Here is a 63,971-nt window from a genome sequence, read left to right as displayed (position 1 = left end):
GAAATGGTTTCTCTCTTAGCCCTTGCACCTTAAGCTTTCATACGTGTTTTTTTTGTACTTCTATCTTGCACACACTGATGGAATTGTGCACTTGGTATTTGTAGGGTGAGAGAGGACCTTTCTATTAATAACATAAGTTATTTCCATCCATCATGGAAATAGAATTGACCGATTAGGATTCAATCATTTAGTCTATTAAATCATATATGGAATACACCATAATCCCAATTACTTCATATGATCCATAATTAATTGTTAGTGTGAGTAGTGTTGGAGACCAACACGTTAATGGCTAATCCACCAAATAATGATTAAACCACTAACCCATAATTAATTCTTAGTGGTTAAACCACTAACCCATAATTAATTCTTTTAATTCTTACATAGGCATCTCCTTAAACTGTTGTCCACAAGTCTTGTTCCGCCATATATGGCGTTAGAAATATTCCAAGAAGTTAGGCAACAGGAAACCATCAACATAGGATTTCAGCCGGGTGGGATTTGCTCAAAATTTGGGATCAAGAAGGATGACTATCTTAAACGATGGGAATGTCTCTTCTGCTCGCTAAAGGCACTTTCAAAAGCGACACATTGTCATATCTTTCTTGACGAAAACACTTTTACTGCTGTGACTGCTGTGGGTAGCTCAGTTGAAAGAATTTCTCAGCTGAAGGCTGTTGTGGAAGACTGTATAACCAAGAATCTGTGTCCTAAGACCTCTATTAGGAGATTTGAAACTGAAGTTGTAATGTATCAATCGATGGATGATCTTGATGATCCACATGCCAAGCACACGGAATGCTTGAAGTCTGGCCCTTTGTCGGACAAAGATGGAATGCTTGAAGTCTGCTCGCTCTATGCGTTACTCCATGAAAGACGAGTATCGAAGTTGCAAGAATCTTTGCCAATGCTCGAGTCTTCCCTAAGGAACTATGGCATTTCATATACTCTGGATAAGAATTCGATGGTATTGTCAGCAACCAGAGGTACCAAGGAGCCAGATATCATTGACAAGGCTTGGCAGCTCCTTGAACTTTTGTCAACAACTCATGTTCCAGCATCCATGGCAATAGAATTATTGGATTGCCGGCAAACTTGCCTTGTCAAAATTGGGAATCAAGAAGGTGGACTCTGCTCATTATTTGGGATCAAGGAGGAGGAATACCGTGAACGATGGGAATGTCTTCGCCACTCCCTACAGATACTTGCTGAAGTGGTGGAGTGTCATGTATTTCTTAACGATAACACTGTTGCTGCTGTGGGGGAAACCTCAGTAGTAATGATCAAGCAGTTGGTGGAAAACTGCATTCTTCAAGAATTATAATTATTTATCAGAAGGTGTGAAAAGTATTGAGGACCCACATGTACAGCACATGGATATAGGAAATTCTGGGTCAGCGATGATGGTCATGCCTGAACTCACCTCTTTCTGTATGTTCTTGGATGAAGAACAAGCAACTCGATTGGAAAAAGATTGGAAGTGTGTGGAAGCGTGCTTAAAGAAGCATGGCTTTTCTTGCAAACTGATTGCTGCGGTCGAGTGTTACATGATAGTCTCCAAAACTACAAACGCTGGGGATCCAGGTATCACTGACAAGATTTGGGATTTCCTTAAACTTTTGTCAATTGATGTTGAGCCTTCTAAGGCAATAGAAGTACTGAATGGCCGTCTGCATTTTGACTTCATCCCGACGGGGTATAGATATGGTGGTGGGCTCTGTTCAAAATTTAGGATCACTGAGGAGCAATTTGCTGAAGTGGTGTGGCCACGTATTGAGCGCGGCTTAGAGGAAATTTCAACTCAACTGTAGTGCGAGTACATTATTAGTCCGAACTTTATTACTGTCTTGGGACCTGGAGAACTAGGGGAGTTCAGAAGGTTTGTGGAACAGTGTTTTTGTTTCAGACCTCGTCCGACTTGTGTCATGCGGGCTAGGATAAAAGGCAGGTTCGTGCCACCTTTTGGTCGTGAGGCTCGTGCATTTTTCTTTGGCGAGGATGTGGCAAGCGGCCTAGAGATGGACTGAAGAAGCTTTTGAGGCTTTGTAACTATTTCACTGTTAAGTATGGGTGTGTGTGATGGCGTTTGAATTTGTGAACTCTGATTTATGTGTTTAGACTGTTGATAATACCAAATTCTAAATGTGGTGATAGGGCACTACTTTATAGTTCTAAAAAAAAAACATATGCCCGTCAATAAAAGAATAAAATAAATCTGTTTTTTCCTATTTTGTCTCAGCCAAAAAAAAAAAATTAAAGCAAGGAAAATATGGTATTGGCGTGGTTATTACTTATTAGGGATGGTACAGGTGGGCTTAAAGGTGCTACGCTGAAGTTGCTCCCAGGCAAGCTTTATGCACACCATGTACGTGGAGGCTCTTGCGGATTTAGATGGTCTCAAGTAAGGATTAAAATATAAGTTTTTATATATTTATTGAAACTTTGAATGAAAAAAAAAATATCGAAAATATTAGAGATACTTTAAAAAAAAAAAAAATTTTTGAAAGAGTCAATTCATTGGATTTACATATAAATAGATATAAATGTTAACTTCATCTATATCTAAAAAGAGTCTCTTGATGGTTCCATCAATTTTTTGAACTTTAATGAGTTACTTTTTGAAATATAGCTCCATCAAGTTTGTTTTATTTTGCTGAAATGGTGATTTTAGTTGGACCTCCAAAATTGATATTTGGACTCCATATTTTTTCAATTATCAATAGTCTTTGTCAACTCTTATGAAAAGACAAATAAGGACAAAGAGAGAAAAAAAACAAATACTCTTCAATTTTCTTTTGGACAATCGCATTAATACAACATTCAATTTTTTATATTACTTATATAAGTTTATAATTTACCTAAAATAATAAAAATAAATTTAATTTCTATCTATGGCCTTATCATTTAATATAAAATTTTTCTTAAACAAGTAAATTTATTGAATATTTTAGTGTAGCTATTACTAATTTATTTGAAAACCAAAGTCTTTTCTACAACCATCCATATTGGCAAAAAAAAAAAAATTCAGATTAAAAGAAAAAATCTTTATAACTTTCTACTTGTTCGGCTCCTCTAACAATCACTTTCTGGTTCCGTTACTGAAAGTACACAAAAAATGTAGGTAGCTCCCCTCACAAAATTTTTAGTAGTTGAATTGATAGAGATTAAGAAAAGAAAAGAAAAACAACAAATTGTTGAAAATATAGATTTAATTGTTCAAGGGTGTTTTGATAAAATTAAGAAGGTGTACTTAGCTTTTTAAGTATTCAAAAAAGTGAATTAGAGGTTTAATAAGTAGGAGATGTCCAAATATCAAATTTGGAGGTCCAACTAGAACCACCCTTGCTGAAATTGCTCCATCATGAATTCTCCTCACCCAAATTCATCTGAAGGGAATTTCTCCTCACCTGAATTCCACTCCTCACTCGGATTTCCCTCGAAGTGAATACTCCTCACCCAGATTTGCTTTGAGGAGATTTCTCCTCATCCATATTCGCCTTGAGGAGATCTCTCCTCATACAGATTTGCATTTAGGGAATTACTTCTTACCTAAATTTGCCTTGAGAGGATTTCTCCTCACCTAGATTAACCTTGAGAGGATTTTTCTTCTCCCAAATATGCCTTCAGATATTTCACTTCAAGGTATTTTTCCCAAACAGGTTAATTTGCCTCTTTATGAGGTCATATCCTGACTAGAAACCGTTGTTATTTACACCCCACGTAACCTCCATATTTCATTATGTATGTTTATATGTGAATAATTGAGGTTTTTTTTTTTTACAAACTTTCATGAGACCAATTTTTTTGGTTCCTTCTCTAGAGACGGCCGTCGTCTTTCAACTTAGGGTTTCGTTTCCCTTCCATTCTCGTCCGGCGGCTCCCGCGCCGACTGGGGCCTTTGTTCTCGTCAGATTGCGGTGAGTGTAGCCGAGCGAGGAGTATTTTTTCAACGAAGCTCGGTGGCTTTTGCAAGATTGAGTCTCTCTGGGATCGTCGGGATTGGGGTTTCAGATGGGAGGTCGGCGTCGGGTTCTAGATTGCAGCTCTGAGGCTATGGAGGTCGTGAGCACAGGTCCCATGGTTTGGGATGGTTTCGGTTTCCTCCAGGTTTATTTCAAACTTTGGTGGCGGCGTGAAGAGGGAAGTCGACGGCTTGGGGTGCTGTGGATCCGCATCCGAGGGGATCTGGGTTCGTGCTTTTGTACGCCGGGTCTCTCTCGGACTCTTGGAGCGTCATTGTGGTGGTCAAACGATGGGGTGTGCTTCACTGGTGGTGGCGGTTGTGGCAGGGGTGGCGGTCGCGTTTTGCAGCTGTGCAGCGTCTGCCCTAGTAGAGGAGGTGGTGTCTAGGCCTGCGATGGGCTTTTTCCGTTTTGGACCCTGGCTTGGCCTTTCTTTTTGGGCTCAACAATTGCTTTTATGGTTTCTGTTTTTTACTTGTTCAATAACTCCCTCTTTTGGGGGAAGATAGTGGGCTTCGACCCAAGTTAGGTTGGCTAGGTTTTAGTCAGCATAAGTCTGCACGGTTATGGTTTCTTTTTACACCAAGTTAATGAATCTCCTGGAGTACCACAATTGAGTGCATTGACGAAGGGAGATTCACGGTAGTTTTCTTAGTGTAAGCTGAGATTTGTAGTTGTGTAGGCTCTTGAATATTTGAGCGACAATGTACTAATGGATGGTACACTTTTTCCCTTACCTGCTTGACCACTGATGTAGGGTACATGCATATGGGGATTACTTGTAAGTGCCGTTCTGGCTTTGGAATTGAATGAAATCTCTATTACTCTATCAAAAAAAAAAAAAAAACGGAGGTTTTTTTTTTTTGTATTTTTTTTCCATAAAATTTTATAAATACTTCTTCATTTTATCATGATATATCCAAAATATCTTATATATTGATGATATTTTGACGATACTGAATAAATTTTGCATAAATGGTGAAAAATAAGATATTTTCTGATCCCCCTATGATATATTGATCTCTCTGAAAAAAGAGATATTAGAGGATATATCAGAAATATCACAGATATTTCAATACTTCTTAACTCTTAAGTTCTACCAGGATGTGGGGTTCAAATAGGTTGAGCTAGAAAGCGACGTTGCTAATTAATTTGATCAGTGCACTGAGCAACTCATCACTATACTATACCTGAGCAGAAAAGGTACCTTTGATGAATGATGATATAAAGTGGCTTGTATCAGAATTTGAAGCTACCTCATGGAGGAAAATCCCAAAGAGGTAGTGTAACCAAGCAACCTATGTTGTAGCAAGAAAAACACTCTCTTTTGTTGGGATAAGGTTTTGGAAAGAAGCAGAGCCACTATGGTTGAAAGAGATTTTATTAAATGATTGCAAAAGGTTGATATAAGGGGGTGATACTCTGTTTTACTTACTTTTGATTATCAAAAGGGGTAAATTCCTCCTATGGTATCTGAGGTATTGCTACTTGGACAGTTTGATACCTGATGTATTAAAGGGGACAGTTTGGTACTTGAAGTTAGACTCCGTTTGACACTTTGGTACTTCTGTTAATTTTTCTGTTAAATGTAAGGATAAAATTGACATTTAGAATATATGTATAAAAACATAATAAAAAAACATGAGTTTGTGGGTTGATTTTCTTCATAAATTTATAGGTATGAATTAATGCTTATGGGTTATGTTGAAGGTGAAATATTCGAATTTTATATTTAAGAAATATAGTAATCATATAGTGAACACCTATGAGAGTACTCCATTGAAACTAGTCTCGTACAACTAAATTTTTTTAAACATAAAATTCAATTTTGTCAACTTTAACATAACCCAAAAATATTAATTCATTTTCATTTTCTCCTAAATGACCCAAAAAATGATGAAGACCTAAAATAATACCAAATAATATCATCGCATTGTGTTTATGAAGAGGAGGAAAAATCCAAGTTTTGGAGGAAAAATCAATGGATTCATAGAGAATAGTACAAAAAAAATATATGATTATTATATTTTTTTAACATAAAATTTGAATATTTCACCTTCAACATAACTCATAAACATTAATTCATACCTATAAAATTATGAAGAACGGCAATCAACCCACAAACTCATGTTTTTTTATTATGTTTTTATACATATATTCTAAATGTCAATTTTATCCTTACATTTAACAGAAAAATTAACAGAAGTACCAAAGTGTCAAACAAAGTCTAACTTTAGGTACCAAACTGTCTCCTTTAATACATTAGGTATCAAACTGTCTAAGTAGCAATACCTCAGGTACCAAACTGTCTAAGAGATGTTTTTCACAAGCTGGGGTTCAAACCAGAGACCTCCTATTATCAGAAGAAGCCCTGTAGCATCCGCCCCAATTGCAGCCTAACATGCTTCTACTAGACCAACTCCTTAGGTCTGTTTTACCTACTTTGATCAACATCATCAGGCATGTTTGAGATTGTAATATACAAATAATGAAGTTTTTTGATTTGATAAAAAAAAAAAAAAAAAAAAAAAGTTGTGGTGAACCGTGAACCGTGAACGAAAGATGCAAAATGGACCACCTATATGGGAAGTACAACAACTTAAAAAGGCGTCCCATGACTCCCATCCATCATCCATGAAAGGAAGGTAGTTGGGATATGGATGATTGAGTAATTGCCCCAACCCTTGATAGGGTTTTGGGGGTGATAGTAGTCAAAATATGGTTGACCAACCGAATTCAAAGAGAGGACCAAAGTGGAATATAGCAAACTTCGATCCCATCTTATAATTAAATAGCACGTAGATCGAGGCAGGTTGCAGTTGTTTGTTGATTGGAAGTAGCATTATAGATAGATCGTGGATCGATGACAACACAGTTTCGAGAGCGATCGGAATGGACCGAAGTAACTTTCATCGAGATATCCGTCAGGCTACTTTGTTACAAAAAATCATCGCCGCCGTAATTTCTGTTTCACCCACACCACCCACTCCTCACGTGGCTTCTCTAAAGAGTTTCTTTTTTCCCCCCTCTTTTTTTTTTTTTGAAATTATTTCTTCCTCTTTCTTAATAGGGTAATCAGAATTTTTTTTTTTCTTACTTCTTCTCTTCTACTCCCTTTTGGCAAGAAAATTTTTATTGATAATATGTTCTTTTTCTTTCTAGATTTGCATTTTTGTGTTCTTCCTACCCATTTCTTTCCTACACTCTTCCGAAAGAAATAGGCCGATTTTTTAAACCTAAATTAACAGTACCGACGAAATTTGGTTGTTTGATCAAAGAACAGAAAACAGCATCAGGTAAGAGGTGGGCCATGGACCTACCATCCCATCAACATTGAGATTGAAGCCAACTGTATTTCATATCCAAAATCCAAAGTTTCAAACCATATGATGCCGACCACAAGAACCCTTTTATGTATTTGTTAATTAGGTTTAGTAAGGGCATCTCCAACAGAGTAAATCTACTATTGTTTTTGTAAATTAAATAATGTAAATTTTACTCTCTCACCATTACATTGCGGATTGAAACCATTTATTTTATACAATAATTAGTCACCTTAGAGTAAGGTTTGAAATACTTATAGCAATTTTTGCAACTTCTCAAATATAAATTGTACAACGTAGTAGGAAAGCTGTGCTTTTGGTAATTATGCTTTGTTGTAATCGGTGCCAATTGATGCTTGTTTGAATACATGTATTTAGTAGAGACTTCATGAATCATTTCGGGACGTATTCTAGATGTTTATTGTAATCAGGGGTTTAGGCTTAATTTTCTCCCTTGTATTCGACAATTTCATTAATAGAGGCTTGAGGGCGGCTGCATTAGCTCTTTAATTTAAAAAAAAAATTTGTATTATTTTTGATAAAACACTAGAACTAAACTACCATGCGCCCAATGTCTGAGCTAATCTAAAGTCGGACGTGGTCCACTTAACTTTTTCTTTTACTCCATGCATTCACCTTTATCAAAATATTGTGACCATATTAGACCAAAACACCACTTGACAATGTCACGTAAGTAATCCAAAAACACAAACAATTGCTTGTTTTACAGCAAAAGTGCTTCTCCATTGAGAAAACAAAAAAAATTCTTCTTCAATTATAGAGAAATTGTTGAAGTTGCTCTAAACATGTTTCTCCCTTGAGAAAAGAAAAAGATTTCTTCTTCAATTTTTGTTTTTGGAAAAAGGAGAAGAAAAGAAAAGAGTAAAAAAGGAAAATTTGTTGGAATTTTATTAGTATCATCAGACTATCAGCTCAACTGTCCAAGAAATTTTGTTGTCTGGCAGAAGCGGAAAACCCCATATCACACGCACGCACTCTCTCTCTCACAAGAAAGAAGAGAAGAAGTGTCCCTCGTTTTTCCCTTGAAATATGAGAAACGGCGTTTAAAGCGCGCAAGCACCCTCACGCATTTTCACATTAAATTCACATATTCACACACACAAACACACTCACTGCTCGCATCGCCCAATCCTTTTATATTGATTGATTGATTGATTGAAATCATCTTCCTTTTTTTTTTCAAATTCTCTGTGAATCTTGGGATTTCTCTGTGAGTGGGTTTTGGCCATGGCGATTGCAGCGGCAGCTGTCATCGTTCCACTCGGCCTCCTCTTCTTCCTCTCTGGCCTCTTTGTCAATCTCCTTCAGGTACCTCTTCCTTCTTACTCTGATTCCTTTGTCTTTTAATTGCTTAGATTCGGTTTCATTGAGCTCATTTCTCTTTCATTCTTTTGTTGATTTCTTCAATCTTGGCCTCTATTACCATAAGGGTTTTGCTCCTTTCTTTTTCTTGCTCCTGGTGATTGAATGATTGATTGATTCTAGCTTTGTGGGTTTGTTTTGATGTGGGCCTTTTTGAGATGGGTGGGTTTGGTTTTTGCGCTTCTACATCCCCTAAATGCTTATTATGTTGATTCCCAAGAAATTTGGGAAAGAAAAAAAGAGCTGTAGTAGCATTCTGTTGGTCCAAATGTTATATTTGGAAGCTTATTGTTGTTATTCATTTTGTTTCAACTAACACATTCATTCTGTGTGGGTAGATGCATATAAATGTTTATATTTCGGAGATTTTAGTAAATTCAGCCTGCTTAATCCATTTTTTCAGGCGATTTGCTTCATTCTTATTCGGCCCGTGTCGAAGAATATATACAGAAGAATCAACAGAGTGCTGGCAGAGCTGCTGTGGCTGGAGCTCGTTTGGATCATAGATTGGTGGGCAGGCGTCAAGGTGTTAGCTAACCCATATATCTCAAGCTCTTTTAAGTGATTTTATTGTTTTACACTCTTATATCCAATTGGCTTCATTACATCTTGAGCTTTGTTTAGGTACTTCTCCATTTGTGTGTTTTATTTTTTTTTATTTTTCTAAGGTGATAAATATGTTTGATTTTCATGAGAGATAGATTAATTATCAAGAAAAAAGTGAGATAAGTTAAGATGTTGCCTGAGAAGTTGGGGGATGGGTTTTTCAAGATAAATAGATAATTCATTGAGGAAAAAAAAAGGCGACATAGAGTAAGATATCCTCACGCCCTAGTGCTGCTTTGAGGTTGATTTGCTTCCTTGTCTGCTAGACTTTGCTGCTATGCCCCACTTCTGTTATATATGTCGGGATGTGCAAAGAGTGGTAAGTTCGTAAGTTCGTATTATGTCTGTATTAGTCATTACGGGGACCGTGCCCATCCTTTTGAGATGTGCCAATTTCAAGCAGTACCCTCACTCCTAAGAAATTATGTTACAGCTAGCCTAATAGGCTAATACCCCCATTACGGCTAGGGGCACTGCAGCATAAATAGTTTCTGCTTGACTAGAAAGTCAAGGATTTGATTGTGGTGTTTGGCCTTGTCAGAGATTTGAGTGTTAGAGATTGTAATACTTGGGGGTGTTGAGAATGTGTATAAATATAACTCCCACATTGGAAAAATATAACTTTGCTTATGGGTTTATAAGGGTTTGGGCCATTCCATCCATTGCCAATTGGTTTTGGATGTGAACCCCAGATTACTTTATCATGGTATCAGAGCAGGTTACCCACGTGTTTGGTTTCAGCGATGGCCACACATGCTCACCGTCACCCAATACCCAATATAACTTGTCTACGTGTATGACTTGAGAAATCGCCACACGTGCGGGGGCGTGTTGAGAATGTGTATAAATATAACTCTCACATTAGAAAAATATAACTTTGCTTATGGGTTTATAAGGGTTTGGGTCACTCCATCCATTGCCAATTGGTTTAGGATGTGAACCCCAAATTACTTTATCAGGGGGGAGAAACTCTAGAATAGGTAGACTACGAGCCTTGCCAAGTTTTTCAGGGAGAGAAAAGAAAAAGGTTTCCTAAGTGTGCCAGTACCCAAGAAGCCTTAGCCCACCTTAATTCCCATTTCCCACCTTCCATGCCCTAACCAATCACCCCCAAGACCTAGTTCCCAGTACTCACTCACCTTTTGGATTTAGCCAACACCCCAACTTACCCGGACATACTGGAGTTAAAAGCTCCATTTGTGACTAGTGACATATCACACTAGTACAGTGAGTGTGTCCTTGGCCATGATGTTTCATATAGTTGATTGAGAATCTTTTAGCATGGGAACTTAGAAGGTCCGGAAAATAACATGTGTCTGACTATACTAAAATATTTGCAATATCAATCAACTTACTTCAAAGCTGAATCATAATACCATTTATAGTTTCTGTCAAGAATTCTTTTTTCACTTGTTTCAGTCTTTTTATCTTATATTTTGTCGCTTAAAATTAGGAGAAATAATATCTATGCCATTGCTTATGGACTAGCTTTAGAGTATCTTGAAATCGATCATTTAAATATTGATTTTGTTAACCCTCTTTTCTGTAGATCAAAGTGTACACAGACCCTGAAACCTTCCGTTTAATGGGTAAGGCTTAAAGTTCTTGATATCTTGATGTTTCTTTGCATTTAGGACTAAGTATATCTTTTTTTTCTTCATAAAATTATGCAGAAAAGGTCATGTATCTTCTCATGTGTTGTAGGTAAAGAACATGCACTTGTCATATGCAATCACAAAAGTGATATTGATTGGCTTGTTGGATGGGTTCTAGCTCAGGTACACTTTATATATCATTGCTGTAATCAATGCGTGCACAGATACATGCAACCAGACACCCAATGTGAAATTAGAATGATACATATAACAAGCTATTAAAAAGTATGCCTTACTTGTTTATTTGTTGGTTTGTGTAAATGATCTGTTTACTTTATACTCGTTGTGAAACACACAAATTATGTTGTAGACTAATGAAATTGTAATTTTTGTTACCTATTATAATTTCTACAGCTGATTCTGAGTTAACTTATTTTTGCAGCGGTCAGGTTGCCTTGGCAGCTCATTAGCTGTAATGAAGAAATCATCCAAATTTCTTCCGGTATGTTCCAACGGCAGCCTAAGATGTCCTGTCAGTTTGTGTTAGATGAAGTTTGTTAGACCGTTAATTTCAGTTCATATTATATGCTAGGGTGGGATCCTGCACTTTAAGTTTCTCGTGTATAATATATATATATGTATATAATGTTGTCTCCAACTGGAGTACTGTGTAACCTAAGAAACTTGGATAAATTCATTAGTTTTGACTATTGTAATATAATTAGGCATACTAAGGAATTTCGGTTTCTTCTAATTGCTGTCTGCATTGTAAAGGGAGGAAGGGGGGTTGTTGAACTAACAGATTGCAACTAAATATAGTATTAAATGTTTTCAGTTTATTGCTGAACTGATTTTACTTTGTTCAGGAAAAAAAATTGATGGTTTTGATTTCTGAATGTTGGGTTGCCAGTTGCCACTCATCTTATTCATGATCCTGAAACATAATCTAAATGATGTAAAGTAATTGCTTTTTGGGGTGTTTTTCTGTATTTGTCATGAAGTTTCCTTGTGACCCTAATATGTCATTTATCACAAGCATTGTCATTTTCTTGGTTTTCTGGTTTCCTTAACCCTAGTCATGAACTCTGATGCCTTATAAATGCAGGTAATAGGGTGGTCAATGTGGTTTTCTGAATATCTCTTTTTGGAAAGAAGCTGGGCAAAAGATGAAGGCACAATAAAGGTATTGGTGAATGTGTCATATATATCCACGCGTGTGCGCGCGCATACACAAACACACATAATAATAGAGACATACACGTGTACTCATATGCATTAAAAGTTATATGGAACTGTCAAGGTGGTTCATTCAGCTGGAAAACAATGTTATGAAGTTGGATGCCTTTTAAAACTCTTACTGGAGTCATTAAGTTAATCTGGGAAACAATGTTTTGATAAATCTGAAGCAATACGATTATACGAGGATGTAATGGTTCCATCTACTTACATATCATTGTCTCCGCACTTAATAGATAGGTATGATTTGTTGCCAAGCGTATGTCTTGAATGGAGAGACTAATCACATGATTATCAATATGTTACTCTTTGATCTAATTTTTAGTTTTTATTTATTTTTTGTTTAGATACGATCATTTCAGTAGTTACTTTCCTGCCATTTTTTTTATTGTAGTGCAGATAATTTTATTGTTACCGATTAAATGCATTTACTATGTTGTTTGCTGCTGCTAGTCGTAGATCAATTTTCTAGTTAAATGAAAATAATTTTCTCATGAAAACAGCGACTTGTTGGTTTATAATTATCTTGGCAAATCAAGTAATCATCTTAGGATTTATTCCTATCCTTATCATGTAGTTTTGGCCTCTATCAATTGAACAGTTGTATTTCTCCATCTAAATTCTCTCCTCTTCAATTTTTCTCTCCCTTGGCTTTAGCTATTTCTCCATTGCTCCCTAGTGGTACTACTTCAACAGTATTGTAGATTAACTTCTTAGCCAACTTCACTTCTGTGGGTCGTGCTTTTCATTTTGACGGACTAATATCCGACACAGGTTAAAATCTAAGGGTATTGGTGTTAGTCTGTCTACTTTTTTAGTATCCTCGTTGATCTCATTTGAGTGCTATTGTATTATATTTGCAGTCAGGTATTCAACGGCTGAAGGACTACCCTCAGCCCTTTTGGTTAGCTCTTTTTGTAGAAGGAACTCGTTTTACACAGGCAAAACTTTTGGCAGCACAGGAATATGCCGCCTCAACAGGGCTACCTGTCCCTAGAAATGTTTTGATTCCTCGCACTAAGGTATAGGTTTTAGTGTATTTTGATCTAGTACTTTGAGAGAACAATAGTTATTGTTTTCTTTTGCTTCTCTCATCAGCATCAAGAAAATATAATGGCTTCGAATCCTCCTTTACAAGATGGCCATAATTCTCTGTTGCACAAGTACTCTGGCTTATTCAATTATTTCTGTTGCTTTCAGGGTTTTGTCTCAGCAGTAAGTCACATGCGCTCATTTGTTCCAGCTATATATGATATAACAGTGGCTATTCCTAAAAGTTCACCTGCACCTACAATGCTAAGACTGTTTGAGGGGCGACCGTCTGTGGTAAGCTTACTCTACATAGATCTTCAAAATGGCTATTGTAGTGGTTGAAACATGAAATAATTTTAGTTCACATAAATAGTGGCTATTCCTAAAAACCCACATCCACCTCCTATGCTAAGACTCATTGAATCATACCATAAATAGCAGCAGTCTTGTGGCCTTTTATATTTGGATTATGCGTTTTATAAACTTGCATCTTTCCTTGGTTGTTGCTCACTTGTAGGTGCACGTACACATCAAGAGGCATGTGATGAAGGACTTGCCTGAAACTGATGATGCTGTTGCACAATGGTGTAAGGAAGCATTTGTGGCCAAGGTGGTTACTATACATGTGCTGCACAGTTACATTTCTGTAGCATTTCTGTTATGATATATGAAAGTGTAATGCTAGGTGAACCACCTTTTTCGGTACCACCTGTCCCATCTTATGTGGGCAGTTGACGCGGCATCACCACATTGTTTAATGAATTGTTCTGATAGGTTGGACTTTGTGCTACATCAGCTGCTGCATAAGGTGGAATGTAGGTTGTACCCAAAATGGTGGTTCACCTCCATCCTCTTGGGAAATGAAATTTACTAATCTGGAATTCATGTATTAATTTCACAGTTTTTGGTTGTTTGCTGTTTGCTTATGGTATACTAGGATGCATTATTGGACAAACATGCAGTAGAGCAAACTTTTGGCGATCAAGAATTGCAAATTACTAGGCGGCCACTGAAGTCACTTTTGGTGGGTTAGCTGCTCTAATAAACTAGCCAACTATTCAGTTATCCTTTCTCTGTTACAAGGGTGTCTTGAAAGTACTGCTAATTAACTTATGCTTGGTACAGGTTGTTACATCTTGGGCATGTTTACTGGTTTTGGGGTCCCTAAAGTTCCTCTACTGGTCTTCACTTCTATCCTCGTGGAAGGGCATTGCATTCTCAGCATTGGGTTTGGGCATTGTTACCGTCCTCATGCAGATCTTGATTCGGTTTTCTCAGTCAGAGCATTCAACCCCTGCCAAAGTGGCTCCTGCAAAGCATAATAATGGAGAGGCTTCTGGTGAACCAACCAAACAGCAATAGGTTACAGCTTCATTCCCAAGCCTTTTATAACTGGGGAACACGTGATTCATGTTGCCTCTGTATTTTGTCATCCCTGCCTTACCTTAGTGTGGCATAGTCTTAAAGGTCCTTTAGATTTTGTAAAACACCTGTTTGTATGCATATCAATTCATTAACTGCTGGTTGATTAGGGTATTTTGTGTATAGCCTCTTAACAATGGCTGTAGCAGCATTGTTGATATGGGAATCCTGGTCCTTTTATCTTTTGCTTTTGCTTTTGTCAGTTCTGAGTAAGGGGGTACATTTATTTATTCATATTTTTCGATTTGGGGGTTTATTTAGCTGTTTGTAGTATTGTCTACAGGGATGATTGTGGGTGGTGGTGCATACAATGCAACTGCACTATATGCAGTGATGAGCACTGCATGTGTAAACTCGTGCAAGTAATAGAAAGCGATTTCACAATGAAACTTTTCAAAAATAAAAATAAAAAAAAATAAAAAGAAGAAGAAGAAGGGACTAGATAGTAAAGACTTCCCAAAAATTACACTGATTTTTAAATTGAAGACTAAACGTACAAAAGTACTTGAAGAGTATGAGATTTTTATTTTTTTTGAAAATTGAATCAGTTAACGATTAATCTAGAGTTGCTACTGTGATTATAGGTCCAAAGTGCCTAGGTCGAATTATAGTGACATAAAGTCTATTAGATTGACACATAAGTTTCTTTAAGATGCACGTTCATCTGCAATCATTAGAGATAATGCAAATGAACTCTTTTTCATTCTTAGTATGCGTTTCCACATGGAATCCGTTGGCTCAAATATCTTTAAAGCTCAATAGGGTTCGATTTGCTCTAGGAGCCTAGAAAGCTTCTATGACAGTAATCAAGGTGCCATTTGGCAAGAAGAACTAGCCATTCCATGTCCTTGAACTAATCCTGATAGCGCAGCCATCGTAGTCATAGAGGAATATGTAGGCAACATCTCTAAAAATAATTGCCTACAGCGAAGATGGTGTGCGTAGTCGCACTATCAGCAAGACATTGAAGTTATCTAGTGTCCATTCCTAAAAGAAAAGCTTAGAATTAAAATGGAGTCATAATAAATAGAACTCAAATTTTATTCATAAGCCAACGGTGTACATCATTGTTTTTTTAACCATAAAGAAAATCTAATCCAAAACTAGCTAATGTAAAACAAAGGTAGTCGTTTGACTTCTTTCAGTAACTCCAAAATAAATATGATCAGGGAATTAGAGAGATGTCAGTGGAGCAAAGCTCGTTTAAGTACCACTTATCTCAAAACTTTCCTAGACATCATACTCACTTTGGATGAGTCTAGTTGAAGAAAAACTAAACCAAGGGCATAATTTACTAAAGATACTATGACAATTGCCTTATTACATCTCTTGGAAAAATAAGACTGATGGTTTTTAGAAGGAAAAGAATGTTAGTGTTTAGGACAATGTGTGTAAGATTGTTGGGACAAAGTGTTAAGGTAAAAGCTTGGAAGTTAGAAACAGAGGAGATGTAGTGATAGTTAGAAAACAGAGGAGCTTTTGATTAACAGAGGAGCTAGGACTTGAAGATTGTTGGTTCATTAATTACAAGGCTTAATTGATACATATTTATAGACTTGTAAGCCGACATTGGCTTACCATTACCACCGACTAACTCATCGATCGACATTCCCTATGATTAACTCCACTGACTTAACATATGCACCACCACTTTTGCGGCACAAGTACTTCGTGAATCCCAAAAAAATAGGAATTTAAATGGAGCAATGAAGCCATGGACCATGAAGTACTGATGCAAAGGAAAAAGTTTGGCCACTCCTTTTTCTGGAAATTACAAGGGAAATCCACGGAAATCATTATGCTAAACAATTGCTGCAAAGCAGAAAACTGCAGTTTCAGAATCAACTTTTCGGGAACAGTTTTGGAGAGCGTTTCTGGCATTCTTCCAACTGCGCCTTTACAAAAAGGGCTAGCATTACTTAAATATATGATTTTTTACTTCAACATTAGCCAAATAACTGGTCAGAATCATCAACGAGGCAGCAGGAAATCAAGTGCAAAACAGGCTTCTCGATGAGGCAGAAACTATCAGCTTTTCACGAAGCCTTTTGGGAGATTTTTTCCGGCAACTTACTTGGAGTTTTTCTAGAATTTTATTGATCATTCTTAAAGATATGATATCATAGATTATGGATAAGTCAAGAACTATCCAGAATCACGACAATTTCAAGTCAATCCTTGTCCAAGAATGAAGCTTCAGAGAAAGAAAACGTATCTTAGTCAAAACATAGCAGTTTGGCCTAAAATCTTTTTTGGGCGGATTTCTTGTGCATTTTTGGAAGGTCTATGTTGCTGCAATTATCAAAGAGAGTCCTAGAAGAATCCTACAAGATTATGGCAAGATTAATCCATTATATTATCTTTTAGATAATAGGCATCTCTATGCACACTTTCTCTCCCATGCTTGTCACCTTGACTTTGGTGATCCAAAACTACTCAAACACTCTTCATTTTCATGCTTCCCATGCACAATAAAGAGAGCTAGCTTCTCCACTCTTCTCCCTTAGCCATATTTTTCTACTTTACTCTCTTTAATAGCTCATCATTACTTCCCTCTTTTTACTCCATCTCTTCCATACCATTTTCCCTTGTTTTTGGGATCTCTTACCACTCTCATACTCTACTTCCATGCTTCTTACAATGATTGAGCTGCTATCTTGGCTTCTCATCATCAATTTCACACCTTTCTCTCCATCTATTTAAGCATCTTTTCTCCCATTGAAGAAAACATCACTGATATCACCCCATTACATCTTCTTTCTCTCTGTCTTCACCACAAAACTTCCATCTCCACCTCCCAAAATCCAAACTCATACTACCCATACTACTCTATCTCCTCCATCACCACCACCATTTCTCATCCTCTACCTCCATTAACACCACCGCCAAATTTGGGGCTTTGCTGCCTTCTAAACTTGAAAAAGCTGTCAAATTGCCTGTTGTTCTCTCCAAACCCTTCAATGGCTGCTCCAAATCCTCTTCTCAGGTTTCACTTTTGATTTTCTTTAATTCAAGATTTTTTTTTTTTTTTTTATCACAGGTTTCACTTTTGATTTTCTTTAATTCAAGATTTCTTTTTTTGATCACTTTGTGGATTGGAAAATGAGCTTTTAACTACTACATCATTTCTCCACTCTCTTTTCTATCATCATTTTCTCCATCTACTCCACCTATTCACACAATACATAATACATGCTTCATTATCTTTTATCATCAAATCTTCAAGAGCAAGAAAGAGAGGGAATCACCACCACCACCAAGACGTGAGCTTGGGGACCATCTGACAAACCACTACGCCAACTCTATCCCTTTTCCTCTCGATTATATTGTGGTGTTTGATTTGATTATGAAGTTAGTATATGTAATTATGAGTGAGTAGTACTTTGTTGGGGCTATGGTTGAAAGCCCTAACCAATCTTGTATGGATTGATGTTATAATATGATGTGATGCAATTTTCTTTAATATACCTACATGGTAGTCCAAGAGTTGAATGCATATGCTTAGACTTTACCACTTTGAGTATGTGTGTTTGCTATGTCATGATATAATGTTTAGAGATTGGTAACCTTTGAATGTTAAAGCATGAAAGCACACTAAGTGTGCATGTAGGGGTTGTGAATTACAATCACTTAGAGATAAGATTGTATGGTTTGCATGATTTCTTCAACTCGAAACTTTATGCACTTAGGATAATGCACTAGATACCTAACCGGATTGAAATGCATGACTTAAGTAGTTAAGTACTACACCCGAGATGAGTTGCTTAATATCACAAAAGGAGCATTATCCTAAGTCCCTTGTTAGGATATCACAAAAGGAGCATCATCAATGCAGAGATGGAGAAGGTAGAGAGAGTCATCTCGATCATCATCGCATATGTGGTCTCTTTGCCACAGAATTCCATCAATGATTTGATGTGAAGTGCTTCTGAGTTATAATCAAGAACAGTCTTGAAATCACGTACAGAAGCGGAGATTATGCCATCTCACTCCTAAGTCAGGAAGCAGACAGTCACAGACATTCCCAAAATGTTCTTTGAGTGAGACCCACAACCTTTTGGGGTCTTCTTCATTCAGGTACTTGTATTGAAGAGAATCATTCATATGACAAGTCAATAGGATGACGACTTTTGTTTTATTAGCCTCCAAGGCTTGCTCTTCTGCCACAGTGAGCACGTTCCGGGAGGGCTCAAGGATTGTTGATAGAATCCCTTGAGCCTTGAGATGCTGGTAGACATCACGAACCCACTTGTGATATCCAGAGCTAGTTCGCCCTAATGGAGCAAAGTCCAGTTTGTTTAATTTACTCATCCTGAAAAAGAACAAGAAAATGGGTTAGTTTCGAAGCAAAAAGGCTACCACGAAAACAAAGGAATTTCTGAGCGTAATCGCTCCCAAGAAACTCAATTCTAAGAGAGCTTGGATTAGATCAAAACAATGATGTATGTGGTCGATCGTAAAGTCTCAACAAACTCTAAGTTAGAGATCTCAACAAACTTTAAGTTTGAAGTAGCACGAACCCTCATAGTTCGGCTTAATCTTCCCACAAAAGAAGAAGTGGGAGGTAGAAGAACGGAGATTAAAAGTCCCCGAGAAAAGAAGAGAATGAAAACTACTCAAAAGCAGGAACTTTTATAACAATTTACCTTGAATTGAAGTTGCCAGAAAAGTTGCCGGAAGTCATCGCTGGCCGAAGGCTTGCAAGTCTCTGGCCAGAAGCGTGCATAGGTTTGGGCAGGCTGTGGCCGAGGCTTGCGTGTTGGTTGTAGGGGCTGCTGGGGGTGTGCAGGCGAGGCTAGGCAGACGTGCGGGGCTGGAAAGCGAGGCTAGCGAAGGCGCTGTGCAGGTATGCGGCAGGAGGCGAGGCTAGCAAGAGGGGGTGCAGGAGCACACTGGCAGGCACAGGTGTGCGCAGGCGAGGCTAACAGCGAGGCTAACTGGCAGATTTTTTCTTTTTCCTTTTCTTTTCTAGCGTTTTGGCTTCTTGGAATCAGGGTTAGCTGTAACGCCCCAAGCTGCACCTCACCAGCTTAAGCACGTCACAGTGCCGCGAGTCTCTAAAACATAAACCGAATGCTCGATTTACATTCTAGAGAACCACTAAGACTTCCCTTTTCCGATATCTCTTTTCCGAAACACCTTTAAAACCCGCTCATGAACTGATTTTCGAAATCCTCTTTCCGAAAACTTTCTAGAACGGGTTTTAAAGGTGTTTCAGAAAAGAGATATCGGAAAAGGGAAGTCTTAGCGGTTCTCTAGAATGTAAATCGAGCGTTCGGTTTATGTTTTAGAGACTCGCGGCACTGTGACGTGCTTAAGCTGGTGAGGTGCAGCTTGGGGCGTTACAGAAAGTGGTATCAGAGCAATGCTTCCGAGTTTTCGAATTGAAATGTGGTTGGTTTCGAATTGATTGTGCAATGTGGTTGGTTGTAATTGAGTTGTGGAAATGTTGGTTTCGGATTGAAATGATTCGTTTCTGGGTTTGGTCTCAGGTAGCCGTGTCTTCGAGTCCGGCAACTTCTCCAGCGCTGCTAGCTTAAGTGGCATGTGATAGATGGTCCAATATTCGTACCCTACGTGCTGGTGTACCTAATCTGCGAGTTTGATCAAGATTTTGGAAAAGCTATTTGGAGAAGCTGTGTTTGGGTGCAATCGGCCTCCACCGAGGTTTGACTTTTCTGGTTTGTCCTTTGAATGATTTTAGTACTAGATTATGGACGAACGAAATAGATTTTAGCAACTCAAGTTTTCACCTCAAAAGTATCTGTAGCTTCCGCTGTGTTTTTACAAAAAGTTTTCGAACAAAATGCCTAGCGGTTCTCTAGAATGTTAATCGAGAATTCGATTTATGTTTTAGAGCCCGCGGCACTGTGACGTGCCCAAGCTGGTGAGGTGCGGTTTGGGGCGTTACATTAGCGCTTCATGCTGATAACATGTTTTAGGAAATCAGAATATGGGAGAGAATGATATGTATTTTCATTGATAATAGACGTCTCTTTATATAGAGGATTACAAGCAAATAATCAGAGTCTTACAAGGAAACATAATCGTACAATTGATGTGCTTATATTTTTCTATATTTTTGTGCCTCTTAATCTTGATATTTATGTTTAGTTCTCATTGTTTATGGTTCATTTACTTAGTTTAGTGTGTTTATAGGTATGAAGAGCAAGGATGAGAAAAAGAAGCAAAAAGAGAGGAAAAAGATTGAAGGGTGCTTTGCAATCCTAAAAACTGAAGCAGCCTCTGCACAATGGCTAACTTTGAGGATCAAACTGTACTGATCCAGAGATAACCAGAAAACGAGCTTTATATGCATGGAAAGCCCCGAATGTCTAGTTTCTGGTGAATTTTATGGTTCATGATTTCAAAATTTCTAGAGGGAGATATGGCAGTTTAAGTACAGGAGTTCAGTCAATGCGTGAATCTGTGACGTGTTTCCAAGAGCTCGAGTTTTCAAGGCCTGAATGACTTGGCAAAATTCTGGGAAGATTGATCTAGCATTATGGACCGTCTGAGAGTCCAACATATGTTTCCTTGGAATCTAGAAGTGTCACATCACCTTTCTATTGTGCTAAGTGATTAAAGAGTTCCAGAGGCCTAAAGCAAGAAGGAAAAGTTGCATCTTATTAAAGGAGAATGTGTCAAGATGGAGAAGTACCATTCAATATCAGATTTTCATAAAAGAAAGCTGCTGCCATCGCCCTGTTCACCTTCCATCTCCATTTAATAAGTTCTTTTATGTTTTTAAAATTTTCTATTATGTTTTCTTTGAACATGAGTAGCTAAACTCCTTTTCTAGGGCTAGGATGAGGCCTTAGGCTGTTTTATAGTTGAATGATTTCTTTCCGTAAGAGGCCAAGCTTTCTTATGCTTGGACCAATGTTTAAAAAGCGCGCGTCAGGCGCGCCTTAAAGCTTGAAAGACGTGAGGCATGAAGGAAATTGCCTCTGTTTTGCAGATGAGGCGCAGAGGCGGAGATGGAGGCATTGAAGGCGGCCAAATCGCGCCTTAAGGCGTCCTGAGCTTACGCCTGAGAAATTTTTTTTTTTTTTTTTAACACACCAAAACGACGTCGTTTTGGTGTTTTGAGAGGGTTTTGATTCATTTAGGTCGTGTATTATACCCGAGCCAAGCCCCAAATCACTCAAACAGCCTCCTTCCCAACTCTTCACTCTCAAGAGCAGCCAATCCCAATCCCTTACTCGAAAAGTTGATAAAATCATGAAGAGCCCATAAGTTTTTTTCAATAATTTGGTTCTAAAGGAGGCTATTTGCAAAATTGGAGCAAGAAATAAGTTCGATTTGAAGAGAGTTGGAGAGTTGTAGTTCGATTTGAATTTTGAAGAAAAGGAGTTTAAGGTATGATCTTGCTTTTCTCTCAACTTTCCTTGCTTTCTTTGGTTGGTTTTGTGTTTCTTTGTTATGTGCAATTGGAATTGGAATTTGGATACCTTGTAATTGTTTGCCGCTGCCCATCTCTATTTACTTGGATAAATATTAGCAAGTTACAGAGGACGAGTGTGGTTTTATAGTTTTTGTAGAATTGTGTTTATGGTAATCATTTTGTAATCAAAACGAAGGAGTGGTGCTTCATTATGGCCAAAGTTGCTGGCTATACTTCTAGCAGAATTGCTTTCTCAATTTAAGGTTTGGCTTGGGAATGGCCGTTGATTCTTTGTGAATGAATACAGTTCTGACTGGAAGCTAATGGAACTTATTTCTTGCATTCCATTCTCTTATGACTGGTTCCATGTTTGGAGATGGAATGCAGTATCCCATGTTTGGAGGTCAAACCTACTTTTATAGGGAACCATGATCTTCAAGTTCGGAAAGATGGTGTATCATGGATGTGAACATAGCTGTTTCATGACTTCATACATGGTTAATTGCATTAGAATAATGGGTTATCGATTTAGATAGACAGACTATAATGGGTAACATTACCTTTGGGAATTGATTTTCATCATGAATGGAGACACACCTCATAAGGTTACAAAGGGAGAGGCTTTTGGACCATTCTTCATCTTTTCTTCTCATTTAGTTCTTTGGTCTTTCAACTTTATATCTTTGGATTTATTATAGGTTTGGTGATTTTGTTGAATCATATGGTTTTAGTACTTGCTTATTATGAATGGATGACAATTTATAATGTTTTTTTGGTTACAATACATGTTCTATATATAAGACTAGTTCTATACGTAAATACAGCTAATTTATACGTAAAGCTTGCGCCTTACGCCTCACGCCTCAAGGGGAACGCCTTGCTGAGGCTTTCTTGGCTACGCCTCAGCCTTTTAAAACATTGGCTTGGACAGGCTTGCTTAAATGTGAGCTTCCCAGTGATTTTAATTAGTTTGATTTAGCTTGCATAGGTATTACCGGATTTTCAATGCTTATGTAAGTTTTGTAAGCTATGCCCAATTGGCTGTTGATTATTGAATAACAATCAAATTCTATTATAAAAAATAAAAAATCAATGGGGAGCATAGATTTAAACACCTATCTGGGTAGTGCGTTAAAATTTAGAAGAAGGGAAGTTCTTGACGATCGATCACCGATCGAAGTTAAGTTCGTCTTCAATTATTGAAGTGATTTCCCCACTTCTCTTGCTCATGCTCTCCAGCTTTAATTTCCAACTGCTCCCAAAAGAAATCTCACCGTCATAGATTATTTTGTTGATGATGTTGGGATTCTGTTCCTCTCTGGTGATTTCTGGAGTTGGTAAACTTGTAGTATCCGGGTTCGGAGTTAAACCGGGTGGAACTTGCTCTTCAATTATTTCGGAGGTAAAAGAAGAGCTTCTCACTGTGGTGGGATTAGGAGTTTTGTTGCTACATTCATTGTCTGGATATGAGGAGTTATCAGTTGAATAAAAATGTGCAGAATCGGAGGATTTCCTTGAAGTAGTGGATCCATTCTTCGGACTTAAACCGGCTGGAACGCGCTCTTCAATTATTTCGGAGGTAGAAGAAGAGCTTCTCGCTGTGGTGGGATTAGGAGTTTTGTAGCTACATTCATTGTCTGTAAATGAGGAGTCATCGGTTGAATAAAAATGTGCAGAATTTGATGATTTCCTTGAAGTAGTGGATCCATTCTTCGATAGTCTGCGTCTTGCATTCTTGTGCCAGTTTTTGAGGCCATCAACTACGAGCTCAGTAAATACTGCTTTTCTCATGCCAGACCCCATCTATACATATATAAGGAACCATTTAATTAAGAAACAAAACATAAACAAAAATGTCTATTGCTTTTATTATCTTTTTGAAGGAGGAGGCACAAGTCACTACCTGGGTAACCAGTGCGTAAAGAGGGAGGGTCACATAACCACATATCAACTGCACACCCAGTCCCATACTACTCTTAATGACGATATCTTTTGTTCTTCGATTAAAGCATGAATTCTGGCCAAATTCAAACTGTACGAACATCATGGGATCAGCAAATTTTAAGATGTATTGAGTTCATATTACTTGATCAATCGATTTGCATATTAACTTTTATGAGCTGATACGTACCCATGTCCAGGTCAAGAATGCCAGCTGAAACGAGTTCTGCAAACCAATTCAACTGAATTCATATCCTTATCACATAATACTTGTATCCATTGACATACCTACCTAACCATGAAATATGCTTCTTTTTTAAAATGCTAGTATATATACGTATGTTTATGAGTTACGATACATTAAGGTATCGGTAGATTGGTAAATCACTGGTAAACCAGCTCCAAACAATAATAATAATAGACCAATTCTATGCAGTCATAAACTAGCTAGCTGGACACTAATTTAAACTATTATACCACATCCTGAACCAATCTATTATTATGCAGAACTGTTTTATTAGATATACTGATTCATTAATTTACTGTAGGTGAACCAATCTGAACCATACTGCTGATAACTCGGAAATCAAACAACACTTTTAACCTTGCATGCATGCATAGGGAGCAACCCACATTTTTCTATATAGCTACCTGGATTAGGACAAATTGGAGAAGATGAAGAAGCCAATTGGGTTGACTGAACCAAAATAAGCCATCTTTGAGCTTCACAACAAAGCTTCCTCGAATCACAGGATTCTTCTCATAACTCTCGACGCACATGTTAGTTATCACGACTTGCAGCTTTGTTCCCACTACTAAAACAATCTTTTAATAAAGAAATCACACCAGATATACATAATTAAGCTACGTACAAGGTTGAAGTAATATTTAGCAAAAGATAGTATTCTGCTGGGCGCATGATATCGTACCAGTAGGGGAATGAATGGTAGCCAGTAATAGTTATAGAACACTGCAAAAAGATATATAGCACACATTGTTACCCATTATCAATCAATTTAACTATAACTTTGCAGACTCTTGCCTGTATTGTTTGGTTTGACCCCAACAAAAAGTGAAGATAAAAAGAAATCTCTAATGACTGAGAAACCATTAATTTGAGTATTTGATTAGATGATTTATTATGAGAAACAATTTGTAAAAAACAAGACGTGAAAAAAAAAAAAAAAAAAATGAAAATCCACTGCGAAAGTGTCTTACCGTGGGCATTGAAAAACATGAAAAGAGTTGAAGAGATCCAGATCCAAAGCCTACAAGAGTGCCGAATATCGTTATCAGTGATCTTGGTACTATTCATGTTTCTCTAATATCACATTGCTACAAATATCATTTTTGCATCAAAATAGCTTACTTGATTCCAACCACTTGCTCAAAATCGTCGTCGAAAGCTCTGACAAGGAAGTTCAGGAAGTTGAAGTTGCTACCTTCTGTGCAGTTGGCCTGGGGAACCAAATAAACAGGAACGATCAGATCTTACACTCACACAGTCCCACATACACATACACAAACACCCAGACACGTCTATACATACGGATATACTTTGCAATACATTTATATATCATTGGAGCTAGCTTGTGACTCCAAATTTAATACATACATATATATATATATATATATATATATATATATATATATATATATATATATTACAAATGATAAGTATATGTAGGGGATTGTGGTGGCATGGATGGAACTCTAAACACATGGACTTATGAAGTTTGACAATCATGTACTAAGACTCATAATTAAGCTAACTTAATCTATTAGAAAATGCATGAGTTCCATATTAATTTTAATATCAAGTCGGACTCCCCTCAAGTACATTATTGTTTGCCACATTATAGTTTTTGGTAATAGTACGGTATTAGGTATATTGAACTAGTCGACAACTACATGAAGTTGGTCTACCTGTTTAGAGAACTAGTCTACCACTATTAGAGATGGACGTAAAGAGATTTTGATGAATATGTAGACTTTCTGGCCATATCAAGTAAACGATGTGTGTATGTGTGTGTTTATTTTGCTTACCACAATGAACCCATTTCGCAGAGTCATGTAATCGACTTTTGAGATTGAGCCACCGAACTGCCGAGCGAAACATGCCTAATATAAAAGCATGAAGAGCGAAAATTAATATATAGGAAGAGCTAAGTTTATTTTCCTGTGACTTTGATGTATGCTTAATGAAAGTAGACATGAGTTCTCAACTTTGACGTACAGGCCATAGAAGAAGAGGGTGTTTACTCCAGAACTTTAGATGTCGTTTCCCAAAAGGAGTTTGATCAGTGAGTTGAAACCTCCTTGGATCTGTGCGCATGAAATAAATGTTTATCAGACAGTGGTACGAAACATATATGCAGCAGGATAGAAGTGTGACCTACCATTAAGAATCTGATAGTTTAGTGTCCGAGTCTCATCCTCCCATACATTCCATTTCCTCATCTATATTTCAAAAATAATTTTGAGATGCAATTCAACCAGTAGAAGAAGAAAGCATTTATAGAAAATTAAACACGAGCATGTAGGAAGATATAATTTCACTCGTAAAGTTGCTGTATATATAAGCAACTTTACAGGTGAAATCGCTTCGTTTTGACAAATTTTTCTCGCACACATGATGCTGAAATATCGGTTTGCTGTGCATGTAATAAAGTCTCATCGACAAATGCATGTACGATACGGAGTGTAATTGTGATACCTTGGCCATCCCAAGGAACATAGTCAAGATGCAGTAGAGAACATGAAACACTGCTAACACAGAGATAAAGATGTTTAGCTGCTGGATTCCATCTGTTGACACTAGAGAAACCAACCCCTGAATGCCATATTGAAGTAAATATGAAAGTAAAAGACATGTTATTAAAGATAAAAACTAAACTCATTTATATAAAACATAAATATAAAACAATTATTAAATTTTATGAGAGAACAAGAGATTACTGAGAGGCTAGGGTGTACACTAGTGTTCTGCATTGGCCTATTCGAATTGGTGTATATATAATCGGCATTATCAAATCCTACATCCAAACTTAATTTCAATTTTAAAATATATCGCTTCTATACAACTTTTGTATTTCATAAATTCGATATGTAGACTAATTTTTCAGCACCCAGTCTTTCAGAATACAAAATAAAATGAATAACACAAATTCTTTGAGTTTACAATATCATAACTCTAAAATGGCAGTCATATGAATGTTAGTATAACTCTTAGAATATGATGATATTATACCCATACAATCGATTTAGTGACATAAATCTCGGTTTTTAGGAGGGAGATCCTTGACTCCCGTTTTTCATAATTTATATATATATATATATATATATATATATATATATATAGGTACTAAAAAGTGGAAGTCGATCATTTCATGTTTTAAAAAAAAAAATTGAAATAATTCAATCATTTAATTCTCATGAGGATCCTGTTGTTGAGAGTATAATGAGGAGAGCCAATACATATGTGTATCCGTGCGCTCGTAATATGCCGGTAATGGGGGAGGTAAACTTCAACTTTTTCTATATTTATCAAATCAAATTCCAATGTTTTCCTCTGTTTGCAATAAATAAAATTCTAGAAATTTGGTTGGTTTGGTAATTACGAAACCAAACAACACCGGTGGTTTAAGCCCATAGCTTCTTTGAATTACATGCGTGAATACAAAGTTATCATTAATATTGCTCATGATCTTGTCGAATTAACATTTTTTTACTTGTTGAATTAACGTGATCAAACTGAACATGTTGAAATTTGTGTACATTTCATTGGGGAAAGGTTGTGACTGAGACTAGATTTTGTGTTTGCGAAGAATGAAAACCCGTTGACGGATATGATATCGCCATTTTACAACCCAGTCCACAAGTCTGGTGCGGATAAATCGAGGGGAGTGTTCCATGGAAATTTTTATTTTTATTTTTATATAAATGTCACATTACAATATGGTTTATTGTTATTTTATCTCCTGAACACGCATATCTAAGATAATATTATGTGATGGGTAACAGACCGTCCTCAGGTGACATTTTTTTTTCTTGAGAGTGACATAGTTATAGTACAGTAATAATGTTCACCTGCTGAGTCTTGCATATCTACATCCAACAGTAGAAAAAAAAATTATTTTTTGAGGACTCATGGTAAACTAAGAACAGTAATAATGTTCACCTGCTGAGTCTTGCATATCTACATCAACTATTTTTACCCCTTTAAGGACTCATGTTACCACTTTGAGGATTAATATTACTATTTTGAGGACTCATATGGTAAACTAAGAAAATTTACCACTTTAAGGACTCATGTTACCACTTTGAGAACAAATTTTAGTATTTTGAGGACTCATGTGGTAACTAAGAAAATTTACCACTTTAAGGACTCATGTTACTACTTTAAGGACTAATATTACTATTTTGATGACTCATTTTACCACTTTTAAGGCAATTGTGTGCATGTCATACGTTAACACATTATAGAATTTTCCTACATTCAAATAAATAATTGACCAATATTGGACCAAAAGATTATATATGAATTTACATTTGCTGTACCTTTGCCTCGCAGTAATTTTGAGTGGTGACTTCAGAGAAGTTGGTATTTGAAGCTGGAACTTGTGCGGCTGATGAGACACTAGTTGAGTCCGAGGGATATTCGCAGGGAAGAAAAGAGTTTGCCAAAACTTGAGAGACACAGATATTCGATATTGGTACTTCGGACAGAGTAAGAAGCAAAGATACGAAACCCAGTTGCATCATTTCTGTTGGAATAAACTTACATCAAAAGAAAAAAACAAATCACCAATCGTTTTCATGTTATATACATATGCTAATTAATCATAGTAAATTTTTTTCCTTGGCCTGGTTGATTTATTCTTAGTGCCTACACAACCGTCGTTATCCGTTTGGGGTTTCTGAAAAACCGGGAAAATGATTGTATAGATAAGACTGGTTCTCAAGCAAAATTCTAGACTTGAAGATCTGATTTTGCATAAATTTCAGTAATCAGCACTGTTCAAACGGTATAACAAGAGCTTATGAACAACACTTGTATTTCAGTCGTAGTTAGTAAGTCTGCATATCTATTTAGAATGAGCCTGTTATGCTTATACTTTTTAAGAGGTATATTGGACTTTGAAACTTCCCGCCATCTCACAGCACAACAAACGGAAAACCCATTTCTGTGCCATTAACCATCACTGAATAAACTGTTTACTTAAGAGTAGAGAGATTACCAAAAGAACAAAACAAAAGATCATTCCAAAGATGTTGTGGAATAAAGAAGGAAGCAAGGCAAAGACTTGTGATTTACCTGATCTGAACTTCATCAAAGCCTTATTTAGGGATTTTCTTCTCCTTCCTTTAAGAAACTGATGATGAAATTAACCAATAACAGATTACAAACCCACCATATATCTCAAGCATGCATGTACATGTACAACTAAACCTTTGCATATAGATAAAAATATCAAAAGCATACCTTTGTTAGACGATGAAGACAATCGTCAATGGCAAAGGATAGCAAGAAGATAAACAAAGCAAATACTGATACAGCCCATGTTGGTGTACCTTCAAGGCTAACTTCCCTTTGGTCGACCATCTCTCTCTCTCTCTCTCTCTCTCTCTGTGCATGTATTTATACCTGAGTTTGATTTTGGGACGTACTGAGATGCAATCATTATCCGTTCGTTATTACTAGGGTGCGGCAAGTACGGATGAGCCGTCGCATGTTTTTGAGCATACATATAGTGTGTGTATGTGTATATATATATATATATATATATATATATATATATATATATCACTAGTTGCCAATTACGTTTGTTTCAACGGTTTTCAGTTAGTTTAATAATTCACGCACGTGCATGGGTAGATCTTCACAGTTTGGTTTTATTTAATTATTTAAAAATGAAAAACGAAACTACTCGCTTGTTGAAAGTAATAATTAATATAAATATAAATGAAAACAGATGGATTGTAAATAACTATCATCTAAGATGACCTCACTGATGGCTAATGTACATACATAAGACGACAAGTTAGATTTGCTTTGTTTTTAAATTTGGTTAGGTTACGTAGATCTTATGCTTATCAGACTCTTGCTGAATCATTTTGTGGGATTTATCATCCAAACTTTTCTACTATTGTTAATAACGTACTCTTGGCTAACTGCGGCTCATGGAAATGCTATTGAGAGTTTTGTTGCTAAATCAAATGCTTTTCAGGCTTTGGGTAAAGGAAAAAAAAAAATAGTCTGAGTTAGATGTTGCATATCAGCAAAGTCAATTAATCTTGTGTGTTTTGAGTCGATTTGGGATTTGCAACGACGACATCTTTCTATTTTGTTATTGGACAGGTGATAGTTCCATTTATTACTTCGATTTTGTTTTAATATCCACTTGTAACTAATCAAGGCGTCTCAATTTTTTTTTTTTTTTTTTTTTTGCAAATAAAAATGTTAATTGACGCGTGTGATGCACTAGTCATAAGCATCATAATATGTAATAACCATTTGATAATATGAATATCTAGTAGAAACTTATTAGGGGATATACATAAATTAGATATGATTACGAAAGCCATGAATAAGGTCAATGATAAAAGAGGTCAATTTGAAGTGCCTTATTATAATTTAGGATACACAAATGTTCCTATGATAATTAAGGTCTCCCCTTAACAACCTACCACTGAAAATACAAATAATTACAAAAACTGCCACCGCATCTCTCTCTGTCCCTCTGTCCCTTTATATTTCTCTCACACAAACACAGCGGCTCCGATCTGGATACCCACGGCAACTGCTCCTTCTCCGCCGCACACGATCGCACCCTGATCAAGGGCTTCTCCGGCTGCCCCTCCTCGTCCTCTAGGGGCTAGATCTCTACAAGAATAATCTACGTCGGGTTGACGACGACGACGACCCGGACTTGTCCTGGCACGAGGTGAACTTCTAGGACTTGATCGTCACTTTTCAAGTTTAGTCTTTGTCAAGGTTAGTACCATTTTCAAAAATTCTTGCCTGATGATGGACCTGCAATTGTGAATTGGGTTTTAGTTCTGGGTTTATGTTGATCTTTAATAGCATCACAATTGACTCGTCAGTAAGACGCTCAAATAGATGAGGGTGTTAATGGGTGTTGTTTTGCATTCCAAATTACTAAGCTATTTCTTTAATTTGATGATTGAATTTTCCGTACCTTTTTCGGACAGACATTGATCTATTTTGCATCTAAAATGGGTACTGAAACATGGGCATGAGTATTGAATTGAATGATTGAAGATCAGTTGTATAGCACATTAGAGATGAGATAAGTGCTCAAGTATTGAATTGTCTAATGTTTCCCTGAAGAATTATAGACTCTATTGCTCATGGTTATGTACTTATCCTATGAATTAGATTGAGAGCATGCTTACTGGTTATGTCACAGTCATGAATATGTCACAGATCATATTACTGTCAAAGTCACTAATGATCTTTTGATTTTCACAATTTTATATAGGATATACGAACATGACACATAGGCCGGGGTAAAAGAAAACAGAGGCAAGGAAGTGAAGAAGAATGTTATGAAGAAGAAGCAAAAGTTCTAGCCATAAAGTAATTCCCTAAAGACGAATCTGTGTGAAGAGAAATCACCTCAAGGCCAATATGGTGAGGAGTAATCTCCTCGAGGTGAATCTAGGTGAGTAGAAATCTCTTCAAGAGGAATCTAGGTGAGGAGCAATCTCCCCAAGAGAAATCTGAGTGAGGAGATATCCCCTCAAGGAAGATTTGGGTGAGGAGTAAAGTAATTCCCTACAGGCTAATCTGTGTGAGAAGAAATCCTCTCAAGGCTAATATGGGTGACGAGTAATCTCCTCAAGGAAAATCTGGGTAAGGAGTAAAGTAATTCCCTAAAGACGAATCTGTGTGAAGAGAAATCATCTCAAGACCAATATGGGTGAGGAGTAATCTCCTCGAGGTGAATCTAGGTGAGGTTAACAGTAACTTGACCAATGACATAGCCAGTGACCATCAGTGACTTTGTCGGAGGTTAACAGTGACATGGCCAGTGACTTGAAGTTAACAATTACCTGGCCAGTGACCTAGATATAACTATGACTTGAAATTCCAAAATATGTCAGTGACTTGTATAACAATGACATGGTCAAGGACTTGCAATGTAACATGGTCAATGACATGAATATAACAATGATTAGCCAGTGACTTGACATGTTCATGTTCCATTTGGGTCATTTTGGGTCCAAACAGCCATGTCAATGACAATGTCAGTTACATGATCAGTTACAGACATTGTAAGTCACATGATCAATTACATGATCAGTTACATGGTCAGTTACATACATTGTAAGTGACATAGTCAGTTACATACATTGTAAGTTACATGGTCAGTTACATGATCAGTTACATGGTCAGTTACATGATCAGTTACATGGTCAGTTACATACATTGTAAGTTACATGGTCAGTTACATGGTCAGTTACATACATTGTAAGTGACATGGTCAGTTACATACATTGTAAGTTACATGGTCAGTTACATGATCAGTTACATGGTCAGTTACATACATTGTAAGTAACATGGTCAGTTACATGATCAGTTACATAATTTGTGACATGAGGTTAACAGTGACTTGGCCATAGATTGGCAGTGACATGGTCCATGACTTTGCTGGTGACTTGATGTTAACAATGATTTCGTCAGGGATTGATAGTGACATGTTCATGATTGTGACATGGCCAGTAACTTAGCCAGTGACTTGAAGTTAACAGTGACGTAGCCAGGGATTGACAGTGACATGGTCAATGACATAGTTTCTGAAACTCATTAACTAAATTGTTGGAGACAAAATTCAGGCTATATGATTACAGTAAACCTATTATATAATGTCTTAACTTCAACAAAGGAAATTACTGCGTCATGGAAGGCTAAAAAGCCTATTAGGTGTAAAAGTATTAAGCAACCGACAAATTCAAAGAATGCAAGAGACCACTTCAATTCTTGTGAGCTGGTGAATGTGATCTGCTACGGCATTTTGTCGAATATGTATGCGACTATTATATAAACTTTCTTCCTTTGGGACAAACGGAGACCGGAAAAAGTAGGGCCTGTAGTCCAAAAGATTGGGTGCTTACTGATGACCCGAGTGAAACTACAAATGTGACTAGATGAGTTGCAAGCCTTTTGGCAGGAAATGCCCCCAATGTCATCATATGCAACAAGGTAAAATCCCAAGTTCATATCATCATAAATTCCCTGCAAACAGAGACAATTGACAAGGATTAAATTGAGTCACACTTGATATCTCTTCTGAATCCACCATTGGGTAATAAGAAATCAAGAAAAAGAAGCAAGAATATAACAAAATCAATCAGTTAACCCGGCCTAGAGCTGCTATCTCAAAGTTAGCTGATTATGTTCCTAAAAATGATTGATCCAACAATGCCCATTAGTTTGAAAATTCTACTAAACCAATTCAAAGAATGATAAGCATCAACTATAATTCTTCCAAGCACTAAAAAACAATGGCTTCATGTAGACAGACTTCCTTCATAACAAAAAACATAATTTTCAATTGAGCCACACTTCAAAACACTTTTAGGCCTGGCATGTATGTTCTAGTACCTAGTTTTGACAACGCCTAATATATGCTAAAGATGTAAAACAATCCATAATTTTGACAAGCCTATAAAGCAAAGAGATACTGCAACGTACTAATAAACCCCCTTGTATATAATTATCAAGAAAAGAAGTTGAATAATATATCAACATCTCACACCAGACTTGAACCACCATAAACACATCATGTCAGGTTTGAAAATGAGCTAAATAAATGACATAGCTGGCAGCATCAAATACGACCTTTCCATTCCCTCTATGGTTACACAGTTTTGAAGCCACAATCTCAGAAAGTAACTGACTTGGCGATTATGAGGCAGAACATGCCAATACAAAGAAATTTGTTGATGAATTATAACAAAAATCCCATCAACAAGGGAAGCAAGACCATACAATTTTCATGCGTTACAGCTAAGATTCAATCATCTTAACACATATAACAGGGAAATCAATCATCCTAAGATTCAATTAAACAATAATTAAATGAATTAACCTAATGACTCAATTAAGTATCTAAAGTATTCAAATTTCTGATCCAAAACACAACAATTCAGGATTGCGAAACCAGATCAAACAAGTTGAATCAAAATGGAGAGAGATGCGAGCTTATGTTGATGTCATCGTCGACTGAGGAGATCTCCTTGGTGGCCTTCTGGCTGAACGAGTAGGACCTCGCCTTGTTCATAATCTGATCCTTGCAATTTCAATCCTTCCATTCTCGCCGAGGGCGACGTGTTTCAGCTTGATCACGGCGAAAGACGAAGAAGAAGAAAAAGTGACGTGATCAAGGCGAAGAGCGATGGTGCCAGAGATCGAGAAAAAGAGAACAAAGCTCTGGATTGAAGATCCAAAACTGAGATTTCAGATCGTCATAGAGAGAGACCAAGCGCAAATCGAATCAAGCTTTCTGATCAAAAGAGAGAGAGAAAATTAGATATCTAAAATTTTGAATGAAAAGTTATAAACGTGTACTGCCTTGAAGGGCATACTTGGAATCAAAAAAATTAAAAATTGACCTTTTTTAACATCACCTCATCATTTATAAGGACTATATTAATATTACTAACAATTTGTTATGGACCTTTTTATCAAGTGGGAAACTAGGTGATCTTTTTATCATTTCATACTCTAATATGACCTTTTGCATCATTTCCCTTAAAAAAAAATTGGGAGGGGTAGATGCCAATTTCACCCCGCTATTTGAAGAGCAGATTTTATTATTATATTTTCAGATTATCTGAATTGTTTTTCCCTAATAAAGATTTTTTTTTTTTTTTTTTTTTTGATAGAAAGATGTAAGCCCTTTATTGATAAACTCATATTACACAACTGGAAGTTCAGCTGCAATAGCAGCTGCTAGAAAGCTAGGGACTGAAATATAAAAACAATCCTGCACAATAGTACCATCATGTGCAGCTAACATGTGGGCAACTACATTTGCCTTTCTACTAACCACTACACCAATATATATTTTAGAGACCGCCACAAAACGTCTCTAAAAATATATTAGTGACTAAAATATACTTAAATTTGTCTCTAATAGAAGGAGTGACAAATTAGACTTTCTTCCCTATAGGTTGCGTCTCTAAAACCTATTAGAGACACTTAGATAAAAAGTTCCGTCTCTATTACTTATTCACTGCCACATGGACAATAACTGCCAATGACAATTTAAGGTGTCTCTATTACTTTTAGAGACGGAAGAAATATTTTATTTAATATATTTTTTATTAGAATATTTGATATTATTAATAATAGAATCCATCTATTATTAACCACTAGTACACCAGTTCGATTGGCATTGGAAAGAAACAGTGAATCCATCTATAACTAACGACATATATAAATTATATATATAAATTTTTTCTGGGCAACAAAATATAATATAAATTTATTTCCTGTTCAACAAATCTTTACTGATGCATCTTAAAATACAAGTCTATGAGTCTACAAAATACTTGTTATTAAAAAAGTCACAAATCATCTAGTCAAATGCCTATCAATTAGCATCTAATGATCAAAAAGGGAAATAATAAAAATCTATTGCTCAGATCCACGAGAGCTTTGATTCGATGAAGCTCTAAGCTGGTTCAACAAATCATTTTCTTGGACACTTGTATCTCCCATAAGCAATCCAGTTAGTCCAGTGGTAGGATAAGCATGTTGAGGCTGATAAGGCATTTGAGGATAGATCTGCGGTTCAGGCCAGTACATTTGAGGAGGATAAGTAGGCATCTGGAAGGATGGTTGCTGCAAAGGCTGAGAAGATTGTTGTGAAGGTGGAGTAGATTGCTGGGATTGTATCATTTGCTTTAACATTGCCAATTCTCGTTGGGTTTGCAAGAGTTGTTCCCGAGTTTGAACTTGCTGCACCTGTGCTTGCTCTTGTTGTTGTTGGTACTTGGACTCTAACTCCATAAATTGTGACTGCAAGCTAGCATAATGTCTTCCATGTGATTTGTGTGATGATGAGCTACCATCAATTTGAAGATAAGGCACCATATCAGGTATTACACCTAGTCCATAACCGCGAAATCTGTGACGTTTCTCAGGTCCCATCACTGCAACATATGCTCTTTCTCGCATCTCTGTAGTCTCATTACCTTCAACTGCAACAATTTCTACCAACTTCTCTTGCATACCAGCCTATGAGAGAAAATACTTAACTTATTATGGGCTGGTTATATTTAGTGTGCAACAGATTATGAAATATATAAAAAAAGCTCACGTGTGTCCGCTCAGCAACTTCATCAATCCATGTTTTTTCTTCGTCATTCCGTGTATGCTTATCATAAAAAAACTGAATAGGATCGGGCTCATGACCATGCTTCTTGAGCTAAACATGCAAAGCAAAAGGGAAATAATATCTAATTAAGTCTGATGTCATCATTTCAAACAATATATAATAGCATGTAAATAATATATAATCTTTATGCTGCCGTGCAGCACTCTAGGCCCACCCTCCTTACCCAAATGCTATCTTTCTCAAATTTACCTGAGCCTTTTCTTCTAATATTGTTGCTCTACCAAACAGTCAATGGTCCTTCTAGTGATCAAACACTCTTCATGCAACAGTCCAACATTACAACAAGTAAAAGGTGCATGCCTAATGGGATGATTTGATCTGAGAATTTCTGGAGTGTGTAGACAATATAAACACTTTTAAATGCTTTTTATCTTGTACATACTTAAGCCAACAAATGGTACTTAGAGCAAAATTGATGATAATTGATTTTTTACAAATGCACAGTAACATGGAACCATGCTGTAGAAAAGACAGAACCATTGGTTCTTTAATCCCTACAATGTCCTTCCACTTGATCCTAATAGTGCAAATTAAGCAATTATGAGATAAGCAAAGGTAAAGTATTAATAATTATATTTATAAAATTACCTCCAGGTTCAATTATGACAGAAGGTTATCTATGCCTCAATGTTACTCAAACTTTCTATTGTTCTCCAGATTCAAGCTGCAGTTTTTGCTCTTTGTAACAGCAGGGATCTTCCTTGGCCTGAGGAGTACAAAAAGATAAAAGAAGAGGATGTTGGTTGTAGTCAATGTTAGGTTTCCGGTGATGTAATTGGACAATAGAGTGAATTAATAGACATATATAATTAACTTTGAAAGTTCACTTGAGTAATATTTTCACTGTATTTATTAAACTATTCTTCTTGGATCAGAGTACAATGTATTTTTTTTTTCTCTTAATTTATGCTCATGAACAACTGAATGTATTTCAATAGGACAATGTGGCAACGGAAGCATATCTATGTGTATAATCTTGAAGGATAGATAAAGAACCCGGACTAAGATCAATGTAGAAGGCATAACACCAAATATAGCATACTTAGAGTAATATAAGAACAATTTTGATAGCTACGTACACTACGGGGTTTGTGATCAGAGTAATCCAGCCTTTCTACATGTGGGCAACTACATTTGCCTTTCTACTAACATAACTAACTTTCAAAATATTTTGAGAATCCAAGAATAGACTCAGATCCTCATAAAGTCGTCTCAAGGCCAGGTTGAGGCATTATGGCTGGCTTGGGCAACTAGTTGACGTTGCACCTCTTGTGCGTCAGTCTCCAAAAGGGCTGGAACGAAGCCATGATCAATTGCAAAGTTAATTGCATTCCTACAAGCCAAAACTTCGGCATGTTCTACTGATATCAGTCCGCGTAGAGGACCTGCACCTCTAGCTAACATGGCACCACCTGAATCTCTAATCACAAAACCAAAACCTCCAGACCTAGTGTTATGATGAAAGGAGCCATAAACATTGATTTTAACACTCCTCCTGATGGAGCCACCCATATTTGCACTCTTCTTCTTCTAGCACCAGCCACTACAGAGTTGGTGTTATGAACACGAAACTCTTGCATACGAGCGTCAGCTCTAAGCAAAACATCACAAGCCAACGCACTCTTCCCCTCCCAGACTCGTGAGTTTCTTTCTTTCCAAATGCTCCACAGTAGGAAAATCAACACCCCCAACTCTGTAAGAGATAATGTCTTCACACAATAATCAAACCATGTCAACAAATCACAGTCTGCTACTTGTGGATCAAAACATGTCCTCCTCAAGATCACATAGCCCTGCAACACCTGTCTCGTGAAATGACAATCTCTACATAGATGTAAAGTGACTCACTGCCTCCGCCACACAAAACGCATCCTTGAGATTCTACCTGAATATGCCTTGTAGCTAACCTCTCCACTGATGGTAAAATATCATGACACACCCTCCAAGCAAACACTTTTGCTGCATTAGGAATCGAAACCTTCCAAATCCTCTTCCAAAATCTCCCATTTACCGCCAGAGTAAAAGGAATCCGGCAAGAAGAATGAAAAAACGAAAACCGGTAAGCCGTTTTAACCGAAAATTCACCGTTTTTGTCCAACCTCCACACCAAAGTCACCGTTGGTGTGGAGATATTTTTTTTCTTTCTTTTCACTACTAGCAAAATAATAATTATTCTCAGATTTTAATATGTGTGAAATAAGACTTTCTCACATAGATTTCAGTGTGTGAAGGCTTTTACCTACGGTACACGGACATGTTGATTTACCGTGCTGTTTGGAGGGGGTTAATACTCATTTCACACGGATTTAAAAGTCTGTTATTAGACGTGGGCCCCGCTATCTCTCCACAAATATAAATGACCGTAATGAAAAGGAATCCTTGTGAACAACTCCCTCCTTCACGCAGATTTCTGTGTCAAATATGTAAACCCTATCTCACACAGGTTTCTGCGTGGAGGACAACTCATTCTGATTTATGTGTCAAAGCCTGGAACCTTATTGATCCACGGATTTCCGTGTGAAATTCTTATACGCTAACTGTAACCAATTTCTGTGTGTAAGAGTAACAACATTTAAAAAAAATTATTTCTGCTAATTAATTTGCCACCTGACCATAATAATACTTTTATTTCTCTACAATAAATAAATTACTAAAATAAAGTGAACAAATCCACAATTCAATCGAAAATATTAAACTTTACATTCATAGCAAGATGTTCTTTACATTCCTAGCAAAATATATTTCGTACCAAATGAAATTTTTGGATTACAAAAAACAAGGCTACTGTCTAGAATACATTGTTGTTGAAGGTGGAATATCACTAAGATTTTCCCCCTTTAACAACATAATCCTTGTCCAAGAATAATTTCCATCAAAATGCTTTGAGAACTAACTCAAAGTAGACAAAAACATAACGGCCATCAAACTAAATAACTGTAGGTAAAATTAACCCTTTTATTTCTACTGTGAATCTAGAATAGTTTGAGGCATTTCGGGTCGATACACATCATTGATGGCTGGGGTTGGAATCACAGGTCAAGTGCATTGTTCCTGGACTGATGCAAGCTTTGTCATTGAGTCACTATCTACTTGTGGTGTCATCTCAATCCCTGAAAAACCAACTTCTTTCATCCATCTACCAATTTCAAGTGTTGCTAGTTCCTTCACCTTCCTTGCATATTCTCTGCCAAAGCTGCCTCTTGCTACTTCTTAAACTCCTCCATTTTTACGGTGAATTGTTTGTTCGTCTCAGCAGCTTCATTTCTCTCCTTTTCAGCCTCACTCCTCAATCTTGCGGTCTCCAAGCATTGTTCCTCAATTGTTGCTTTTAATGCTTCCAAAGTGCTTGATATACATCTTTTCTCAGTATGAATATATGGAACATCACACCAACATACTCCCATTCCAAGTCTCCTCACTCGGTTATGCTTCTCTGACCCAAAAACCTCTACATAGATGTCTTCTCTAACTTAAGGACTAATATCAACATTTAATTTCTTTCTCTCCTCTTCAGCCTTCTCCAAATCTTGCTGCATTCAAGCATGAAATTATTTATAAGTACATAATCTAGACTGTACGTTGCAGCTTTAAATTGGTATATCAACTACGTAGACCAAAGCCTATCTGATTTGCAAACAATGTGCTTATAAGTATAATGTTGACATAGCTAACTACAATCACACAAGTATAAGTACAATCTGATTAATTATATATATATGAGTGTAATGTATAATATATGTACAATCTGATTAATTATATTCAAGATTTGCACAAAGATGACATGCATAGTTGATCTGATTAATTAACGGTGATGATGAACACGCCTATATGCAGGAGCAAAATAGTGAAGAAGAAAGCAGAGAAAAAGCAAAGACGGCCTCGATTTGCCTTCATGACCAAGAGTGAGGTTGATCATCTAGAAAACGGATACAGATGAAGAAAATATGGTCAGAAAGCTATCAAAAACAGCCCATACCCAAGGTATTACCTCCTCAATATAATTTGATTATATACAAAAGTAGTTCATTTCTTTGTTCACACTTAAAAATTACCTACCAAAAAAGTAGTCCTTAACAAAACATTTAGGGAAAAATGCACCAACAGTGTCCGGACATTGTGAGGACTGTCAAAATGATACCTGAACTTACAAAGTTATCAATGTGATACCTGGACTCATTTTTTCGTATCAACATCGTACCTACGACCAAATTCCGTCACGGAATCATTAAATTTTGCACGTGCCATGCACGTGAGTCACTTAATGAAGACAAAAAGACCGATTTACCCTCAAATTTTTTTTCTTTCTTTCTTTCTTTATTTCTTTCTTTCTTCTTCTTCTTTTTTGGTTTCTTCTTCGGAGTTCTTCCCCTGATTTGAATCATCAAGATTCAAATCATCTCAGTAGCAGGCCATTCCGGCTACGTCAAGGCCTTGAAGAACACCGGCGCCGCCTTAAGCGATTACGGCCACGGTGAATCACAGCAGGCACCTCCTCACCCTGCTCCGCCTGTTGAACTGATCGTCCAAGTTCACCCCCGCCGCTGCCGCCAATGGCTTAGCCACCACCACTCTCGTTCTCTCCTCCGACCCCCTTGTATACACCATTGATCAGAAACTCAGACCCCGCCAGCCCTCCACTCTCAAATCACAGCTCCAATCCCACCCCGCCATTCTCTCCGTCACTCCCGACATGCAACACCACCTCCACACCATCAACAACCACATGAACAACCTCTCTGTCATTCCCGACATGCAACACCACCTCTGTCATTCCCGACATGAACAACCACACATACAGAAACTCAACAACCCCTCCATCAAATTATAAGATCCAATTCAAACTCTAATCACCCATAAAACTCATCAAACGAAACACAGCACACAAAAGTGATCTATACCAATCTCAAACCCATTGGGCAAGCATATATTCAATAATTTCCAATCAATTTGAGTACCTTATGGAGCTTATTGTTGTCACGCCCCGAATTTTGAATAATCAATTCAAAGTCCGAAACATGAATAATAACAATTACAAATAACGTCCTGAAATTTTTTCTCACAAACAACCACACTTCACACCTCTCAATATTACAATAAACCAAATCCTCAATTTATTTATTACAACACACTCTCACCAAATCAAATTGTAAGGCTCAAATGAGCTTAACTCATCTCACTATTACAATTGCTGTAAATCTATGACAAATACTCTAACCCGTACGATCACCGCCCTGATTCTCCTGACCTGCAGGATTACCCGCTACACAATTTGAATAGTGTACCGGGATTGCAACAACACCAAACCCGGTAAGCTTTTGACAGCTCGTATGAGTAAACAAGAAATGAACGGTTGATTTATTAAATCATATTTCTTTTAACTCAAGCAAAACAACCAACAATCACAACAACCACAAAGCAGCATCAAGCCAACACACAGAAATCAATGAAGAATACATCCCCGCAGTCCCCTAACCTCAATATCACCTAAGTGGTCTTTCCCACAACCTACAATTATTCCCATTGCATGTGGTCATTCCCACATATCACCACACAGGTACTCCCATATATCACCACACAGGTACTCCCACATATCACCACACGGGGAGTATATCGCCACACAGGTACTCCCACATGTCACCACACGGGGAGTATATCGCCACACAGGTACTCCCACATATCACCACACGGGGAGTATATCGCCACACAGGTACTCCCACATGTCACCACACAGGTACTCCCAAAATCAGTCACTAAAATCACCAACTCTAAATCACCGATGATTAATACGGGATCTAAACTCACATCTTTCTTCTCAAAACCCCGAAAGCGTATTTATACAAACACGGTGACTGACAGACTAGAGCTCTAACTGTATTGTAGTCCATCATCCACTGATTAGAGCATCCTATACCCTCATACTGGTCACTACATCGACCCTAAATCCAAAATCGAGTACAACTATATTCTTTCACACAATATGATCAATAATTCCATGATACGTACTATTATTGTGTAAATATGTACTCAAAATACAACTCCAAAATCACCAATCCATTCTCAATCATATCAACACACCAATCACACGTCAACCAATATATATATTCCACGTAAATATATATATACATAATCATCCGCTCATGGATGACCACTAATACCAACTATAAACCACACATAGTGAAAACCGAAAAATTCACTTTTATAGTTTAAAATACCTTTTACTTACCTATGGATCGTAGAAGATCGAGCCCATGTATTTTAAAACAAATATTCATTTTCGTCAAACATTTTCAATCCATTACGATTTAAGTAAGGTAATTTTGGTTCGTAATATGAACCATGTGAGGTTTACTCACCTCGATATTCCCGCTGCGTCTTCAATTCAACACAATACACACCGAAATCGTTCACCCAAGGGAGACCGTCAATCACCTAATCACACATGACCTTATTTTAGCCAATAGCTCAAAAACATACTCAAACGACAATCCAACGGTTGGATCGAAATTAAATGATGATCCAACGGTCGGATCCTCACGGATCGCCTTTAGGATCACCCTCCAAAAATCATCACGAAGATCCAACGGTCAGATCTTCCTGAATCGTCCTTACTAACATCTTCACAAATTTATACGAAAATCCGACGGACGGATTCTCACGAATCGCCTCCCTAATCACTGTTTTGCATTTATACGAAGATCCAACGGTCGGATCTTCGCCCATGACCACAAAAAGCCACTGGGACAGTCATAAGATCATCATATCAAAACTACAAGTCCATCTGACGGTCCTAACTTCACATATCACAAATCTAACGATCGAAATCGATCGAAACTTAAAAATTCATAACTTCATCATACGATATCCAAAAATTGCGTATAATATATCAAAATGATCGTATTGAATTATAGAATCTGAAAATGTACAGAAACCATATTTTTGATCCCCGGAGGTGGCCGGAAAGGGCCGCCGGAGTTAGTGGCAGAGCCGCCGCCGACCACCGCCAATGGTGTCGGGGCCGGGCTGCCCTTCTTCATCTCAACAAGCTTAACAATTTTCATAACTAGCATGAAGTCTGAAAGTGAAAGGAGGTGGCCGGAAATTACCTAAACAGTTGGGTTTGGCCGAAAATTTTCCAGAAACCCGCGAAGAATTGCAGAAACCGATGTGCTATGATTTCGACGTGAAAACTTCATCCTCCGGCCTCGATCCCTTCTGGAGAGTTGTTCAAAACATCAAGGTGAACTCACTGGTTCAAGAATCAATCAAAACGATGCACTACAGCTCGAGATATCACGATCGAAAGGTTTTGGTTTTCGATCGAAAACCGGTCGAGCTCCGACGAACGTGAAACCGGTCACTCCAGGTGCGATCCTTCTGGTATGATGATCAGCAGGTTGAGGCGAGTTCATAGAGCTAAGGATCGGAAGTTTTGGTGGCCGGAGCTAGGAGAAAACCGGCGTTGACTACAATCGAACTCAAATCGGTTCAAGCTCCCCGCCGCCGCTACAGACCGCGCCGCCGTGGAAGGCTGCCACATACGGGTGCGCAAGGACCAGGCGAAGCCAAGGGAAGAAGTTTGGTGAAGATTGGTGGCCCGTGGAGGAAGATATGGCCGGTGGAAGTTTGGAGGCGATTTCCGGCTTCGGGAGGAAATCTGCAGCCGGTTTCCATTTTTGGAAATTCTGAAAATATTTTCGGAAATTTCCGAAAATGGAAGTTTTATACTAAATTGGAAACTTTTCAAAAAAACATAACTAATTCATACGAACTTTGATTTTTGCGTTCCGCATATGCACGCGATCGTATCGACGAGCTCTACAACTTTCGTGAAGGAAGTTTTCCCAATTTCTGTACGTATAAAAAGTCGATTTTCGCGTGCCCCTAATTAACGTACGTTTTCGAAATAAAATCGTTCGAACTAAATCTACACTTCTCCAAGCTTCGTACATTCTCCCATGACCACGAAATCATTCTAAAATGTTCTCGGAAAATAACTTGAATTTTTCGGGTATTACAATTGTAGCTGACATCGTCGCGATGCTTGGACCAAAACCCATTGGGCGAAGAGAGTGTGTAAATGGGTGAAGCCCCATCACTGAATTGGTCGTCCCTCTGAGCTAAGCCGGGGATTTTGGGTTCAATCAGAGGCAATTGTAGGCCAGAGAATTGAGAGTGAAGTCAGAGGCCGACGATGCCGACGAAGGTCTGGAAAACGAGGATGCAGGGGGTTAGGTTGCCCATTGCTGAAGAGGACGAGGGTGAAGAAGAAGAGGACCATGAGGAAGAAAAAGGGTTTCGCCGGAGATCGAGAAAGCGAATGGGCTTGATGGGCACGGCGGTGGTGTTGGTTGAACTGATCGACTGGTGTGGTCTGGTGTTGGCGAGGAGAGAAGGAGAGTGAGAGGAGAGAGAGAAGAAATAAGAAATTTCTTCTGTTTTTTTTTTTTTTAATAAAAATGTGTAATAAGACAATTTTACCCTTAAATTTAACGATTCCATGACGGAATTTGGTCGTAGGTACGATGTTGATACGAAAAAATGAGTCCAGGTATCACATTGATAACTTTGTAAGTTCAGGTATCATTTTGACAGTCCTCATAGTGTCCGGACACTGTTGCTGCATTTTTCCCAAACGTTTAACTTTGAGAGTTGCTTGTGTTTGCACATGTGCTAGCTTTAGCAGTTTAGCTTTCATTTCATTACTGCAGTTTTCTGATCTTTTACTCCATCTCCAAATCACTTTTACTGCAGGATAGATAATAATAATTAATGAATGAACTATGTCCTCAAACTATAAGACTTATATGAGAAACCTTGTAATACGATCCACAGTTTCACATGCTAAGAGTAAATCGTTTGCAAGTGAGGTAAACTGATTATAGAAATGGTTCCTAGTTGTCGACCTCCTTGACACTATAGCTCTCGTGGCGGCTAATGGAACATGCTAGCTGAGTAGCTGGGGTGTCCAAACCTGCAGTACTTTGTGAATACCCATTCCATAAATCAGTGCATTCAGTGCTACCTGGAGTTTCATTTTGTAGTACTATCTCTTTTATTCCATGCCACCACAACATAATCTTGCTTGCTTGTAATACTACTAATTTCATATCAGATCCTTACCAAAAAAAAAAACTAATTTCATAAAAAAACTCTTTCACGCTCGTGAAAGTGCACTTATTCATTGCTTCAATATGTGTTTATTAAATAAATAAATAAAATATCAACGACATGGGGAGATTTTCAAAAGACACTATTATCTTTTATAAATGTCTCATCACGATTACCATGCAAAATATTTTAATATAATATCTATGCATGCAATTTTATGGATCTTAATTATCAAATATAAGTCATCACACATCTCTTTACGTACCGTTAATATTTTGTACCATAATTGTGTTTTGAATAGGTGTATTCGAACTATTTTGAACGATGAATGATGATTACAATCGAAACTTAGAGCATCCATATATATATATAATACATTATGATGCATGGTGAACCACTATAATTTTTCATTAGATACAAATGATGTACTAGCAAGTCTATGAGCAACTCCATTACAAGCTCTAGGAGTGTGGCTGTGTGGTGTATCTGCAGTGCTCCAATATGCTTCATGCCACATATGATGTCATCAAGTAGGTTGCCATCCTCTGCCGGATCATAATTACTGCACATAATGCCATTAGTAGCCATTAAGCAATCACTTTTGATTAGGGCTGGGATTTTAGACCCGAAAAACCGAAGAACCGGTCCGAACCGGCCGGTTCGGTGCGGTTCGGGTCGGTTTTCTCTCACAATTTAGTTTTTTTTTTTCGGTTCGGTTCTAATATAGTACATATTTGTTCGGTTTCGGTTCCTAACTTTTGTTACAGGTTTTACCCGAACCGAGGGGTGCAGCATAAACCTCTACTTTATGTACTATCTTTTTCTCTTCCTCTCTAATAAAATACAACCATACTCCCATTTCTCTCTCCCTGTCGGCCCACCTGTCTCACTTTCTCTTTCTCTATTCTTTTTTTTACATTTTCTGTATGCCCTTTCTCTCTCCCTGTCGGCCCACCTCCAATAGAAAATTGCCAAGAAAATCAAAGTCTCCTTAATCACTCCCGGCCCACCAATTTTTTTTTTTCCATTTTTTTATGGCCTATTCCCCTTCTAAATGTGTCTCCAGCCGTGAGAAAAGAAAAGACCAAGAAAGATTCCCTTTTTTTTTTTAGGGTTCTTGACCCAAAGCACCAAAATTGATAAAAATCATCCAACTTACCCCAACAAGAGATTTTTATTCCCACCAACCCGTTTTAAAATAAAATGACGATATTACCCTCAACCCAATTAAAAAACTACCATCTGCCACTCATCATCCTTCTCTCTCTCTCCTCCCTCTCTCTGTGCAGACCGGTGAAGCTCTCTCTCTCTCTCCTCTCTCTCTCTCTCTCTCTCTCTCGCGGCCACAGCTCTCATCCCTCTCCGATCCGGCGATATCTCTCTCTCTCTGTAGACCGGCGGCAGCAGGAAGAGAAGTCCGGCCATCTCCGATCCAAACGTCCGGCCATGGCTGCGACTTGCAAGAACGTCTGGCCATGGCTGTTCCGGTGTTTTCGAGTAGCGCACGAAGCCATCTCCGATCCAAACGTCCGGCCATGGCTGTTCCGGTGTTTTCGAGTAGCGCACGAAGCCATCTCCGATCCAAACGTCCGGCCATGGCTGTTCTGGTGTTTCCAAGTAACGCAAGAAGCACACGAAGCTGTCCCCTGATCCAGTCGCCAGAGCTTCCAACCGGCGGAGATGGTGTCGTCGAGGAGGAGGTCAAGGTCGCGCAATCAGATCGGGTTTTGAGGAGGCTTTGGGCTCGAGCTCCTGGAGGACGTCAGCGACATCATCCACGACCCCTGCCTCGCCGGAAGACTACTTCCGGTCCCGGGTCTACAGCCAGAAAGATGGGAGAAGAGGACATGGGTGCCCATATCATTTTCTGGGTGCCCAATCAGATTTTTTTTTTTTTTTTTTGGGGTTTTGACCATTTATCTTAGAAAATATGAGGGCAATAGAGGGCTATTGGAGGGCAATAGACATCTGTTAAAGCGTCTATTGGGGGGTAATAGACATCTATTGGGGGGCAATAGACGTTTTGAATTGATGTAATCTCCTCGTTTTTTTTTTTAATCAAAGTTTTATTTGTGTAGTTTTAGGAAGATTAATTACCATTTCGGTAATCTAAACGTCTATTGGGGGGCAATAGACGTCTACTGGGGGGCAATACATGGTTGATAGTCGTCTATTGGGGGGCAATACATGGCTGATAGTCGTCTATTGGGGGGCAATAGACGTCTACTGGGGGGTAATACATGGTTGATAGTCGTCTATTGGGGGGCAATACATGGCTGATAGTCGTCTATTGGGGGCCAATAGACGTCTATTAGGGGGCAATAGACGTCTATTGGGGGGCAATAGACGTCTATTGCCCCTCTATTAGGGGCAATAGATGTCTATTGGGGGAAAAAAAAACTTTCCGGTAAGATTTTCAGCAAATTCCGGTGGGCGGCAGCCGGTGACCGGAATCCGGCGACCGGTGACCGGATTCCGGGGAAAGTTGGCCGGATTCCGGCGGCCGGTGACGGGCTCCGGCGAAGTCTCCTATGGTTTCTCTCTCTTCCATTTTTTCTCTCTCTCTCTAAGTAACAAAGGGGTGAGGGGTAAAATGGTTTTAAAAAAAAATTAAAAACAAAAAAAAAATCTTAATGGGGTATTAGGGAACACTCCCTTAGAGTGTATTGGGTAAGAGAGAATTAAAAAAACTTAATGGGGTAAGTGGGAAAAAAATCCCTAGAAATGGGGTAAATGGACAAAACCCCTATATAATCATATTCATACCTACCTCATCTCTTCCCTCTGTTAGCCGCAATCATATTCCTCTTCTTCTCTTCTCCTCCTCCTTCAGTTCTGCTGTGTTCTTTGATGGAGAAACTGAGGAAATTGCAGAGCATAACGTGGCTGGGAAGCTGAGAAACTTGATAGCTTTGCTGTGTGTACAGGAACCGGTTACAAGCCGTAACCGAACCGTTCCAAGTCGGTTCCGGCAAAAAAATGTAGCAACACCGAACCGGAAAAACATCATCGGTTCCGGTTCCGGTTCCGGCAAAAAAATTGAAAAACAGAACCGAGGCCAGCCCTACTTTTGATGGTAACATTATGTAACTGCATAGACTAAAATCACTGAATCAAATCCAAAACTGCTCTAATGTCCTTGCTTAGCTGAAGAGACATGTTTAATAGGATAAGCAAAACGTGCGAGAAACAGGCCACTTGCATTTCGAAGCACTTCACCAATTCCTCCATCTATTTGTTGAGGCATAAATGCACCATCTACATTAAGCTTCAAATTGTTTCGTCCAACAGGAGGTAGGTGTCCAGTTCTTGGACCCGATCTGAAAAATTCTAGTGTATGTTAACGTATGACATACACTAACTTTTTTAAATATTTTAGGTCATCGGATATAATTAAAACTAGCAATCCACACACGCGATGCGTGTGAAACAAATATGTGATCTTTAGTCGGTTGTAGAAATAATAATTCTTCTCAGAAATATAGTACCATGATAAAAAAACAATAAAAACAATTACTAATTTGATAACAATATTATTATTGTTTCAGATTGAAAAGAAAAAAAAATCAAATTATATTAGTGTTTCAAATGGATGATACGTACACATCCCTGGTAGCAGAAATTGACGCAGTGAAATCAGAATTTGTGGAGCATGCTTCATGCAGTTTAAAAGCCAAGTCTGCATATACATTGCCAAAAATAAAGAAAACTAATAAAAGTCAAGTCCCAGACATGAAATACAGTCAATGGATTCTCACCTTTGAAAACTAGGAGAAGTTGAGAACTCTTCAGTGCAAAGTGAGACTTCTGGATCTTTGATCTGAAAGTAGTGTCCTATTGTTTCATGGTTAGCCCTTAGCTGCAAGACAATGACATCATAAGGAGAAAAAAATAAAGAAGAAAATTCAGCAATGGCTAGTGTATCATTGATTCAAGTTTCAGACAAAAGTATAGATAGAGAGAAAACACACTGCACAAAAACCTGGGAAGCAAGCTTTGCAGATGCAGATGCGAACAAAAACAATGGACATATATTCTCAATTCCCTCTCCTGTAGAACCTATTGCACATTAAAAAGCCTTCTCAGTTTCAACAAAATCAACAACGAATTAGCTAGATATCTAGAAAATTAAAGGAAAATTCATTAAGATAAGAACTTAAGAAGCTATGCAGTTGGAGTTGCTGTAAATTTGAGCAAAGAGTTATTTATGGCTGATTTAATGAAAATGGGATGGTGTTGGTACCCGGCGGTTCCTGAACATGGGTGAAATTGCTTGGACGTGGTGGTGTTGGAGGCAAGTGGTTTTTTATTTTATTTTAGTTTTCTATTTTTTCTTCTATTTTGTGTTTTACATTTGTACCCCAACAGATTAAATGCTCTTTAATGTTTTATAATATTGTAGGGTTATTTATGTCAAAAATTTTAATTTTGGCTGACAAACCCTGTTCTCTTAATAATAGTATAGATATGAAATAAATCTAACGATTTAGAATATTCAATTGCAGTAACCTGCTTAACCGTTAGCCTGGATAATTTTTTTTTTTATGTTTTTTTTTTAGCAAACTGAAATATAGTCCTAATAGACTTTGATCGACTCTGAGAATACCCTACATTGAAGAAGAGAAGACTAGAGGAAGGAGGAAGTGCGATGTTGGGAGACATGTCAGAGCACACTTGGATGTTAAAATTTTTTTAATCTACAGTTTCTGGCCACCAATTCCCGTCGTTCTTCCTCTCTCTCGGAAAAACCATGAGTCTGTTTGGTCTGGGCTGTTAGCGTGAGTGCTAGGAACCACAGAACATGGAAGAGCACTGCCGACATGTTTAGTGGAACATTATCAGTTATTAGGTAGGTCTTAGTGGAACCTCCAACAGATTAGTGGCTCCTCCATGTACATTGTTTTTAATTATCTCTTCTGAGTAAGAGTTTGTATAAGATGGGTATTCCATCTTCTTCTTTAATACATCAGACAATTAAGTCTCTCATACCTCAATTGTGTTATACTTGACTTGGTATCAGAGCGAAGATCCGAAAACGGACTTTGTCTTCTTCTTTTTTCCGTGTTCAGATCGACTTCGTCGTTTGTTCAAGAACGGCCGTCCTCATCTTCACGGTTGATCATCACCTGCATCGAGTTGCCCCACCACCGGTACTCGACTCACCTGCATATTCAGACCTGCCACAGTCCTGCTGACAGAATCGTGCTGGCCCTATCTCTGCCAATAAACCCAATCCTATTTTTTCCACCTCCAGCTCCGAACCGAGCTTCTCCACGCAACTTTTTCCATTACCGTCCAGATCGATTCCGGCCTCGTCTTGTCCTCGTCTTGTCCTCTTTCAAGGTCGTCTGTTCCTTTCAAGGTTGACTTCACCTTGCCACATCAGCGTCACTTTCAAGACCAGACTGATCTTCGTCTCTTCCGAGACCGATCTTCGCCTGCAATCATTTATCACCCATCTCAGAGCAATTTGCTCTCTGCACCCATCAAACAGGCAGGCTTCATCAGAGCAGGCAGCCTTCATCTTTCCGGATCGGCGTCCTTCATCTGTCCGAAGATCGGACTCACCCAAGATCAGATCATCTCAAACCTCAGCAACTTCACTGAGCATCTTCACCTGCAGATCATCTCAAACCTCAGCAACTTCACCTGCAGATCTTCACACTCGTGACGGAGGAGACCAGAAACGAACCTGAGCCTAGACCCAGATCCCAGATCGGCGTCATCCCAGGTCCCAGATCGGCGTCATCGATTCCCCGGCGTCATCAGAGAGGACCCAGACCACCGGCGCCGCTTTTCAAACCCACTGATCTCAACTCGGCCTCAATCCAGACTGTTTTTGAGACCCACCGATCTCCCCCGACCTCGACCCAGACTGCTTGTAGACTCGTCCCAACTGCAGATCCTAGCGCAGCCCAGCCTCCGCGCGCACGCCAATCCCAGCGGCCTTCACTCAGCCCTCACTGGCCTCCATTTTCCCGTGGACCAGAACTCCACTTTGATCTGAGGTTATAAACTCGTGCAAATCCAAAGAAAAGAAAGAAAGAAAGTTTTTTAAAAAAAAAAAAAAAAAAAAAAAAAAAAAAAAAAAACTAACTTTTATTATTGCACGATCTGTTATTCCGCTGCATACTTTGTGATTGTGTGATCGATATTCCTACTATATTATTGCAATGGGTGGTGATGAAAATGAAGGTCAGAGTTCCAAGATCAATGAGGTCCAAAAAGTTGAGGTTTCTGTCCGAAGTTCAGACAGTGGTTCTTTTGGGGGTCCAAAACTCAATGGGACCAATTTCCGAACGTGGAAGAAGATTATGTCTGTCCATGTCTGTCCATCTTCGTGGCATACACAAGATGGGTCATGTGACTGGAATAACCAAAGCTCCTAGTGACGAGGATATGGATGTCTATACTAAGTGGGAGGATGATGATGGATCTGTGATGGCAATCTTATTCAAAGCCATGACTGATGATGTGCTACAATTGGTGGAAGGGTGTGAGACAGCTGAAGCAATATGGAAGACATTGGGGGATCTATATACAAATGAGTCTGATTTTATACAGGTTCATGAATTAATGTGCAAAGCTGCAAGTATGCAACAGAATAGGCAATCAATAGCTGTGTATTTCACCAAGCTGAAGAATGTATGGGCTGAAATTGATCAGAAACGTCCTTGTAAGATCAAGAATCAGGAGGATCTTGTGTGGTACCAGAAGGAGAAGGAACTTGAAAGAGTTCATGTATTCTTGAGAGGGCTTGATGATAAGCATAACAATGCCAAAGGAGAATTGCTCAGAATGACAGACCCTCCTAGTCTAAACACAGCTTTTACATACATCCGCAAGGATGAGTCTCAGCAGGACAGTATCAAACATGCACAGGTTGAAGTGTCTAGCCTAGCCATTCAAGCAAAATCACCAGCACCGCTTCTCCAACAGCAGAGATCAGTCCCACTTTATCAGCAAGGACCTCCACCAGGCTTTCCCAATCGCCCTCGTCCGCAATGTTCTTATTGCAATGATGTTGGGCATGTTCGAGCGACTTGTTGGAAATTGAACCCGCACCTTAAGCCTAAAAGACAAGGTTATCATCCTAAGGCGAAAGCAGCTGCTGTTCAATTGGTTCAAGAACCAGATTTCTATGGAGTGGCCGGACAGGATCATCATACAGCAGGTGGGGCTACTCCTACAGTATCTATAGCTGGTCGTGGTAAGATTGGTATGGCTTTAAAGGTTTCTAACTTTGTTGGTTCTGATACATGGATTATTGATTCTGGTGCCTCCGATCATATGACTTATGATAAATCGTATTTTACTGAGTTGTCTTCCCCTTCAGTGTCCTATGTCACCAATGCCAATGGTGAAGCTTTTCCTGTGTTAGGGTCAGGGTCAGTGCGTATTACTCCCACATTAGAACTTCATAATGTGTTATATGTGCCTGACTTGTCTCATCACTTGATATCTGTCCCACAGTTGAATACTGAGTCTAAATGCTCCGTAACCTTTTATCCTATGTATGTGATTTTTCAGGATCTTCTCACCAGGGAGTTAATCGGTCGGGGGTATCTGAGGGGCAGGTTGTTCCATCTGGATCAGACATACGCAGGGGAGAAACCAGGAGCACATCCCTGCGCCGCTTTGACTTCGAATTCTGATAAGCTAAGTGAAATTTGGTTGTGGCATCGCCGTTTAGGGCATCCATCTTTTAGTCTTATGAGAAAAACCATGCCTACTCTGTTTATTGGTGTGGATGAGTCTGCTTTACATTGTGAAACATGTGTCTTGGCCAAGAGTCATCGTGCTACTTATTCTCCTAGTGTTTCTAATAAAAGTGTTATTCCTTTTGAGTTGATTCATTCTGATGTTTGGGGACCTTCTCGAGAACCCACTGTGTCCGGTATGAGATATTTTGTGTTATTTATTGATGATTGTACGCGATTGTCATGGGTTGCTCTTCTTAAAACCAAAGATGAAGTCTTTCCAGCTTTTCAAACTTTTCGTACTCTTGTTCAAACACAATATCATAGCACCATTAAAGTCCTTCGTTCTGACAATGGGGGGGAATATGTTAATCATGTTTTCCAAGATTTTTTTGAAACCCATGGGATTGTTCACCAAACCACATGTCCACAAACACCGGAACAAAATGGAGTATCTGAAAGAAAAAACCGTCATTTACTAGATATGGCTCGTGCCCTTCTCTTTAGTGCTCATATGCCTAAGTATCTTTGGGGCGAGGCTGTACATGCTTCCTCCCATCTTATCAATCGTCTTCCATCTAGTGTCCTTCAGGGAAGAATTCCATTTGAGGTTCTTGCATCTCATGTCTCCTTACCTTCATTTCATAATCTTCCAGCTCGTGTCTTTGGTTGTGTTGCGTTTGTCCATATTCCTAAAAACCAGCGGTCTAAGTTGGATGCCCGAGCGCTTAAGTGTGTGTTTGTGGGCTACGGAGGTTATCAGAAAGGGTACAAGTGCTATCATCCACCAACCAGAAAATACTATGTCACTATGGATGTTACTTTCTTTGAGGACATGAGTTATTTTTCCCCCTCAGATAAAGCTCTTCAGGGGGAGAATTCATATTTTGAAGAACTGTATCATGGAGAGGGGGAGGAATCAGGAAGCAGAGAAGAAGTTGCACAGGCAATAGGTATTTTGACAGATCCAGTTGAGAACATCAGCTCATCACCTCCAGAAACAGAAGCTCCAGACATCCAGGCATCAGTTTCGATCACTGAGAATGAGGTTGAAGACACAACTGCCCCTCCTACTATCGCCTCTACCCCTGACCCACTACTTCCTGGTACTGAAGATCACCCGTTTGAGGTATGTCCATCCATTGGTACTAGTAGTAGTGATTCTAATGTTGAGCAACATGTATTACCAAATAGGACCACTCGAGGTCAATCAGCCAAAAGATATGAACCTACTCTCACTGCCAAATCAAAATATCCAGTAGCCAACTATATGTCTACTAGGAGGTTGTCTAAGTCATATGAATCATTTGTGAATCAAATATCTGCTGTATCAGTACCTAACAAAGTGCAGGATGCGTTGGGGGATCCAAAGTGGAGGAAGGCAATGGAGGAAGAGATGGAGGCGTTGCAGAAAAACAATACTTGGCAACTTGTACCTCCACTACCAGGCAAGAAGGCTGTAGGTTGTCGTTGGGTGTTTACTGTAAAGCATAATGCAGATGGATCAGTGAATCGGTACAAAGCGCGGCTTGTAGCAAAGGGGTTTACTCAGACGTATGGTATAGACTACGATGAAACATTTGCTCCTGTTGCCAAGATGAACACTATTCGGGTTCTGCTCTCATTTGCTGCTAGTTTAAACTGGCCACTCCGACAGTTTGATGTCAAGAATGCATTTCTTCATGGAGAGTTAGCCGAGGAAGTGTACATGAGCCTTCCACCTGGGTATGTAGTGGCTTCTCCTGGTGATTTTGTATGCAGATTGAGAAAATCTCTGTATGGTCTCAAACAGTCACCTCGTGCTTGGTTTGGAAGATTTTCACAGTTCATGCGGAAGGTTGGTTACAGACAGAGCAACTCAGACCATACCTTGTTCCTCAAGCATCAACAAGGGAAGGTAACAGCTCTAATTATTTATGTGGATGACATGGTAATTACTGGCAATGATACTGTTGAGATGGATAGACTGCAGAGACAGCTAGCCTCTGAGTTCGAGATGAAGGACTTAGGTGAACTTAAGTACTTCTTAGGAATTGAGGTAGCTAGGGGGAGAGAAGGAATCTATCTGTGCCAGAGGAAGTACGTCCTTGACTTGTTGACAGAGACAGGTTTGTTGGATTGCAGACCTGTTGATACTCCTATTGAGCAGAATCATTGTTTAGCTGAGTATCCTGACCAGGTACCGACTGATCGAGCTCGCTATCAGAGGTTGGTTGGGCGCTTGATTTATTTGGCTCATACTAGACCAGATGTTGCATATGCAGTAAGTGTGGTGAGTCAGTTCATGCATAACCCGAGTGAGAGTCACATGGATGCTGTTATGCGAATTTTGAAGTACTTGAAGTCAGCTCCAGGAAGGGGAGTGCTGTTTTCTAAACGTAACAACACTCTTGAGGTTTGTGGCTTCACAGATGCAGATTGGGCTGGAAATATTACAGACAGGAGGTCGACATCAGGTTACTTTACCTTTGTTGGAGGTAATTTGGTTACATGGAAGAGTAAGAAACAGAAAGTTGTGGCACGTTCTAGTGCTGAGGCCGAGTATAGAGGTATGGCTCACGGAGTGTGCGAATTGCTGTGGTTGAGAAATCTGTTACGTGATCTGGGTTTCAAACTCAAAAATACCATGCAGTTGTATTGCGACAACAAGGCAGCTATTGACATATCACAGAATCCAGTACAGCATGATCGTACTAAGCATGTGGAGGTTGATCGTCACTTTATAAAGGAGAAGCTAGATGCCAAAATTATTAGCTTTCCTTTTGTTCCAACTGAAGAGCAACTTGCAGATATACTTACCAAAGGAGTTTCCAGAAAGGCGTTTTATGACTCACTAAGCAAGTTGGGCATGGTTGATGTATATGCGCCAACTTGAGGGGGAGTGTTAGCGTGAGTGCTAGGAACCACAGAACATGGAAGAGCACTGCCGACATGTTTAGTGGAACATTATCAGTTATTAGGTAGGTCTTAGTGGAACCTCCAACAGATTAGTGGCTCCTCCATGTACATTGTTTTTAATTATCTCTTCTGAGTAAGAGTTTGTATAAGATGGGTATTCCATCTTCTTCTTTAATACATCAGACAATTAAGTCTCTCATACCTCAATTGTGTTATACTTGACTTGGGCAGGTTTCTCACTCAAAACCAATTGCTAATCTCTCCTTCCGTCCTTCGTCGCTCTCTCTCTCTCTCTCTCTCTACCGCCCCACCGCGCCGCTCGTTCTCTCTGCCTCAGTTGACCAGTCGACTTCAGCCTCCTCTTCTCTCTCTCGACCAGTAACTGAACGTAATCAATGTTCTCTGTTCTTCAGTTCTTTGTAATTTGAATTGAATTGGAAATTTGGAATTTGAATTGGGCTTCTCTCTTCTTCAGTTCTTGTCTAAATCACTGCCTACTGAAGTACTGATAATCTGGGCTTTGTATTGAAAAGAAAATTGTTGTTTTCGTTTATGGAGATTTGGAAACTTGGTTGAATATGGAAATTTGGTAAACAGCTTCTAGTTCTGGGATTCTAATATGATGATTGAATATGATATTATTTTATTTAATATCGTAGAATGGGATTCTAATTTTGCTTCTACTTGTAATTCTGCACTTTGCACTTATGCATTATGGATTTATGATAAACAAATTCACTCAACTTTGAAATTCCTCTTGTTTACTTTATTTTATTCAAAGCAATTTTTAACAAAATTGTTTAATAAGCCATAAACTGATTGAAGAAAGTAACAGGTTTCATGATAACGAATTGAATCAAGATTCTAGTTCACACTGATGCATGATATGTCTATTTGTTATGTTAGGAAGTTCGGATAGTAGTTAGTTAACATATTCACAATGATGCATATTCACAGTTTATATATTCACAGTGATGCATCAGTTTGCATATATAGTTCCAATTTACATTTTTACAGGGGCAATGATGCATGTTTATTTGTTATGTTAGGAGTTTGTTCCAGTTTCCATCTTTTGTTTATTTGTGATATCATGATATGTAGTGTGAATGAATGAAATTGATTATTCTTGCTTTCCTTGATTATTGATTCTTTCAAATGCAAATGCCTTTGGTTGTTTCTTTCATGTTACTGACATTCAGATTAAAGAAAATGTTTTAACAGTTGGTGAATTATAGTATGTTAATGACTCGGAACATAGAATAAAGGTGTATTCTTTAGTGATGAAAAGTACAATGGTTATGTATTGTCAGCATCGAAACAGGGCTCCTATCATAATCCATGAGCTTTGCCAATCTAAAATCACGAAGCTTTGCATTGAAAATCCCATCCAGGAACTCATTACCAGTCGTCTTGCAGCAGCGGGTCTAGCCTTCTGGGTTGCTGGCGATCAGTTCAAACATTGTCGCCGGGTCTGGTTCGACTTGGTCTTGGACTCTTGGTCGACGTCTCTGTCGAACAACAAGATCTGGAATGGGTATTGGGTATGTGTACGGGTATAGGTATTGGGTAAGACTGTAAGAGTACGGGCAATGGCTATGTTTATAGGTATGGAAGAATTAAAGAACAATATCTGGGCACTATGATCTGGGTACAATTGACCAATTGATCAACAACGTTATAGAAACGTTGATATTTCTGGGCAATACTTCTTTTTTTATAATGATATTTCTGGGTAATACTTAACTATTAGCAGTCGTTGAATCATTTTACCAATTGACAATCATTAGCAGTCGTTGATCAATTTCTAGTAAAATCTAGGGTTTCAAACTTCTTCAACTTCAATGAATCACAATGATCTTGTACTAAAAACAGTAGATGTAGGCTTCAAACACAAATCCAAGGCTTCGAAGCCATAAATATCAACAAATTTCGATAATCTAGATGAAATTCTCAAATTTTCCAAATCTATGGAGACATGAACTTATTTGAATTAAGCTTGAATCAAACTCTAATATGAAAACCTAAGCAAGGAGATGCAGAGGCGTCATGAAACACAAGTAGCTAGGGCTTCGATACCGATTGCTGATCGAACCTGGCTCTTGATACCATGATAAGAATCAACAAAATTAAGAGAAAGAAAGTAAGATATCAGAGAATTGGGAGAAGAAGAAACAAAGTTGTATTGCCTAGAACCTGCAAATGACGATTGGAGAGGAGATTGGTGATTCATCCTCACCAAATCAAGAAACAGTGAGAGGTTTCTTGGGTTTATGGACGAGCCAAAAACTGAGAAAAAAAGTAAGATATCAGAAGAATTGAAATGTGTATTAAAAATTGGCGGTGATTCTTTAACGGTGTAATGAGGTTCTCCGTTTTGTAATTATTGTGGTCATGAGTTAATTATTTATTTAATGACATTCTCTCTTGATTTTACGATAATTGAGGTCAAAAGTAGTAACCAAAGTTCTATATGTGGTAATGTTTCAATATTCCAAGTCTAAGCCATAGAACTGCGAATTATGGTAAAAGGTGGTAATCAAGTTGTTATTAGTGTTAACACTTCACTATTACAAGATTGATAACCATTTTTCCAAAGAAACAACGAATTGTGGTAAAAGATGGTAGTTTAGTTGTTATAAGTGTTAATACTTCACTATTATAAGTTTTCAGAACCACTTTACCAATAAAAAGAGAATGTGTTATTATAGTGGTAAAACCTCATACATATTAGTAAATTGGCAGTGAGTCCTTTATGGTGTAATGAGGTTGTCTATTTTGTAATTACTATCCTTTAGGAGTTATTTACTTATTTGACGATGTTCTTCCTTGATTTTACGACAATTGAGGTCCAAAGTAGTAACCAAGGTTGTATTTGTGATAATTCTTCAATATTACAATTTTGAGAACCATTTGACCTATGAGACAACGAATTGTTGTAAAAGTAATAATCAAGCTTTTATTTGTGGTAGTTTTTCATATTACAAGTATAAGAACCATTTTACTAATGTGACAACAAATTGTTGTAAAAGTGGTAAAACTTTATGTATACATAGTAAATGAGGTGCGAGTCCTTAGTTGTGTAATAAAGTTCTCTATTTTGTAACTTATACTTTTCTTGTGTAAATCTCATCATCCATGAGATAATTACTCGTTTGACAATACATTTTACTATAAGTTACAACAATTGAGGTGTAAAGTGGTAATTATGGTCGTATTTATGATACTTACTTGAAATATGATACAATTTACCAAAAAAACAATCACTTTACCTATGTGACAACAAATGTATTGTCGATATGGTAAACAATCATATTAGACCTAAAATTTCTTAAGTCCTTATTCTTATAAGTAGGTTGTTCTTTTTTTTTGAAAATAAGGGGCTTGTACGGCTACCCTCAAGCCTTGATTGATGAAACTGCCGAATACAAGGGGGGGGGGGGACAAAGAGCCTAAACCCCTGATTACAATGCGCATAAGCATAAAGAGAACCTCCTGAAATAATATGGGGAGTCTCCACTAAGTCTATGTATTCTGACAAGCACCAATTAGCAAAGAGTGCACAAAAGACTACTCTATTTGCTTTAACAAAGCGGTGACATAACGGAAAGATTACTCTAAAACGAAGAAGCATCATTACAAATATCACAGCTTTCCTAATATGTTTCCGCACGGATATATAGGTTGTTCTTTGTGTAATTAGAGTCATTTCTTTTGCAAATTTCATCATCGAAGAGATACTTTACAACAAACCACCACATTTGACGTATTTAGTGATAATTATAGTTGTAATCAAAGTATAGACAGTGAGAAGTTTTCTCATTGGTGAAATGCATACATGTAACTTACATGTAGAGATTTGCATTTAAAGTTGAAAAATGAGAGCTCTCGCTCTCTCCTCTTGGCGGCGGCTAACCCTAGGGTTTCGCCGGCCGATATTCTTGGATTGCGACGTCGGTGTCTGTGGTCCTTGGCTATCGAGTCTCTCGGACTCGAGAATCTCTCCTCTTCAACCTTCGGGTTGCTGCACCCTAATCTCGTCGTTTTGGCGATGGGATCACCCCATTCGGGTTTTGCTCGTGCTAATGTGGCTGCAATCGGTTTCAATGATGGTGGTGGAGGGCTGTAATACCCCGAAAAAAATCCAAATTAATTTCCGTGGATTTTTAGAAATGATTTCACAATAGTGGGAGCGAGTACGAGGCTCGGAGAAGTTGTGGAATTAGTTCGAACGATTAATTTTCGAAAACGTACGTTATTTAGGGGCACGCGAAAATCGACTTTTTATATGTATGGAATTTGGGAAAACTCCCTTCATGAAAGTTGTAGAGCTCGTCGATACGATCGCGTGCATATGTAGAACGCAAAAATCGGAGTTCGTATGAATTAGTTATGATTTTTTGAAAAAGTTTCCAATTTAGTATAAATCTTCCATTTTCGGAAATTTCCGAAAATAATTTCAGAAACTTCCAAAAATGGAAATTGAGCTGCAGCCCCTCCCCCGACCGGAAATCGCCTTCGATTTTCTTCCGGCTATTTCTTCCTCCTCCGGCCACCGATCCTCACCAAACTTCTTCCATTGGCTTCGTATGGTCCTTGCGCACCTGTCTGTGGCAGCCTTGCACGGTGGCGCGGCCTGTAGCGGCGGCGGCAAGCCCGGTCCGATTTGAGTTCGATTTTAGTCAACGCCGGTTTTCTCCTAGCTCCGGCCACCAAAACTTTCGATCCTTAGCTCTATGAACTCGCCTCAACCTGCTGATCATCATACTAGAAGGATCGCACCTGGAGTGACCGGTTTCACGTTCGTCGGAGCTCGACCGGTTTTCGATCGAAAACCAAAACCTTTCGATCGTGATATCTCGAGCTGTAGTGCATCGTTTTGATTGATTTTTGAACCACTGAGTTCGCCTTGATTTTCTTAACAACTCTCCAGAAGGAATCGAGGCCTGAAGTTGCAGTTTTTACGTCGAACTAGGAGCTCGCCGGTTTCTGGGGTTTTTTCCGGCCAACCCGACTGGTTTGAGGTAATTTCTATCCCTTCCGGTCATCTTCAGCTTACATGCTAGTTAAGAAAATCATTAGGCATGATGAGACGAAGCGGAGCAGCCTGGCCCCGACACCATTGGCGGTGGTCGGCGGCGGCTCTGTCCCTAACTCCGGCGGCCCTTTCCGGCCACCTCCGGGGGTCAAAAATATGGTTTCTGTACATTTTCAGATTCTATATTTCAATACGATCATTTTGATATATTATACGCAATTTTTGGATATCATATGATTAAGTTAAGAATTTTTACGTTTCGATCGATTTCGATCGTTTGATTCATGATATGTGAAGTTAGGACCGTCAGATGGACTTGTAGTTTTGATATGATGATCTTATGACTGTCCCAGCGGCTTTTTGTGGTCATGGGCGAAGATCCGACCGTTGGATCTTCGTATAAATGCAAAACAGTGATTAGGAAGGCGATCCGTGAGGATCCGACCGTTGGATCATCATTTAATTTCAATCCGACCGTTGGATTGTCGTTTGATTATGTTTTTGAGTTATTGGCTAAGTTAAGGTCATGTTTGATTAGGTGATCGACAGTTTGATTTGGCGGACGATTCGTGAAATTGTATTTTGAGCTGTTAAGAAGACGCAGCGGGAATTTAGAGGTGAGTAAACCTCACGTGGTTCATATTACGAACCGAATAAATTTAATTACCTTATTTTGTCGTAATTGCGTGAAAATATTTATGGAATAAATATTTGTTTTAAAATCATATGGACTTGATCAACTACGGTCCATGGGTAAGTAAAATGATTTTTACTATACAAATGAATTTCTCGGTTTTATTGCATGTGAACTATAGTTGGTATTAGTGATTATCCCTGAGCGGATAATTACGTATATATATACTTACGTGATTATATGTGAATGGTGTGACATTGAAGAGTGTGGAATTGGGATGATTAAATTATTATGAATTGACATGTGACTTACCATAATTATATGTGATGAACATGATTGATGAGTTCTTGTTAATATTCATGATTTACATTGGAGGATGTATAGAGTTAGAGAATGTAGGGTTCTGAGGATGAGGTGTCTGAAGTTCGACGGTTAAGGATAACCGGAGTGTTTGTGTGCTGAGGACGGGGATGTCCAAGGTGCGACGGTTTATTATTAACCGAAGTTGTGTGCTGAGGACGGGGATGTCCAAAGCGCGACGGTTTATTATTAACCGAAGTATATGGTGCTGAGGACGGGGATGTCCAAAGCGCGACGGTTTATTATTAACCGAAGTATGTCGCATTACTTGCACCTAGGCCAAGGTGACTGGTAGCGATGTGGTTAGAGCTCTAACGTGTTGTTGGGATGGACCAAAGTGGTGTTATGTGGGTTGGGTTTTTGCAGGACCAGTGTGGTGTATTGTGATTTGAGGATTGTGAAAATGTATTCCTTGTGGTTTTACATGAGTGGTTTGATGTCTCTTTGCAGACGTAATACTGTTGAATTTTACTTGAACTGAAATTTAATAAATCAACAGTTCTTTCTTTTTACTCATACGGGCTGTCAAAAGCTTACCGGGTTTTGTGTTGTTGCAATCCCGGTACACTATTCAAACGGTGTAGCGGATAACCCTGCAGGTCAGGAGAACCAGGACGGTGATCGGGCAGCTTAGAGTAGTGTTATGTGAATTACAGCATTATATTGTGAGGTTTGTTATGCTCATTTAGAGCTTTACAATTTTACTTTGTAAGAGTGAATTGTAATAATTAACTCGAGGTTTTCGAGTTTTGTGTTGAGTGGCGAGTGGTGTGTTTGTTTCTGAGAAAAAAATTCAGAACGTTATTTGTATTAATTGTTTATTCATGTTTCGGATTTGAATTGGTTATTCAAAATTCGGGGCGTGACAGTTTGGTATCAGAGCGTAAGGTGCATATTTGGTGATAATCAGTACTCCCCGAGTGATGGCCCGTCTGCAGCGGATCCCCATCATATACTCTTCGGTACTGGTATAATCATTGGGTATGTCTTAGTATGGGGTCTAGACAGTGTGTAAGTCCGTAGGACGGTAGAATGGCCTGGTAGGTTCGTTTTAGAATAAGTTTTGCTTCCGTGAGTTGCAATCTTCGAGGAATGGAAACCTCCGGATTTAACTCTGATGAGTCGGTGAGGATTGTTTATGGAAATGAGTTTCTTTTGGATGTTGAAGTGTTTGGTTGAAGGCATGATGTGGACCTATGCACGTACCTAGTGTGGATACGAGTATTAATGGATAGAAAGTTTGTCTTCTTAAGTTGGACGTACATATGTTTTTGGATGAGATGTACATGTCAAATAATAGATATCTTGTTTTGTAACGAGATGTCTTAGTGGGGTTTTGGTAATTGGCATGGGTGATGTGTTTTAAGTGACTCTGAGGCAACTATGCTGACTTTGTGTGAGATTGAATTCTTAGTGTAGACTAAGAAGGTTGTGTGGTGATTCTATATACACTACGTGATGAGCTTTTAGAAGGAAACGTTATGAGTAAAAGTATGGGTTTTTCCTGATGTCTATAGAAGACTTGTGCATATGGCAGCCTTTGTGGCAGTGCTTGTAGTGCTTTAGTGGTAGTTTGTGTGATAAAGAATTTTTTGGGGGCTAGATAAAGCTAGACCTTATCTTGATTGTATTCTAAAGTGGTAGGACACCTGTAAGCAGGGATTAGACGATCCATTGATATCGTGATAGGGTTTTGTGTAGGGACAGGATCCTTATATGTAGACAGTTGATGATGAGGTGGAGGCTTCAGAGGTTGAGTTGCCTGTTCCACCTGTAGTTGATGTGATGGATGTTATTCTCGGTTTGAAGTCGTGAAAGAGATTGAGAATATAGGAGTAGTTGGAAGGAGAATTGATTTCACGAACTCAAGATGATAGGAGTGTGAGAGATTATGAGACAAAATTCTCAAGACTATATT

General features: G+C 38.4%; 2 protein-coding genes and 1 long non-coding RNA gene across 3 annotated transcripts; 1 reads left to right on the top strand and 2 right to left on the bottom strand.

Moving 5' to 3' along the window:
* Nucleotides 1-8,245: 8,245 nt before the first annotated feature.
* LOC133721132 (1-acyl-sn-glycerol-3-phosphate acyltransferase 2) lies at nt 8,246-14,746 on the top strand. The gene is made up of 11 exons (XM_062147667.1): nt 8,246-8,614; nt 9,072-9,194; nt 10,824-10,863; nt 10,979-11,052; nt 11,312-11,371; nt 11,975-12,052; nt 12,969-13,127; nt 13,306-13,431; nt 13,655-13,747; nt 14,075-14,161; nt 14,263-14,746. Exons 1-11 carry the CDS (start codon nt 8,534-8,536, stop codon nt 14,497-14,499), a joined length of 1,158 nt encoding a protein of 385 aa, XP_062003651.1. The 5' UTR covers nt 8,246-8,533; the 3' UTR covers nt 14,500-14,746.
* Nucleotides 14,747-23,113: 8,367 nt separating this feature from the next.
* Nucleotides 23,114-29,492, bottom strand: LOC133723075 (MLO-like protein 5). The gene is made up of 14 exons (XM_062149906.1): nt 29,373-29,492; nt 29,205-29,262; nt 28,448-28,653; nt 26,604-26,720; nt 26,287-26,347; nt 26,124-26,212; nt 25,934-26,008; nt 25,257-25,345; nt 25,106-25,155; nt 24,817-24,857; nt 24,539-24,712; nt 24,078-24,113; nt 23,850-23,978; nt 23,114-23,749 (listed from the first exon to the last, which is right to left on the bottom strand). Exons 1-14 carry the CDS (start codon nt 29,490-29,492, stop codon nt 23,114-23,116), a joined length of 1,881 nt encoding a protein of 626 aa, XP_062005890.1.
* A 3,195-nt stretch (nt 29,493-32,687) lies between these two features.
* LOC133722239 (uncharacterized) lies at nt 32,688-34,672 on the bottom strand. The gene is made up of 2 exons (XR_009852575.1): nt 33,257-34,672; nt 32,688-33,149 (listed from the first exon to the last, which is right to left on the bottom strand). It is a non-coding gene; the product is annotated as an uncharacterized LOC133722239 (long non-coding RNA).
* Nucleotides 34,673-63,971: the final 29,299 nt, after the last annotated feature.

Source organism: Rosa rugosa, chromosome 7 (genome assembly GCF_958449725.1).
Source record: "Rosa rugosa chromosome 7, drRosRugo1.1, whole genome shotgun sequence".
Taxonomy (NCBI): domain Eukaryota; kingdom Viridiplantae; phylum Streptophyta; class Magnoliopsida; order Rosales; family Rosaceae; genus Rosa; species Rosa rugosa.
The sequence above is the reverse complement of the archived record's forward strand: the minus strand, read 5'-3'. Positions and strand labels throughout refer to the sequence as shown.

What these genes read in the sequence shown, in the direction of transcription:
- LOC133721132 (XM_062147667.1), top strand. Translation starts at nt 8,534, where the DNA reads ATGGCGATTGCAGCGGCAGCTGTCATCGTTCCACTCGGCCTCCTCTTC. An exon ending in ATTGGTGGGCAGGCGTCAAG is followed by an intron (nt 9,195 to 10,823) that starts GTGTTAGCTAAC and finishes TCTTTTCTGTAG; the next exon opens with ATCAAAGTGTACACAGACCC. An exon ending in AATCATCCAAATTTCTTCCG is followed by an intron (nt 11,372 to 11,974) that starts GTATGTTCCAAC and finishes TTATAAATGCAG; the next exon opens with GTAATAGGGTGGTCAATGTG.
- LOC133723075 (XM_062149906.1), bottom strand. Translation starts at nt 29,492, where the DNA reads ATGGTCGACCAAAGGGAAGTTAGCCTTGAAGGTACACCAACATGGGCT. An exon ending in TTTGATGAAGTTCAGATCAG is followed by an intron (nt 28,654 to 29,204) that starts GTAAATCACAAG and finishes TTATTCCAACAG; the next exon opens with AAATGATGCAACTGGGTTTC. An exon ending in TTTACGCACTGGTTACCCAG is followed by an intron (nt 23,750 to 23,849) that starts GTAGTGACTTGT and finishes ATATATGTATAG; the next exon opens with ATGGGGTCTGGCATGAGAAA.